General features: G+C 42.7%; 1 long non-coding RNA gene across 1 annotated transcript; it reads left to right on the forward strand.

Moving 5' to 3' along the window:
- Positions 1-24,369: 24,369 nt before the first annotated feature.
- Positions 24,370-50,895, forward strand: LOC132390715 (uncharacterized). The gene is made up of 5 exons (XR_009510986.1): positions 24,370-24,470; positions 35,321-35,487; positions 35,572-35,660; positions 36,934-37,032; positions 47,280-50,895. It is a non-coding gene; the product is annotated as an uncharacterized LOC132390715 (long non-coding RNA).
- Positions 50,896-72,089: the final 21,194 nt, after the last annotated feature.

Below are 72,089 nucleotides of genomic sequence, written 5' to 3' on the forward strand. Positions count from 1 at the left end.
AAGCAAAGCTTCATTCAGTGAAGGCCAATGTGCCAAAGCTTTCTTCATCACCCTTTCTACCTGTGACTCATCTTCACAGTATCAAATTACTGAACACCAAATTCCCTCTGTTCTCCCTTGGAATTTTATCAATTGCTATGAAAGTTCTTCTCATTTTTTTATACTCCAGTAAATATGATCTAACCACCTCAATCTCCATTCAACCATCAGTCCAACTGTTCCAAGAACTAAACACAAGAGATTCTGCAGATGCTGAAATTCTAGAGCAACACACACAACGTGCTTGAGGAACACAGCAGATCAGGCAGCATCCATGGAAATGAATAAACTGTTGACATTTCAGGACGAGACCCTTCATCGGGATTGAAAAGGAAGGAAGAAGAAGCCAGAATAAGAAGCTGAGGGAGGAAAAGGAGTACAAGCTAGATGATGATAGGTGAAGTCAGGTGGGTGAAGGATGGGGATGAATTAAGAATCCGGGACGTGATAGATGGAAAAAGTAAAGTGCCGGTGAATAAGAAATCTGATAGGAGAGGAGACTGGACTATGGGAGAAAGGGAAGGAAGAGGGGCACCAGGGGGAAGTGAATGGCAGATCAGGGAATAGAAGTAGTAAGATGGGAACCCGAGTAGTTCAGAGAACTAGATAATTTAAAGGTCACTGATATAACCCATTGTAGAGGCAAGCTCAAGTCTGGGTGTGAACAGAGCACCTCTTGAAGGTTTGCTACAGTAAAATAAGTTTCCATTATGTGAAGCTATGAAAGACCGATCCCCATCCCCAACATTGTCCAAGTGCACAAAGAGCTAAAATCTACTCAACCTTTCTTGAGCAAACCTTTGACGTTTCTTTGAGAATTTCTCAAAACTGCTCAAGATCCAGAAGCTACTGTTAAGATCTTATCTAGCTCAACCAGTTTTGACAAACTTACCAGCACAGGTTGGATGCAGCCTGTTTCCACAGGTGAAAGAGTTTAGGTCTATGGGCTGTTGACACAGGAAAAGGGTCTGAGCCTGAGCTGATGAGAATTTTATGATTTGAAGGAATACAAGTCTTTGAAATTTTTTGAGTGTCGTGGCTTAGTTACTAAATGTTATTATTTGTTCATAAAAAACAGCATGGTATCAGGCCCACCCAGGCTAATGAGCTCATGCCATTCACTTTCATGCATGTGACCAATTAACCTACTAATCCGTATATCTTTGGAATGTGGGAGGAAACCAGGGCACTTGGAGGAAACCCACACAGTCAAGGGAAGACAGTGGCAGAACTGACCCAAATTGAACATAAAGGGAAACTTTGTCACTCAGAGTGTGGAACGAGCTGCCAGAGCAAGTGGTGGATGTGATTTTGATTCCAACATTTAGGAGAAGTTTGAATAAGTAAGTGGATGGGAGGGGTATGGAGGGCAATAGTCCAGGTGTAGATCAATGGAAGTAGATGGTTTAAACAGTTCAGCATGGACTAGGTGGACTAAAGAGCCACTTTGTTCATTGTAGTTTTCTATAACTCTAGAACTCTATCACTGGCATTGTAATAGTGTCATGTACACTAACCGCTACAGTATTGTTTTATCATTGTTTTATTGAGATCAATACATCTTTGGACACCAAAGAAATGAACAGGTATGGGAGATGGCCAGGAACATAGACCATGTCAAAGGTTTGTAGAATGGTGGAGAAAATTTAGGGCCCCTTGTCACCTTTTTCCATTTAAATACCTTTGTTTACAATTTTGAGATATTTGCCCTTAAAATGGGCACCACCCCGTTTAGCACTGGCACAGCGCAGTCACAAGCTAAGGTCGACAAAATAGGTTGTCACTGCGCCGATTTTCAGCCCATTACACAGGTATAATGTTGTGGAGTTTGAGGCGCACACTGTAGAAATTTATTTAACTGCCCCTTTCATTTGTGCCTACCTTTGCAATTTATATCCCTGCGCTATGCACGCTAATGAGTCTCACAAGGGGCCATTAATCATGATCCATTGCATCTGCCTGTTAACTGCACTCTAAGAGACAAAGAACCAACTTACTCTCTGTGTAATAATCACTGTCCTGCAGCGATGACTCAACTGTGACACCCTCAGCATCACGCTTACTTTGTCAACTCATGGTTTTAGGGACTTTTAATAATGGTACAGCTACTATAGGGAGTTAGAATGTTATTAAACACATCAGTCAGAGATATTTTTTATTGGGCAAATACGCTGCTGAAGCACGTTAAGTAGCTTAATTGTATATTAGCCTTCAACTTATTGAAATATGATCTTAAATATAATTAAAAATCATAAATATTACCAGTCACCTTGCTTCTGCTTTATTTTGTCATTTGGTGTGCATGTGCATGCATGTCCCCATTCCCATACCATGTGGGCGGTATGGTAGCGTTGTGGTTAGCACAACGCTTTACAATACAGGCAACCTAAGTTGAATTACCACTGCTGCCTGTAAGGAGCTCGTACGTTCTCCTGGTGACCACATAGTTTTCCTCCGAGTGCTCCGGTTTCCTCCCACAGTCCAAAGACATACTGCTTGGTAGGTTAATTGCTCCATGATTAAGCTAGGATTAAATTGGGGCATTGCTGGGCAGTGTGGCTCGAAGGTCCAGAAGGTCTTGTTCTGTGCTGTATGTCAATAAATACATAAAATAAAATCTCTCTGCTTATCTCTGGGCGCTGTCTATGTCTTCATATATGTATGATGATTAGAATGCATGCATTTGCATATTGGTAAATTGGTTTATTAACATACAGAGGAACAGAGAAAAACTTGTTTTGCATGCCAACATAAAGAGCATTTCATCTCATTGGCATAATGCAAGGGAATGTATAACAGAATACAAAATGAAACGTTGGACTGAGTCACAGAGAAAATTCAGTGCAGGCAGACAATAAGATGCAAGGCCATAACAAGATTGTGAGACCAAGAGTCCTTTGTTTCATGAGATGTGGGGACTCTGGGAGACCTCCAGCCTCCCGGATATCTGCGTTTGCACTAGGTGCACTGAGCTGCAAAAAGGGAATGTACTAAGGAACTGGAGCTGCAGCTCGATGAAATTCAGCTCATATGGGAGAATGAGGAGGTGACAGACAGGAGCTACAGGGAGGTAGTCACCCATCACCCCAAGGCAACAAGTAACTGGGTGATTGTCAGGGGAAGGAGAGGTATTGCAGAGCCAGTGCAGAGCACACCTGTGGCTGTTCCCTTCAATAATAACTATACCACTTTAGGTACTGTTGGGGGGGAACAACCTACTGAGGGGAGAAACAGAGACAAGATTCTGTGGGTGTGATAGAGACACCTGGGTGGTATATTGCCTCCCAGGTGTCAGGGTTAGGTGTGTCTCAGATCAGATTCATGGCACTCTTAGGAGGGAAGTGAGCACCCAGCAGTCTTGGTACATATTGGCAACAATGACGTGTGTAGAAAAGGTGAGGAGGCCCTGAAGAGATATTTTAGGGAGCTAGGAAGAAAGCTGAGCAACAGGATGAAAAACAGGACCTCCAGTGCTATAATCTCTGGATTGCTGCCTGTGCCATGCTCCAGTGAGGGTAGGAATAGGATGATTTGGCAAGTGAATGCATGGCTGAGGAACTGGTACATAGGACAGGGTTTCAGATTTCTGGATCCTCTTCTGGAAAAGGATTAACCTGTGCTAAAGGGACGGGTTACACCTGAACCCGAGGGGGACCAATATCCTCATGGTCAAATTTTCTAACCTGTTGGCGAGGGTTTAAACTAATTTGGCAGGAGGATGGGAAATTGAGTGATAGGGCTGAGAATGGGGCTGTTGGTTTTCAAGCAGAGGCAGTGTGTTGGCAGTTGAAAGCCCAACATTTCAGTCAGTGGAATGAATTGCAGTGTAACGGGGTCAAAACTGAAATAGGTGACAAACAGAGGACTGAAGGTATTATATTTGAATGCACGCAGTATATGAAATGAGGTAGATGATCTTGTGGAGCAGTTAGACTTTGGCAGGTCTGATTTTGTGAGCCTCACTGAGTCGTGGCTGAAAGAAGATTATAATTGGGAGTTTAGCATCCAATGACACATTGTATTGAATGGACAGCCAGCTTGACAAAGGGGTGGCTCTGTTGGTATAAAAAATAAATCGAATCATAATTTCACTCTGTCTTATGGAAATCATTCAAGAGTCTGATAAAAATGGGATTGAAATTGTCCTTGAGCCTGTGCTTTGCAAGTGCTTTCAGGCTCTTGTATCTGCTGCCTAATGATAGACAGGATATGTCCAAGGTGGCTGAGGGACTTGATAATGTTGGCTCCTTTACCAAGGCAGCGAGGAGTGTAGACAGAGTCAATGAAGGAGGCTGGTGTCTGCAATGTGTTGCATTGTGTTCATAGCTCTCTGCATAGGCATGTATGCATGTTCACAGATGTTTGCATGTGTATATTTACCTGTAGGCTTGTGTATTTGTGTGTGTATACATTGTGAATTCAAACATACATTATCTAGGGAATGTGTGCATTTGCTTGTCTGTGGATGTCTCTATATGTATTCACGTTTGTGCTCGTATGTGTTTGTCTGTGTATTTGTGTGCATGTGCGTATGCATGTATTTGAATAAGATTTGTATAAGATATCATTGTAATTTTAAGAAGCTCACTGCATTGTCCAAGACACCTGATGGCCATTGTCTCTTTCTAAGTGAGGACCAAGCACTGGTCCACGGGAAGAGTACAAATGGGGTACCAGATAGTCTTCGTGCACATGATGGGCCAAAGGGTTGGTTAAGTCCATGGTAGTGCAGTGGTTAGCATAATGCTATTACAACATCAGAGACCTATAAGACCAGAAGAAATAGGAGTAAAATTAGGCCATTCCGTCCATCATATTTGCTGCACCATTCCATCATGGTTGATTTATTATCCCTCTCAATCCCATTCTCCTCCCTGTAACCGTTGATGCGTTTCTAATCAAGAACCTATCAAACTCCACTTTAAAAAGACACTATGATTTCACTTCCACAGCCATCTGTGGCATTCAGTTTCACAGGTTCATTACCTACAGGCTAAAGAAATTTCTCCTCACTTTTGTTCTAAATGGATGTCCCCTGGTCCTAGACTCTACCACTATTGGAGACATCCTCCCTACGTCCACTCTGTTCAGTTTTCAATCAGTTTCAATTCTGCTAGGTTCAATTCTGCTGTTGTCTGTAAGTGTTTTGCACATTCTTCCCATCACCGTGTGAGTTTTGTGATGAGGGGTCTCAGCCTGAAATGTTGATTCTTTATTCATTTCCATGGATGCTGCAGAGTTCCTCCAACATTTTAAGGATTTCCAGCTTTGCATAATCTCTTGTGTTTATGATCTCCTACATTCCTGTCCCTAAACCTTAGTTTTACTAATAAATTCCCACTCTGTCCCCAAAAACCATCTCCACAACTTCCCCCCCAAAAAACACTAAAAGAAACAGCTAGAACTGAGCCATGACCTCAATGGGTGCCATCCTGAACATTCAGATGAACATTGAATATACTGTATATGTGATAAACAAATATAAGCTCCTAATTTATTAATCTCAGTTCCAATTCTAAATTTACTCTTCAGGTTAACCAAAACTAAGCAGTCTACTATACTTTGTAATTTGACTTCAAACAATCAGAGATGACAGATTCCTCTCACTGGACTCTCAGCTTGGCTCTTAATGACTTGTACATCAGACAGGGTAGATGTGACTTGACTACATTTACTCCACCTAATATCCAGTACAGGACTATGAAATATTCAATAGTCTGAGACTACCCATTTCATTAGTTCAGGTTCCCCTGTATTTGTATACACTATGGATTCTGTCAGCAGAGCCATGTAATTACTGCAATCTGTATCTGAGAGTTTTAATCAGACAAAGTTACAAGAAGGGTATCTAATGAAGTAGAAATGCATCAAAGTTCGAAGTTCAAATTAAATATATTATCAAAGTACCTATATGTCCATATACGATTCTGAAATTCATTTTCCTGTGGACATACTCAATAAATCTATAATAGAATAATGACCATATTAGAATCAATGAAAGAGCACACTAACGAGGCACTCAACCAAAGTTCAAAGTAAATATATTATCAAAGTACCTATATGTCCATATACGATTCTGAAATTCATTTTCCTGTGGACATATTCAATAAATCTATAATAGAATAATGACCATATTAGAATCAATGAAAGAGCACACTAACGAGGCACTCAACCAAAGTTCAAAGTAAATTTATTATCAAAGTACGCATATGTCACCACATGCAACCCTGAAACCCATTTTTTTGTGAACATACTCAATAATTCTACAGAAAAATAACCATAACAGAGTCAATGAAAGACCACACCAACTTGACCATTAACCACTGTGCAAAAGACAACAAACTACGCAAATACAAAAAGAAAGTAATAATAATAATAAGTAATAAATATCAGGAACATGATATGAAGAATCACAGAAACTTAGAAAACCTACAGCACAATACAACCGTTCAGCCCACTAAGTTGTGCCAAACACATCCCTACCTTAGTAATTACTAGGCTTACCTATAGCCCTCTATTTTACTAAGCTCCATGTACCTATCCAAAAGTCTCTTAAAAGACCCTATTGTATCCGCCTCCACCACCATTGCCGGCAGCCCATTCCATGACCTCAATACTCTGAGTAAAAAACTTACCCCTGACATCTCCTCTGTAGCTACTTCCCAGCACCTTAAACTTGTGTCCTCTTGTGGCGACCATTTCAGCCCTGGGAAAAAGCCTCTGACTATCCACATGATCAATGCCTCTCATCATCTTATACACCTCTATCAGTTCACCTCTCATCCTCCGTCGCTCCAAAGAGAAAAGGCCAAGTTCACTCAACCTATTCTCATAAGGCATGCTCCCCAATCCAGGCAACATCCTGGTAAATCTCTTCTGCGCCCTTTCTATGAGTTCCACATCCTTCCTGTAGTGAAGCGACCAGAACTGAGCACAGTACTCCGAGAGGCATCTGACCAGGGTCCTATATAGCTGCAACATTACCTCCCGGCTTCTAAATTCAATTCCACGATTGATGAAGGCCAATACACCATACACCTTCTTAACCACAGAGTCAACCTGTGGAACTGTGTTGAGCGTCCTATGGACTTGGACCCTAAGATCCCTCTGATCCTCCACACTGCCAAGAGTCTTACCATTAATACAATATTCTGCCATCATATTTGACCTACCAAAATGAACCACTTCACACTTATCTGGGTTGAACTCCATCTGCCACTTCTCAGCCCAGTTTTGCATCCTATAAATATCCCACTGTAACCTCTGACAGCCCTCCACACTATCCACAACACCTCCAACCTTTGCGTCCTCTGCAGACTCACTAACCCATCCCTCCACTTCCTCATCCAGGTCATTTATAAAAATCACCTTGAAAATGAGTTCATAGGGCAAGTAAATTTGAGTGAAGTGATGTGAGTCATGAGTCTCTTGTATCTTTTTTCTAATGATAGCAGCAGGAAGAAAGTGTGAACCTTTGTGGAGGTTCTTGATGAAGGATGCTGCTTTCCTGCAACAATGTTCCACGTAGATATGCTCAGTGGTGGGAAGGGTTTGATATGTGATGGAGTGAGTCATATTCACTACATTGTGTAGGATTTTCCATTCATTGGTATTTCCATACCAGGCTGTACTGCAATCAGTCAATATACTCTCCACTACACATCTATAGAAGTTTGTCAAGGTTTTAGATGTCGTGTTGAATCTTTACAATTTTTGAAGGAAATGCTTTTTTCATAAGTGCAGTTGTGTGCTGGGCCAGGGACAAGTAAGCTGAAATGATAACACAGGAATTTAAAGTTGCTGACACTCTCCACCTCTGATCCCCAGTGAGAACTGGCTCATTTGCCTCTGGTTTCCTCTGCGTGAAGTCAATAGACAGTTTCTTGATCTTGTTCACGTTGAATAAGAGTTTTCTGTTGTGGCACCATTCAGATTTTCAGTCTCCCTCCTATATGCTGATTCATTGCCACCTTTGAACTTGAATATAGCATTGGAGCTGTGTTTAGGCACACACTCAATAGTGTAAAGTGAGTGGAACAGGGGACTGAGGACACAGTCTTGTGGTACAGCTGTGTTGATGGAGATCGTGGAGGAGATGTTGTTGCCAATTGAATTGACAGGGGTCTGTAACTGAGGAAATCCAGGATGCAGTTTCATAAGGAGGTAGTGAGGCCAAGGTCTTGAAGATTATTGATTTGTTTTGAAGGGATGGTAGCATTAAAGCTGAGTTGTACTGATAAAGAAATTCCAGATCCATGCATCTTTGAAGCGTTGACTGAAGAGCTAATGAGGCAGCATCTGCTGGTGACCTACTTCACTGGTAGGCCAATTGGAGGGGATACAACTCAATTCTCAGACAACTTGTTTCATCACCAACCTCTCGAATCACTTCATTACTGTGGATGTAGGTGTTACTGGATGGTAGTCATTGAGGCTGATTACCATGTTCTTCTTAAGCACGTTCTTGGTGAAGGCTGCTTGAAGCCTCAGACTCACAAAACAAGAGATTAAAGGTCTCAGTGAACACTCCGGCCAGATGACCAGCACAGGCCTTCAGCACCTGGTCAGGTGCCCCACTTGGATTGGATGCTTTTCATGGGTTCATCCTCCAGATGGATGTTCACACATCAGCCTCAGAGACTGAAATCAGAGGATCATGGGGGGCCTGTGGGAATTTCTGATGGTTCCTCCATGGTTTGATAGTCACAGAAGTCATTGAGCTCATCTGGAAGCAAAGGCCTCTTGTCACCTATGCCGCTTGATTTTACTGCATAAGAGGCAATAGCATTCAAGCCCTGCCATAGCTGTCGAGCAACCTTTGGTGAATCAAGTTTAGACCGGAATTGCCACTTTGACTATGATATTCCTTTCTGGAGATCGTACCTGGACCTCTTGCAACTTTCTTGGTCACCAGACTTGAATACCTCTGATCTGGTTCACAGCAGATCACAGATCCCTTAGTTCTCTTGGTTCAAGAGGGGGAACTACCACTCTCTGTGCAAGGCACTTTTCATATACTGCTTACAGGTACCAAAAAAATAATGTACGATCTATGAGAACCCTTAATTTGACACTTGCTTCTTGCAGAGAAAATATACAAGGATGTTACCAGGACTTGAGGACCTGAATTGTAGGGAAAATTTGAATGGATTAGGACTATATTCCCTGGAGTGTGGGGAATGATAGAGGTATACAAAACTATGAGAGGTATAGATGGGGTAAATGCAAGCTGTGGTTAGACGAGACTAGAACTAGATAGCATGTTTAAGGGTGAAAGGTGAAATGTTTAGGGGAACCCCCTCACTCAGAGGGTGGTGTGACTGTGGAACGAGCGGCCAGTGGAAGTGGTGGATTCAGTTTCAATTTCAACATTTCAGAGAAATTTGGATAGGTACATGGATGGGAGGGGTATTTACGGCAATGGTCCAGATACAGGTCAATGGGGCTAGGCAGCATAATAGATGGGCACAGACTAGATGGGCTGAAGGGCCTTTTCCTGTGCTGTAGTGTTCCACAACTCTCTGACTCTATCTCAGTTTCCAAGAGGACCACAGCCTTGTCATAGGGTTTGGAGGCTTGTGTGCCTCAATGTTGGATAGAGTCAGGGCTTTGTCTCTTGGTAGGGCCAAACAGGTCAAAGGGTAGAGGCCATATTAAAAGTTCGGAGTTCATCTCAGGGCTAACAATTATTATGGAAGCAACAAAGAAGAACCTTATATCTGTGTACAGATGAGTCTTCACACAGTCTTCATGGGTCTTCACCCGGATTTACAGAACTGATAGAAGTGAAAACTGAGAGGAAGCTATTGGACATCACTTAATTGAACCCTTGAAGAGTGGAGGAAACGCAAGAGAACAAAAACAGCTTAGAGGCAGAAATGAGGGCCCTGAACCACACCTGGGGCACAGTAGAGAAGATGGCCAAGGACAGACAGAGATGGAAGGCCTTTGTTGCTGCCCTAAACTTCAGTGGCATAAAGGCAGTAACTACTCTATTTCATACAGTGCTTAATGTTACTCTGAGCATTTATTCCAAAGCTCTAGAGTTTCTACTTGAGGCTGATGTATTGATGTATTTCATAATCTACCTGGAGCAAGGGTCCCAACATGGCGTCCACGGACTCCTTGGTTGGAGATAAAGCTCCATGGCATAATAAAGCTTGGGAACTCCTGGCTTAGAGAAATATGAGCAAAGCACAGGAAATTGGGGTCAACATGAACCAGTTGGACTGAAGGGCTAGTACCTGTGCTGTATGCCTCTATAACTCTCTCTGTCATTTTGGTTTCCAATGCTGATTTGCAAAGTGTTGAGAAGAGTACCTTGCAAAGGGGGAAAAAATGGCTCATTTGGTTGTTACAAAACCTGATAAACCCTCCATATTTTTTGTCCTGATTAATTTTATTTATTTCCCTGACAAAAGCTCTTGCCTAAAATGTTGGCTCTTTATTCCTCTCCCTAGAAGAGAGGTTTCCAACCTGGGATCCACAGACCTCTTAGTTAATAGTGAGGCACCATGGCATATTAAAGGTTGTGAATTCCTGCTGGATATCATGCAAGCAGAAGCTTTTTGCTGTATTTTGAGGTATGTGACAAACCATTATCAATTCCAATTCCACAATGAAGGTCTTGCTTCAGATCGGTATAGCTCTCTGGTGATGAAATATTAACTCTCTTCCACAGGTGTTGCTTGATCAACAGAGACATTCCAGTATTGTCTGTTCTTACTAAGGGAAAGGTCACAATCTGAAATAGTTCAGAATGCCTCATTAAAGACTCATTTTGATTGGACCAATTCAATTTCTGTCCAAACTCAGCCATTCCAAAGCTGAGCTGAACTGATTCACCCAACACCATGAATGTGACCAGTTACAACATGTTATTAATCTACTTGCGAATGAATCACAGATTATTAATCAAGAACAGAGCACGTGCAGTAGCAGTAGTAGTGCAAACCCTTGATTTGAGCATGCTGTTCTCCTAAAGGATTGTCTTGTTAGCTAGAAAGAGCTACAATCTACAAGTCAATTAACAAGGGCATGGTTGTAGGGTGGAGATATGTCTCTACTAAAGGTGTTATAATGGGCTCCTTCCCTCTGCTAACTTGCAGGTCACCCTTGGGTAAGGTGCAGCATCTGCTTAGCACCCTCCCCCCTCCCCCCCCCCCCCGATCAGGGGCACATGAAGTCATGGGAGCAGGTGGTGGATGGTCATATGAACAGTTGGTGCATATCCCAAGTCCTGGTTATGCACCCACTGGCACCAGGCAGATGATCTCTGAAGAGTATTGATAATGGCTGGGGTCAGTCATCTTGTAAAGGCACTGCCCAGAACCACATCTGTAGAAAAATTTGCCAAGAACAATAATGGTCATGAAAAGACCATGATCACCTACGTCATATGACATGACACGTAACAAATGAACGAACAAAGGTACAGTGAAAAGGTTGTCTTGAATACCAGAAAGATGTGAAAATCTGCAGATGCTGGAAATCCAAACAACATACACAAAATTTTGGAGGAACTCAGCAAGCCAAGCAGCTTTTGTAGTTAACTAACCAATGACACTAGGCAAACAATCTCTGAAGAGTGTTGATAATGGCTGAGGTCACCTGTTTTGTAAAAACACTGACCAGAAGAAGGTAATGACAAATCACTTCTGTAGAAAAATTTGCCAGGAACAATCATGGTCTTGGATAAGCCCACAAATGCCCACATCATAAAGCACGGTACATAATGGTGATAATGATGAATGGAAACAGACAAAACAAATGTCTTTGTTCTTACCAGTAGTTGCAGGAATGGAAGCCACCATTTGGTGAACTGTTTAGTGAAATGTTTCTTGCTCAAAGATAATTTAATCAGAGCAATTGAACATGGACACAATGAGTTCTCGGCACATGATCTGCTAAAAGTGAGATCATTCTCAGATAAGAAGATATAACTTACCAATGTAAAATTGCACACCTGTAGAAGGAAGGGCCTTTGATCTGGTCAGCTGGGCTGAATGTTTGGCTGACCTAGTTGGATTGGTTTTAACTACTCTGAGTTGGAAAGAGAGCACAAGGCTGGAGGACAGAGCCAAAGAGCAATACTGTTTGTGGCCCTGGGCCAGATCCAGTGAGAAACCCTCACAGGACAGTCAGATGAACTTGAACCAACAAAACTGAGATAACATTGATTAATCTGACACGGAAAATGGAGGGTTTGACAGCTCTGTGAAGACCAACCATTGTAGAACTGGATAATTTAATGTCAGAAGTGTGGTGACCACATTGGAATCAAGAAGAATGCCAAGCCAGTGAAGATTCCTTTCCCCAGGTACTACCTTCTTTATTCTTCAACTGTTTGTGGAGGGTCCAGGAAACCTAGTCGATGCAGACATAGGCATTTAGTTTGTAAATTCATGTGTCTGTTACCTGTGCTAATAAAGGTCCTTGTCAGTAAATACAGATTCTCTCTGTGACTAATTGATCATTTTGGTTGAGTGTTAATATTTCTACCATTCTCTTTGTGGGTCTTCCGATGGCTGTACAGGCCTATCTGGAATCCCCATACTCTGGTGCAGGGTGGGCAGGAGTAAATACTGGCTGTGTTTTGTGGTTGGGTCTTTTGGTTGTTAAGTCTCCCCTTTCACTCCTGCCACTTGTACTATGTGGCACAGCAAAGCTTGAATTCATGCAGCACAACTCCCTTTTGAACAGATTTCCTCCTCCAGGTATATCCAGTGAGTTCTATGTTTTTCCTAGTTTTTAAATGTAATATTGAATTCCTCAGGCTGATTTTGATGTATTCATTGAAGTGTTTCCTTTGCCACTGTTTATCTTCAACTGGGAGTAAAGGATCTGTTTGGGGGCGACCAAAGGAGGCATTTGGATGACATGACCTATCCATCGCAGTGATGCTGCTTTATCGTCATGGAGGATCTGATCACGTTGACCTCCTCCAGTCAGTGCACCTGTCCTTTCAGCTGAATTTCAGAGTCATTTGTCAGGATCTTTGGTGGTATCGTTCCAGGGCTGTCAGGTGCTTAATCTGGGTGGTCCATGATTCATTTCCAGTCAGTAACGTAGGAAGGATAACTGCTCTATAGACAAAAAGATTTGTTTGGAGCTGTAGGTGACAGTCTTCTCAGACTCTTTTCCTTAATCTGGCTTTGGCTCCACCCGCGCTACTCAGGCAGTGGTTGATCTCTGAGTCGATGTCTGCTTTAGAGGAGAGAATGCTGCCTGGTAAGGAAAGCGGACTATATTTGAAAGGGCGATATCATTAACTTTTATGAAGAGCTGGATAAAATGGCTGGCTTGGCAGTGGCTAATATAGCACCTGTGTCTTAGCATTCAGGGTACATTGATGGTCTCCTTCAGAGTTTGCTGTGATGGCATTGTTATCAGTATCCTGAAATTCCGGGATTGTGGTGATGCCGACCTTATTCTTGGCCTTGAACCACCTGCTGTCCATTTTATAGACAATTGGGATTCCCAGTGGCAGGTCTTTGTCATTGAGGTGAAGGATGGCAGCAATAAAGATGGCAAATGGGGTGGTCAGTGGTACAACCCTGCTTGACCTCTGCGGACTGAGTACTGAGATGGGTAAGCAAAGCCAAGGTGATCCAAGCTAGAATGCCTGATCAGTATATACAACAGACATCAACTAAAACCATTGCACGGATTAGGGTCTGGCATTGGAGTCAGTGCACTCTACCAGCGTGCTGGAGGTGGTTTGGTGCACTGTTTTGTCCACTTTATGTAGTTCTGTGTAGGTACGTAGTCTGGTGTAGCCTTGTGTTGAATCACATTGTCTAGTGTAGTTTTGTGTTGTTTCATGTAGCACCATGGTCCTGGAGGAACGTTGTTTCATTTTCACTGTGTACTGTACCAACACTTTATGGTTGAAATGACAAGAAAAAGCAACTTGACTTGAATCAGTGCTGCCCCCAGTGTTCGCTCAGCAGAAGACAAGCAATCTTGTGTTTGAGTGCTACAACATTCATGGACAGGGTCTTGGACTATATTTTTTGTATGCTTGTATTTTACTGATATCATGTATGTGCTTATGCGTGACACAGAAATACATAAACTATGTTTAATGCAACATAGTCTTTATTAAACTATAATGAATCCTTATAAACCTACTTCCTTTATTTAAATTCAGTCCTGATGAAGGGTCTCAGCCAGAAACATTGACTGTTCATTCTCATCCATAGATACTGCCTGACCTGCTGAGTTCCTTCAGCACATTGTGTGTATTGCTCTAGATTTCCAGCATCTGCAGTACCTTTGGTGTCTATATTCTCTGTTTAGAAACATAGAAAAATAGAAAACCTACAGCATAATACAGTCTTTAGAGCCCACAAATTGGTGCCAAACATGTCCTTACCTTAGAAATTACCTAGGGTTACCCATAGTCTTCTACTTTTCTGAACTCCATATACCTGTCCAGGAATCTCTTAAAACAGTTGTAGCAGCCCATTCCATACACACACCACTCTCTGCATAAAAAACTTATCCCTGATATCTCCTCTGTACCTACTTCCAAGCACCTTAAAACTGTGCTGTCTCATGCCGGCCATTTCAGCCCTGGGAAAAAGCCTCTGACTATCCACATGATCAATGCCTCCCATCATCTTATACACCTCTATCAGTTCACCTCTCATCCTCCGTCGCTCCAAAGAGAAAAGGCCAAGTTCACTCAACCTATTCTCATAAGGCATGCTCCCCAATCCTGGCAACATCCTTGTAAATCTCCTCTGCACCCTTTCTATGGTTTCCACATCCTTCCTATAGTGAGGCGACCAGAACTGAGCACAGTACTCCAAGTGGGGTCTGACTTGGGTCCTATCTAGCTATATATCTCCTATTAAGTTCCTGTTCGGTTTCCCTTCTCATTAGATAACTCTGTAACCCTTTGTTGACTCCACCTATCATCTTGAAAGTCAGTCTATCAGTCTATGGATTGTGGAATCAGTTCAGTGTTAAGTTGAGTGAACTTATCCACTTTGGCTTAGGAGCCTGATGTTTGAAGGGTAATAATTGTTCCAGGTGGTGCGAGGCTTAATGCTCCTGTACTTTCTTCCCAATGGTAACAGTGAGAAGAGAGGATGGCCCGGATGGTGGGGGTCCTTGATAATGGATGCTACTTCCATTTAGCAGTGCTCCTTGTAGATGTGCTCAGCGATGGGGAAGGCTTTTCCTGTAATTGACTGGGCTGTGTCCACTATTTTTTCTATAATCTGAATATATCCATACTAGGAATACTACTGGATAAAAGGAAAGTTAGATGAGAGGTTTTTGTTTAATTCTGACATTACATTAATTCGTGACTTTAATTTACATTGGAGTGAACTTGGAAAACATTGTATTAACCAGATGTCTCGTTACCTCATGTAGGACTCCATTGTGATGTACTGATCCATGGGACATAAGGCTGTCGTAATTACAGAGCAGCATCTCATTAAATTGAAATGGATGTTAGCTTGTGGCTCCTCAGCAGAGCAGGCCTGACCATTCATCCAACTGCACTGTAATGCAGTGGAATATCTGAAAGGGTAAACAATTGCTGTTTTGCTTTCCTCGCCTTTGATACAATCTGGCATACAGTAGCCCTCAATCAGTAGTTTGGATTTAATATTACCTCCCTACCATCCACCGGGGCTGCCCAACTCTCTGAAAACTCGGTCTTCAGAGTGTTCACCACTACTGAAGGAAATGATTTGTTTCAGAACAAAGAGAGGCCCATGGGTTGAGATGCATATTGTTGCCTTGGGGAGACTCTGTCTGAATTTTCCACTTCTGCTGTTATTGTTGGCAAGGTCTGAGGCTTGTTGCAAAGAGAGAACATTAGAAACCATGGTGCAAAGCTGCCAACATCTGTGGAAATTAGAGATCGGGGCATTTTGTAAGTGAGAGAGCAGAGTAACCACACGAGAGCATCTGAGCAGACATTCGAATGAGCAGGGCATAGGGAAGCATATGGACGTACTGGCTAGAGGGTCTAGAATTAATCTGCACTATGGTCAGATTGTTGGCTTCATTCAGGAGTTATGAAATAATTTCATTTTTTATTTAGAGGTACAGCACAGTAACAAGCCCTTCCAACCCAACGAGCCCATGTGGCCAATTAACCTACAAACTCCTACGTCTTTGGAATGAGGGAGAACCGGAGCACTCGGAAGAGCCAAGTTTTCCTTGCTCTTGGTTTCGGTGGATGGACCCCACCTTTGCTCACTTCAACTCTCCTTCAGCCTCACCTCGGTTCTGCCTCATATTCACTCACCTGCCTCTGCCTTCACTCTGTCTCCCTTCCACTTGCATCAACTCTGGCTCGACTGCATTGTTGACGGTGATTGTTTACCAGAAAAATTACCAGAATAATTGTTATTAATAAAGCATTTAGTTGTATTCTCTGTTTTTTATGCCACTAATAAGTAACGGTTGTGCTTCACCAGAAACCACTCAAGAGAAAAGGTAAGGAGGCTAACAAGCACTAAGTTAATGCCTAAAGCATTATCGTTTGCCTTTCCCTCAAAACCAAATGGGGAAGTACTGTGCACTGTACTGAAGATCAAAGACTAGTTACACTGGTGCTATGCAAACAGTCAGAATGTGAGTATGTTTCAGAATCAGGTTTATTATCACTAATAATGTCATGAAATTTATTGTTTTGTGGGGGCAGTGCAGAGCAACACATTAAAATTCACTGTAAGTTGCAATAAGAAATATAAAAATAAGCAAGGAATGCAAAAAAAGTGCAACATCGTGAGGAGGTGTTCACGGGTTTATGGATCATTCAAGGCAGGGGAGAAGAAGCTGTTCCAAAAGTGTTGAGTGTGTGCCTTCAGGCTGCTGTACTTCCTCCCTGATGGTAGTAATGAGAGGAGTGTATGTCCAGGATGGTGAGGTTTCCTAATGATTGATGCTGCCTTTCTTGAGGCACAGCTCTTTGAAGATGTTCTTGATGCTGGAGAGGCTAGTGCCAACAAACGAGTTGACTGTGTTTACACCTTTCTGCAGCTTTTTCCCCATCCTTGCTCCTTAGGACACAGTGACGCAACCGGTCAGAATACTCTCCACTGTAGATCTGTAGACATATGTTAGATACAAACCAAATCTCCTCAAACTCTAAATAAAATATAACTGTTGGCTTGTCTGTTCATAATTGCATCAATATGTTGCGCCCAAGATAGATCTTCAGAATCATTGACAGGCAGGAACTTGAAGCTTTTTACAATTTCCCCTGCTGATTCCTTAATGAGGACTGGTACAGTCAACCCCTTGATCTTGCTGATGTTGAGTGCAAGGTTAACGTTGCAACACCAGCTGATCTATCTCACTCTTCTACACATCCTCATCATCATCTAAGATTCAACCAATAATTGTCATGTTATTTATGAATTTGTAGATGTCGTTTGATCTGTGCCTAGCCACACCATCATGAGTGTGGCCAAGTAAAGTAGGTGTTTCTGAAAGTTCCTTCTCAGCAACTTAGGTGGAAGCACCCTTTAATGGTTTCGGCAGAGACTTGAGCAGATTGACCTTGATATTACAGCCAAGAAAGCTCACTAGCACCTTTACTTCCTCAGAAGGCTGCTGGAGGCCATGTCCATGCATATTTAAGGCAGAAGTTGATCTTTTCCTGATCAGTCAGGGCAACAAAGGATATAGTGAGTAGGCAGGTGTATGGGGTTTTGTGGGATCTGAGATTAACCAAGATGGAATGGCAGAGCAGACTCAATGGGCTGAATGGCCTAATTCTGCTCTTTTCAATTATGGTCCTATGGTTATGATCTTAAGCCAAAAGAAATTCAGCACATCTCCATTCATACTTAACAGTTGTTATCGATGCACCACAGGCAGCAACTCAGACCACACAAGCATGCAGACAAGGTCAATGGTGGCACTGTTGTGTAGTGGTTAGCACAACGCTTTACAGTACCAACGACCTGGGTTCAGTACACATTGCTGTCTGCAAGCAAGTCTGTACATTCTCCCCATGACTGTGTGGGTCTCCTCCAGGTGATCTGGTTTCCTCTCCTAGTCCAAAAACTAACCGGCTAGTAGGTTAATTGGTCATTGTAAATGATCCCATGATTAGGCTAGGGTTAAATCGGGGATTGGCCAGTGGTTTAGTGGACTTCAAGGCTGATAGTTGTGGAATCAGTTCAGTACATCACAGAAACATCTCTATGGATTCCATCTATATTTCTCACTTCAGTCAGCACAATCAAAGCCTCCATCCACCTCAGACATACTCTCTTCTCCCCTCCCACCGTGCAGAAGCCAGAAAGCACAAACCACCAGAATCAAGGACAGCTTCTATACCCCCGCTATCAGACTCTGGAATGGACCTATTGTACGATATAATGAACTGCTTGAAGTGCAAACAATGTTCAAAGTACATTTATTATCAAACTATGTATACTTTATACAACCTTGATGTTCATCTTGTTACAGGCGGCCACTAAACAAAGAAACCCAACAGAACCCATTAAAACAAAAGAAGACCGTCAAACACCTGATGTGCAGAGAAAGGAACAAATTTGTGCAAGCAATAAAAGCAAGCAAGTAACACTCTGTCCTGATGAAGGGTCTCGACCTGAATCATCGACTGTTCACTCTTTTCCATAGGTGCTGCCTGGCCTGTTTAGTTCCGCCAGCATTTTGTGTGTGTTGCTTCAGAACTGAAGTTCACTAAAGTGTGTCCACAGCCAACTCAAAAGCGCATCAGTTGGAGGCCACAACCTCAGTTCTGTGCAGAGACACGTAAATCTCAACTTTGCACTAAACAGAGACTCACAATCATGAAACCAAGAACACTACGTTACTATTTTTCTCCCTTTTTACGTTATTTATTTTTAATATTTATTACTTATATTATTCTTGTGCTTTATAATTTATATTTATTACTGTAACATATGGTAGTTTTTATGCACTGCTGCCACAAAACAACAAATTTCATGACATATGTCAGTGATAGTAAGCCTGATTCTGTTTCTGGTTTAACTCTCCCCAATTCTTCTATGCACTGACACATTAGTGTAACTCTACATAGAAAATTAACCTACTAATCTGCCTGTCTTTGGAACATGGGAGAAAACCAGAGCATCTGGAGAAAACCCCAGAAGTCACTATCAACACCTGAGGGCAGGATCGAACCTGGGTCTCTGTCACTGTGAGGCCTGGTCTGTACTGTATCACCAGGTAATTAATGAATGGGAAGAGGATCATGCAATGATGCAATGGTCAGGATGTCATATGGGAGTGATCACATGTTTATCTACAGCTGACTCAGTTTTCAGCTCATTTATTAATCATTGCACTGAGTTATAGGGAAACGTTGAATTGGTTAGGACTTCATTAGACCATAAGATATAGGAACAGAAGTAGGCCCATCAAGTCTGCTCTGCCATTCAATCATGGGCTGATCAAATTCTTCCATTTATCCCCACTCCCCTACCTTCTCCCCATGCCCTTTGATGCCCTGGCTAATCAAGAACTTAACTATCTCTGCCTTAAATGCACCCAATGACTTGGCCTCCACAACTGCTCGTGGCAACAAATTGCACAGATTTACCACCCTCCGACTAAACTAATCTCTCCGCATCTCTGTCCTAAATGGACATCCTTCAATCCTGAAGTCACGCCCTCTTGTCCTAGAATCCCCTACCATGGGAAATAACTTTGCCATATCTAATCTGTTCAAGCCTTTTAACATTCGGAATATTTCTTTGAGATTCTCCTATATTCCCTAGAGCATTGAAGAGTGAGGGAAAATTTGATAGAGGTATACAAAATTATAAGGGGAATTGATAGGGTGAATGCAAGCAGGCTTTAACCACTGAGGTTGGGTGAGACTAGAACTGAAGGTCATATCTTAAGGATGAAAAGTGAAATATTTAAGAGGAACCTGAGGAGAAACACCTCCACCCAGATGATGGTGCAAGTGTAGAACAAGCGGAAGTGCTGGATGTGACTTCAATAGCAACATTTAAGAACAGTTTACTAAGTGGATGGAAGGAATATTGTCCAGGTACAGGAAGATGATACTAGGCAGAGTAACAGTTTGGCACAGACTAGATGGGCTGAGTGGCCTGTTGCTGTTCTGTAATGTTTTATGACTCTAAGGCTATGTTATGTTAGTTAAAACATTGGAATGCATTAGTTGCGTTAACAACCAACACTACCCAAGGGTGTTTTAGGACAGCCCACGTGTTCTTGCTGCAACATAGCAGATCCACAATGTTCGACAGAATAACTAAGCATCCCTTTTGCCCCATCCACCCATTCATGTATTATCACACCCAGACAGTCCTCCAACCCAGAGACAGACTGCCTCTAGGCCTCCTGCCACCAGCAGTTCTGTAGACTCGTAGACAACAGGCCTTCAACTACCCAATGGGACTCACACACTCAGTGCTTCAGCCATCGTGCCTCCTCCCTTGGATTTTCAACTGACCTTCGGTATCGACCCCTGGAATCTGTGGGCTCAGACCCCCGCATCTGGAGCTGCAAGGTTTTGACCCAGAATGCTGACAATTCCATCACCACTCCCACCCCTCACAGGTACTGCCTGACCTACTGAGTTCTTCCAGTCTTTGTTGGTTCGTGCTGAACTTCTGAAAGTGCCGCATCTTGTCTCCAGATGAATAGAAAAATGCTCTGTCTTTGAGATTAGCTGCATTTGTCATACGTACATCGAAACATGCAGTCATTTGTGTCAAATTAAATCAGCTGGGCAAATGTCACCATGCATCTGGCACCAACATAGTGTGGCAAGCGTTTGGTCCATAATGACAGACGATTAAGCTCGTTAACTCAACAACCATTTTACTGTGATAGTCACAAAACAGACTGAGCACCATGACCCAGACCGGGGAGGTGCCTATTACACACCCCGGTTACAGTTAGAGTGGACCACAAATACACAAGCGAATAACTGTATGACACAAGCTATGATGTAACAATAAATGAACTGGAACCTCCCCACCATAATCCCACAAAAAAGATTTTTTAACACAAGAACAATAAACAGTGCTGGTCATTGAAAATGCAGGGGTGGGCTGTCAACCATGCCCCTCACCTCAGGAGCATCACAATACCACACCAACAACTTTCTAACCCTAACCATTGAGCTTTGACATCTAGAAGTGGAGCAACTGAAGGAAATCTACGAAGTCACGAGGAGAATGTACAAACTCCTTGCAGACAATGGCGCAAATGAACCCCAATCTATAGTTGGCACTGCGCTAATCATTAATGCCAAGTCACCACATGGCAAACTTTTGGTGACAATGTTCAAAAGTTCAAAGTAAATTTATTATCAAAGTACATATACTGTACATCACCATATAGTTTCCTCAGATTCGATTTCTTGTGGGCATTCACAGTAAGTACAAAGAAACACGATAGAATCAATAAAGAACTGCACACTACAAGATGGACAAACAGTCAATGTGGAAAAGATGACAAACTGCAAAAATAAAAAGAAAATTATATAGCAATGCACAAAATGCTGGAGGAATTCATCAGGTCAGGCAGCATCTATGGAAATGAATAAACTGTTGCGTTTCAGGCCGAGACCCTTCTTCAGGACCGGAAAGGAAGGGGGAAAATGCCAGAATAAAAAGGTGGGAAGAGGGGAAGGAGGATAGCTGGAAGGTGATAGGTGAAGTGTGCTGGGTGGGAAAGGTCAAGCGGTAGAGAAGAAGGAATCTGCTAGGACAGGAGAGTGGGCCAGAGGAGAAATGGAAGGAGGACCCGAGAGGAGGTGATAGGCAAGTGATAAGAGGTAAGTGGCCAGAATAGGGAATAGAAGAGGGGAGGGGGGAGGGAAATTTTTAAAACCATATTCATGCCATCAGACTGGAAAAATATCTAATGGTAACAAATAGATAAGCAATAAATATCAAGAATATGAGATAAAAGTGAGTGTTAGGGTTAGGGTAGGGCCACACCCACACCTAGTGAGGCAAATGTCTCCCATATTCCTTTGCAGGAGGAAACTGATTGAATAAATGTTTCTCTGTTTGAGCCGAGCCTGGAGTGATTCTGTGCTCCACTATAATATCCTTTTCCAATTACTGAGCCCACAGTAACTCATTACAAAATCACGCTAGGTGTCAAATGAACCCTTGGTGAAAATTGCCTTCCCAAGCCGTGCACAGCAACTGTTGATTTTCCTGGATCCTTGCCGGAAAAAAGAGAAATGATTTCCAGAATGAAGATAGACGATGAGGACGACAAATAAAACCAGCAAGATCTTTTATTCAGTCTTCTGAGGTTATGAAACCTGACTCATGCTCTAACAATGGACTGTGATTGCTGGAGTGGTGTCAAGAAAGATACCGATTGGGTAAAGGGTCATAACAAAAAGGTCGAGGAGGTTCTAATGAAAAGCTCATGAAGGTATGATGTGAGCTTAATTACAGAGTCATTCAATGAATATTAATAACTCACAATTTGCATAGACACTGTACACTCGGTACGGTTTTGAAAGAAACTTATCCAGAGGATTCTGTTGAACTAAGCCCTGTTAATCAGTCAAGTCAACTTTGATCAATGTACAACGCCCTGGTTAAAGTTTCTACTATTATGCTGTGACGTATTTTTATTTTAGCAATTTTCTCCAAAAGCAGTTTGTCCTGCTGGTAAGAGTGTTTCAATTTGTTGTCCAACTTAGGAATGTGTGTCAGCCAATAAGTATTGTGGGATGTAGAGAAGGTTCTAGAGAGCTGGGCAGGAAGAGATTTCTTAAAGGCAGTCACCTGGTTTAGGGTCCTTTTGGCAGGAGCTGCGGAGTGGGGCACAAGGGAGGATGCCGCAGAATGCCGTTGGAAGGAGGGTCCCTGATGCAAGAAGTCCCTTGTGCAGCTGAGTAGCTCCAAGGAGGAAATGCCAGTACTCCCGAGAGGGCCAGTTCATTTGAGATAGCCTTCAAGGGAAGTTTAAACTGTGGCTGGTGTCCTTCACTCAGCATGTGGGTTCAGCGAATGAGTAAAACGATACTCTCAACCGCTGTAGAAATGAGCTCCAAAGTTTATGTGCACATTTAGACGGGTTTAACTGCAATGTGCGCTTTTATCTTTCTTTTTTTCCTCTTTCTATTAACTGTTTGATAAGGTTGATGGTAGTATGGCTCTAGCATAAATGTCTTCAATCTGTATGGGTATATCAGAGTTTGGTCTCACTAGATTTCTTGAATAGTGTTTTGTACTTCAGTATTCTCCTTGATACACTGATAGGAATGTATCCTCTCTGAAACATCAACCCATTCCTTTACTTGGTCCTTCTGTAGTTTTTCCTCTTTTCTTTGCTGTTTGATTAACGGCCGATTTACTTTCCAAAGATTTTCCTGTGCTTCACACTCCTGCTTAAAATGTCCATCTTCTCCAGTCACTACCCTGGTCAAGGAACCCCGCCCAGTAGCAGCTCTCGCCTTGGTATGTCCCACCAGTGAGCCTGGCTTCCTATTGGCCTTCTCATGCTTTGTGACATCACCAATCCATATCATCTGAAATACCTCAGCCCTCAAATCTTTCACGACATCCTGCTAAAACCCCACTTGTGTGGCATCAGGGGTCGCTATAGCAACAGAGACTACTACTGACCGCTTCATGCAATCATGCCATGTGACAGCGCCCTCTTCCTCAAGCAAATTCTTGAGCATTCTCAAGCAAATGCTTGCTCCATCCTCCAGCAAATTCTTTCAGACAGTCGAATGCCCCCTTTGTGGCACGAACAAGGCAGCAGCTTCTCCAACCCGAAAATGTAGGCAGACAATTTCTCTCCTTCCTCCTGAAATGTGGTCTTAAACTTCAGCCTAAGTTCGGCTACACTTCCAGCAGTGCCAAACGCATCTTCCTGAGCTTGCAGGTAATTAGCTGACATGGCTAATGGATGTTCTGCCTTGAGGCACCTCACTATATCAGCAGCTGGTCTCTTTAAGTTCTCTATCGGTCTCTGTTTTTTCATATTATCTGAGCTCTGCCATTCATCCAGTAACTGAGATGTCCGCTCAGTCCAAGCCTCATATTCTTCTTCCCCATCAGGTATGGGTTTGATGCCAGAGAAAACTCCCAGCCTACAATAACTTTGTCTCTCCACAGATATACTTCTACATTTATCAGCTGGTGAAATAATAGCCAAAACAAGCTCAGAATTTAAATCTGAAGGACTCAGTAGACGTTCTCGCATCAGACAGCTCCTTCCCCTCACTTCACAGAAACAGAGCAACTTAAATTTAAAGTCTCACTCTCAGCTTCGGGAATCTTGTCTCCCAATTCTTCACCCTCACCTACATTCCCCTCTTCTCTAGAAGTATGGATGGCCCATGGACCTGCCTCTCCAGACACACCAATTGACTTCCATCAATTCCTTGCTAGTCTGGACTACACGACATCCTTACCAGGTGATTGATCAAGACGCCATTCAATGAGGTAAGTTTGCCTCATACTTTAATGGTACTAAAAGCCCTAATCATCAATTTGCCTGGGTTGTGAATATCCACCCACTCAGAACACAAGCATTAGTTGTGGATGATCTCTTTGCATCGCACCAAAACTTAATCTCTGCTGCGTCCATAATCATGTATCTTAATCACTTTCCCAAATAGTAGATTAAACACAGGCTTAAACACACAAACCACTTAATCAATTCTTACTGCAAACACACAGTATTCAAGGAATCAAATACTGGACAATAGCTCCCACAAGGAAACCCCTTTTTACTAGTTTTACACAGTTCATTAGCCTCTTGCTAACTCACTGGACTCGGTGAGAAAACCACCTTTCTCAAATTTGATATGTCTAGGATCGGTATAACTTGGGTCCCACTAAAACCAGGAAGCTGGGATGTCTCAACCACCCAAACCCCGATCTGCATGAATACTGTGCAAATATTGCCCCCATTCAATTAGCCGTCGGCAAGATTGTGCACTGCATGCAATTATAAATAAAGTATATTTACAAATTTCAGCTTTAACACCAGTTAGTAGAAAAGGAAAAGAAAAAAAAAACAGTAGAAGGGCCCACTACAGTTAACCCACTCCAAAAGGGCACATACATTGGAGCTCATCTTGAAGTTGTCTTTAACTCTTATGCTGGACAGTCAGCATGGAAGCACTCACCACCTTCTGAATGTCACTGGAAATCTATCGCAAACCATGGGAATACTCCCTCAGTGGGGTATTGGTCCCTCCTCCTTGAAACCACTCATCTGCACAACCGCCTTGTGCAACTGGGATGGCATCCTCAGCCATCTTCCCTCCTGACTTCTCCTAGCTTCCACCTCCCAAAAAAAACCTCTCCGCCAAGTGTTCTCTAGAACCTTCTCCCAATTCCACCATCCTGATTCGCTGACACAACACCCCTAAGTTGAACAACATAGCCCCTTATCTTTAGCTCAAACCCAAAAATGCTAAAAACAGAAAAGACTGCTCTTACAGAACTGCTAAAATGAAATGCCTACAGTGGAGCAGTAAGAATCATAACTAGCGCATTACATTGGAAACTTGTAAATAGACTTTCTTCATAATTTTATGCGGTGCACAATCTGTCATTTCTGGGCTACTGATAACTGTGCATGGGCAGTATTTACACAGCATTCGCTCAAACTGAGGTTCCTTTAATTGAAACATTCCTGTTTGGTTTGAACCCCAGAACATACCAACCCTTGATGTATATTGCTTATGAACGGTGGCCTTCTCACCATTAAGTCACATGGTGTCAGAAGTGTTAGCAACCATGCAAAGTTGGTATACGAGCTCTGGTGAGAGGGTTGCAAACATTTTGGCTTGTACAGAGAATAAATGTAGTTTAAACTGCACAAAATGGGTCATGTCTATTTCCCTCTACTTTGAGCTCCTAGTCAACAATAACCACATTATCTTCATTACGTTTCCCAACTTGTTATGTTGCAGACACATTTTTGTTTTTCTTTGGTGACTGACCAATGGATGTTCCAGTGATTAATGGAGGTAGTCATTTTAGAGTATGTAAAATGGCCCTTCAGCCCATCTCATCCAAACCAACCAATTTGCTTAACTGAGCTAGTCAAATTTCAAAGTAAATTTATTATCAAACCAACTATATCTCATCATATACTACCCTGAGGCTCATTTTCTTGCAGGTCTGCTTAGTAGAACAAAGAAATACAGTAGAATCAATGAAAAACTGCACACAAAGACTGACAGACAACCAAAAGACAAACTGTGAAAATACAGGACCAAGTGGTTAACAGAGAAAAATTATCAATAATACGTAATTAATGATCAACAGGTTCAAGATGATAAATGCATAAAATACCAAATGAAACCAGAAGCAATCAATCTGATTATGTACACAGGGCCAATCAAGTAGCAAACATCATTCATCAAAATCTTGCTTTAAAATGCAAACTCCTAAAAGAAACCATACCTGACTGTAAATCCAAGCCTGATCCAGTTTTAGAGGCAGTGTCCTGCAAAATATCTTATGACAGATCCATTATTACAGATGAGACAATCCATAATAACTGTCCAGATATAATATTACAGAATAAACAAGCAAAACAACTTACTTAATAGATGTAGCCATTCCAAACACAAATAGCATACAAAAATCGATAAATGAAACAGACCAGAAATGTGCTGAATTAAAAGAGAAAATTGAAAGACTATGGAACGGAAGCTGGGTATACATTGTCCCGATAGTAATATCTACAACTGGTATCATCTCAAAGTCACTACACAATAACATTAAACAATTAGGGCAACACAGCAATATTTATGTAAATCTCCAGAAAGCCACAATACTAAACACTAGAACAGTTGGTAAGTTCCTAGCAATTGAGAAATGTGCGTGCTTGCATATGCCTGTGCCTCAGGTTTTACAAGCTTGAGCTGAGAAAAAAATTGCATAAATAAAATAGATAGTCAGATAGATAAATAATAAATAAATAAACAAACAAACAAACAAATAAATAAATAAATAGATAGATAGATAGATAGATAGATAGATAAATAAATAAATAAATAAATAAATAGATAGATAGATAGATAGATAGATAGATAGATAGATAGATAGATAGATAGATAGATAGATAGATGGACGGATGAATGAATGAATAAATAAATAAATAAATACATTGATTAATGGAGGAATAAATAAATGGAACAAGAATTGTAGTCTTTGAAAGTGAGTCCATAAATTGTAAAATCAGTTCAGTCTTAACTGTGCTAGCACAGGAGCCTGTTGGTTGAAGGGTAACAACTGTTCCCGAACCTGGAGGTGTGGGACCTGTGACTCCTGTAACTCCTTCTTGACTGAAGCTGCAAGAAGAGAGCTTGGCCTGGATGGTGAGGTCCCCTGACAATGGATGCTGCTCTCCTGAGGCAGAGCTCCTTGTAACTGGGCTCGGCGGTGGGGAGGGCTTTTCCTGCGATGATGAACTGCGTTGTGTTGTGTTCAGTGCAGAGGTGAGCAAAGATATCCACACTGGCTCAGGAGCCTGAAGGGTGCAGAGTAATAACTGTTCCCGAACCTGGTGCTGTGGAACCTAAGCCCCCTACACCTCCTTCCTGATGGAGTCTTGGCAAGTACCAGACACTGTACAGTATCAGCATTCCTACAGTAAGAAGCACTCACTTTATACTTTTCTTCAATTTTATTACAGAAGTGTACAGCTCAGGAACAGGCCATTTGACCCACAATGTTGTGACAAACCAGCTAAAAAGAAAATCAAAAACACTCAAAATAATGACTTTTCAGGTAGCACATAATAGGAAATAACTTCAACCACCAATTTTCAAATCTGAATGGATTGTAGATTAAATTTAAAATGCAGCTCTGAACAAATCCCTTTAATCACAGAGAAGACAATGCTGATTAAAATTCATTTAGATGTCTCTGGTCTCTGTGCAAATGAGGACCGGTGAAGTTTGTGTGTAGTTTTAAAGGTTGCGAAGGGTGGGTGTTGAAGGTTCGGGACTCTAATGGGGGAAATGTACACTCCTTCCAGGAGCTGCACTTCGCAAGGATGATGCAAAGGAATACAGCAGGTATCATGAGTTTAGACACAGATACAGTTAGTGACAGATTGTGGAGTATGTACTCTGTGTGTACCGTTCAACTTGTATCCATCACTTATGTTTTGCGTTGCCTGGGAATTGCTATGGAGTTATTTCAGGGAGAGGTTTTACCCAGATGATCTGTCAAGATGGCACCTATTCAGGTCAGGCAACACCAGGTCGAGAACCCTGATGATCCGAACCAGCCCTTGACCCTGGTTACGACCATTCATAAGCTCTTCACCCCCAGGGAGAAATAAAGCCTTTTGTCAGAGCTGCCCTCATCGAGAGAAGCATGTGGGAACTCGGAATTCTGGCGAAAGCTCGAGGAAGTGGCTGAAGTTCACCGGATGCACCCTAAAGATATACACGTGTTGGTAAAAGTGAAATGCCTGAGGAATAGGGGGGACGGTATGGCCCAGGAAATGTGGGATGCTACACGGGCAACTATTGGAAATGCCAGCAATGAAGACAGATATCGGTCTTTTAAAGGGGAAGTGAGGCAGTGGCTGGGCGGAGGTGCTAGTATCTGGAATGATAATGGCAGTGATTGAAAGAGCTGATAAGACAGCCATGAGTTGTGCTGAATATCAAATGTAAGAGGAGTACTTAGGGCTGGATAATCCAGGGACGGATGACCCAGCCTTTCTGAAAATGATAAAGGAAGGCCTGAGCTCAGCCCACCAGCAAGTTTTAGATTTAGAGGTAGCGGTGGGGTCGATTTACTCTGTGATTGTTTCATGGGCCAGTGAGACAGAGCAAAGAAAGTACAAGAGAAATCAAAAATTGTCTACAGTGGATGCAGCTGCTGTGATGACACAGCAAGCAGGGCACCTAGCAAAGAACCGAGGACCAGGCGTAGAACAGTAAGGGAGTTGATATGCCACAGCTGTGGCCTGTTGGGATATGACTGGAGGCAGTGTCCAAAAAAGAGGAAAGAAAAACCCCATTTCACCTCAGCAGTGTCCAGTCTAACCAAACTGACTGCCGATCAGATTGTAGAGTTGGTGAAGATGGCTTCTAAGTCAGAAAACAAAGTGGCGATGGTCTCCACTGTCAGCACTAGTGACCTACGGATAGATACAACAGCATTATTAGGGGAACGGCAATGCAATATATTAGTTGACAGGTGGTCATCGATATTGATAACTGACCTACCCCTGCCAACATCTGGACAGACTACTTATATTATGGATGTAGGAGGGAAAATGCAGAAAGCAGAAAGAAAAATCACAGATACTCAATATCAGCAGGGTGCAGCTTCCCGTGTATTTCTGGGTCTGTCCAAATAATAACGGTACTATCCTAGGACTAGACATCCTACGGGAAGCAGGGCCATTATAGATACAGGAAATGGAGAAATAATATGGACCAGCCAGGGACAGTGAACAGTACAAGCAACAGTGCACAACATGCAGACTCTTTGATCATCTGAGACTGGGGCCAGGACAATGTCCACAGCTTCCTTTGTCAGCAGTTCCCAGAATTGTGGGCTCGACACAAGCAAGATAAACCCAGCTGAAATAGAGGGGGTCCTGTGTAAACCCCATAAAGTATTCAATGAAAACTGATGTTCTGGCAGTTGTTCACAAAATGGCAATGATAGTTAGGTTCATTGGGATGAATCCTCCTAATAGAGGGAGAAGCACATGAGTGCCAAGTGAAAATAGAGCAGGGAGAAGATATTGGTGTGAAGGAAACACCTCTGGACGAGAAAGCAGAGGAAATTTTTATAGATGGGTATCGGAGGAACACAGACAGGAGGCCTTGCTCAGCTCAGATAGAAGCACTGTGCTACAGTAAAGGCAGACGAGTATATATCCAGACAGCCTGTATGGCCTCAGGGTTCAGCACGGTAATCTGATGGCACGGGCACAACGTGGATCTCTAACCTCAACAGGGGCAGGTATTCAGCACAGGTACCTGATACAACAACTGCTGGAAGCAGTGAGGCTGCCAGCAGAGGTGGCAGTAATTAAAGTAAAAGCTCACCAGAAAGGAGCGAGTCAAGAGCAGAAAGAAAATGAGTGGATAGACATCAGTGCGAAAAAGGCAGCAAAGCAACAAGAAGCAATTAAAATTGCAAGCATGCAGAAAGAATCGACCGAAGCCAGTTTAGTAAAATTATATTAAGAGATGGAGGCAGAAGAGAAAGAGGGATGGAGAAAAAAGGAAATCCGCCCAAGGAGGGGAACCCAGTCCAGGTGGGCTCAGATCGGGGAGCACATTTCACAGGGAACGTGATGAAGGAAATGTGCCGACTGTCAGGGATTTGACAACGGTTCCACATACCCTGCCACCTTCAGAGTTCAGGATTGGTAGAAAGGATGAACCAAACAATCAAGAATATCTTTGCCAAAGCTATCACTGAGAAAAGAAAGACATAGGTTGATGTATTACCAGGAATCCAGATGAGATTGCAGGCAACCCCAAACCGTACTGTGGGTCTCAGCTCCTATGAGTTATTGACGGAGTAAGCAATGCATCTCTCTTATAGGGCAATTATGGGTTGTAGTGAGCCTGGGGCTTACAGGGATAGATTAATGCTGTATGTGAAACCATTGTAACCATTGCTACCATTGTAACCAACTTAAATTGTTGAAGGTCCAAGCTAAACTACAGCAGCAAGTTGCTGATCAGAGAGTCCCTGAGGGGAAAGAGATACACCTCATGATGAGGGTGCTGCCTGAAAGGGCAGGGTTTGTTCCCAGATGGATAAGACCACAGTTGATACTTCGAACAAACTTTTGTTTGTGTGCAGATTCGGCGAGGGTACCTCTGGAAACACTGGACTCGCACCTTCTTGTTGCCCCACAGACAGAGCGGGAGATCAAATGTAATTACGTAATTGCAGAGAACCTAAGAGATGAACACCAGCCGACCACAACAGACCTGACCACAGTTGAGGGAACACCCACAGTAAATACAAAGGCAGAAGACATCTTAAAGAGTATCACAGAAATCCGTGAATAGCATGCTAAAGTGTGATGGTGATGGTACTCTTTAATGAAGACCGGTTGCTGAAGGTAGATGATTAGCTGAATAGCATAGAATAAACATAGAACATAGAACATACATTACAGCACATTACAGGCTCTTCGGCCCACAATGTTGTGCCGACCCTCAAACCCTGCCTCCCATATAACCCCTCACCTTAAATTCCTCCATATACCTGTCTAGTAGTCCCTTAAACTTCACTAGTGTATCTGCCTCCACCACTCACTCAGGCAGTGCATTCCGCGCACCAACCACTCTCTGAGTGAAAAACTTTCCTCTAATATCCCCCTTGAACTTCCCTCCCCTTACCTTAAAGCCATGCCCTCTTGTACTGAGCAGTGGTGCCCTGGGAAAGAGGCGCTGGCTGTCTGCTCTGTCTATTCCTCTTAATATCTTGTACACCCCCATCATGTCTCCTCTCATCTTCCTTCTCTCCAAAGAGTAAAACCCGAGCTCCCTTAATCTCTGATCATAATCCACACTCTCTAAACCAGGCAGCATCCTGGTAAATCTCCTCTGTACCCTTTCCAATGCTTCCACATCCTTCCTATACTGAGGCGACCAGAACTGGACACAGTACTCCAAGTGTGGCCTAACTAGAGTTTTATAGAGCTGCATCATTACATCGCGACTCTTAAAATCTATCCCTCGACTTATGAAACCTAACACCCCATACGCTTTCTTAACTACCCTATCTACCTGTGAGGCAACTTTCAGGAATCTGTGGACTTGTACCCCCAGATCCCTCTGCTCCTCCACACTACTAAGTATCCTGCCATTTACTTTGTACTCTGCCTTGGAGTTTGTCCTTCCAAAGTGTACCACCTCACACTTCTCCGGGTTGAACTCCATCTGCCACTTCTCAGCCCACTTCTGCATCCTATCAATGTCTCTCTGCAATATTCAACAATCCTCAACACTCACCACAACACTACCAACCTTTGTGTCATCTGCAAACTTGCCAACCCACCCTTCTACCCCCACATCCAGATCGTTAATAAAAATCACAAAAAGTAGAGTTCCCAGAACAGATCCTTATGGGACACCACTAGTCACAACCCTCCAATCTGAATGTACTCCCTCCACCACCTTTAGCAGGCAAGCCAATTCTGAATCCACCTGGCCAAACTTCCCTGGATCCCATGCCTTCTGACTTTCTGAATAAGCCTACCATGTGGAACCTTGTCAAATGCCTTCCTAAAATCCATGTAGATCACATCCACTGCACTACCCTCATCAATATGCCTGGTTACCTCCTCAAGGAACTCTATCAGGCTTGTTAGACACGATCTGCCCTTCACAAAGCCATGCTGGCTGTCCCTGATCAGACCATGATTCTCTAAATGCCCTTAGTTCCTATCTCTAAGAATCTTTTCCAACAGCTTTCCCACTACAGTCATAAGGCTCACTGGTCTATAATTACCTGGACTATCCCTACTACTTTTTTGAACAAGGGGAAAACATTTGCCTCCCTCCGATCCTCCGGTACTATTCCCGTGGACAACGAGGACATAAAGATCCTAGCCAGAGGCTCAGCAATCTCTTCCCTCACCTCGTGGAGCAGCCTGGGGAATATTCCGTCAGACCCAGGGGACTTATCCATCCTAATGTATTTTAATAACTCCAACACCTCCTCTCCCTTAATATCAACATGCTCCAGAACATCAACCTCACTCATATTGTCCTCACCATCATCAAGTTCCCTCTCATTGGTGAATAGGCAATAGGTGCAGAAGTAGACCATTCGGCCCCTTGAGTCTGCACCGCCATTCTGAGATCATGGCTGATCATTCACTATCAATACCCAGTCCCTGCCTTGTCCCCATATCCCTTGATTCCCCTATCCATCAGATATCTATCTAGCTCCTTCTTGAAAGCATCCAGAGAATTGGCCTCCACCGTCTTCCGAGGCAGTGCATTCCACACCTTCACAACTCTCTGGGAGAAGAAGCTCTTCCTCAACTCTGTTTTAAATAACTGACCTCTTATTCTCAATCCATGCCCTCTGGTACTGGACTCTCCCAACATCTGGAACATATTTCCTGCCTCAATCCTATCAAATCCTTTAATTATCTTAAACGTTTCAATCAGATCCCCTCTCAATCTCCTCAATTCCAGCGTGTACAAGCCCAATCTCTCCAATCTCTCTGCGTAAGACAGCCCTGCCATCCCAGGAATCAATCTAGTGAATCCACGCTGCACTTCCTCAATTGCCAGAATGTCCTTCCTTAAACCTGGAGACCAAAACTGTACCAATATTCCAGGTGTGGTTTCACCAGGGTCCTGTACAAATGCAAAAGGACATCCTTGCTCTTGTAATACTGAAGAGAAGTATTCATTGAAGTCCTCACTCACTTCCACAGCCTACAGGCACATCTTCCCACTTTTATCTCTAATTGGTCCTACCTTCACTCCTGTCATCCTTTTGTTCTTCACATAATTTAAGAATGCCTTGGGGTTATCCTTTACCCTACTCGCCAAGACCTTCTCATGCCCTAAACGGGGAGGGATCTAAGTTAAAGCAGAGACAGCAAGCTCCACAACCTCGATGACATTTCAAACTGAGAAAGATTGCACACGGCTTCTGAAGGCAGTCACCGCCAGCCTGAACAGGGAGTGAATACAAATGAGCTGGCCCGTTTCGATGGTTGGGACCAGCGTTCGACTAGGCAGTTCAGAAGGGGGTGCCACCGGGGAGAGGTCCTTGCAGTCATTCAAATGGAGACCACCACAACCCCTTCCTGTACATTGATGAGAGGTCCTGTAAGCCTGATGCACTTACATTGCTTCTACCCCTAGAAAGAGAAGTTTTAGCTATCAGAGAATGAAGGAGTGAAGACAAGTAATGTGATTGACAACAAGCATATGAATGAAGACACATTTCTAAAGACTGTTGTTCAAATTTCTGGAACAACCCCTCAGCTTAGCATTTTGTAGGTAGCGATACGAATGATAGGATAGATATAGATACACATAAAGTAATTGGCGGATGGATTCCAAGGCAGCGGATTTCTGCTGTCCTTGAGTAGATCCTCTTTAAAGTTAGCCTTTCATTGTACCAATTTATTTTGTCCAGGAGGCTAAGAGGAGGGACCATTAGAGCAATTTTTGGGTTTAGCACATATAGCAAGAAATTTCAGCCACCAGTCTTCTTATCTGAATATAGATTGTAGAATAAATTTAAAATACAGCTCTGAACAATGGGTTCCTAAAAACCTTGAATCACAGAGAAAACAATGCTGATTAAAATTCATTTAGGTGTCTGCTGTGTGGGTGTGAATCAAGAGGGGTGAAGTTTGTCTGTAGTTTTAAAGATACCATTGTGGATGCATTGTAAATATGGAATTGTCCTTTGATGCTTAGCACACAAAATGTTCGGTGGCATTGGGCCAGCAGACTTTTCCACTGAAGGGGTCTCAAAGTAATGCCTGCTGTAACTTGTTTTGTCAAGTAAAGAGGCTGCTTCATAACTGTCAGTACTTTGCTTTGGTGACTTCATTCATGCAATATTTATCCCTCCTACCTACATCATGTCCATGTCCTTCTATCTTCCTTACATCCATGTGCCTATCTAAACATCCCTAAAAAGCCTTTAATTCATTTGCCTCTACCACCATACCAGGTGGTGCATTCTAGGCATCCACCACTCTCTGAATAAAAACCCCTCACGGCCCCCTTGAACCTTCCCAAACTCGCCTTCAATGCATGCCTTCCGGTTTTAGATATTTCAACCCTGGGAAAAAGATACTCCCTGCCTACTCTATCTACACCTTACATAATCTTGTAAGCCTCTATCAGATCTCCCGTCAGCTTTAGATGCTCCAGAGAAAACAAGCCACATTTATCCAACCTCTCATGAAAGCTCATGCCCTCTAAAGCAGGCAGCATGCTGGGGAACCTCTTCTGCACCCTCTCCAAAGCCACAACATTCAGAACTGTATGCAATATTCCAGATGTGGTCTACCCAGAGATTTATAAAGTTGCAAATGCATTGCTGCTTATGATGCCAATGTCTAGTTAGGTTGCTTCTTCCCAGTTTAGTGCACCATTATGGCTTTGAGAAAAGGCTTCTTGTCACACTAGACTGGGTCGATATAAACCCTCAGGATGAAATAAGAATGATAGAAAAAAAATAACCAGGAGAATCATTTCCTGTGAAATAAATGTTTTCAATAACAGCTCTGCAACTCGCACTATTTAATTTTGTTTTACTGGATGAATGTTTGCTTTCTTTTGTTCTCTCAGAAGGTGATCCGCTGAATATATCTCTTCTCTTATCAGCCAAGTGGCAATTGTGATGGCTTGCAATCCATCTGATGTTACTTGATTCCTGAGCACGATACCGCTGGGGATTGCTCTTGCTTCGAGACATGCTAGTTATTTGCTTGTCGTCTAATAGTGTCACTGGCAAGGTCAATATTGATTGTTCATCTCTTAGATCTTTTAATTAACATAATGGCTTTTGATATAAATAAATGGCTTGCTCTGCATTTCAGGGGTCAGTTGCACATCTATCACACTGCTGTGGATTTGGAGTCACATGAAGACTTGGAGGCGTGTACAACAGTTCTCCCTGCCCAATGTTGTAAGTAAAACAGATGGTTTCCATCATAATCCAAGCAGTTTCATGGTCACCTTTACTGATGCTTATTAAGAAGTTCCATCTTAATTAATTAATTGGATTTAACTTCTCCCAATAGGCTTGGTGGGTTTTAAACTTGTTATTTTTGGATCAATTGTCCAAGTATGTGATTTGCATGATAACAGGATCCGAAAGTTATTTTGCGTTGCCGCAAGAGCAGACAAAAAAAGCAGAAGTAGAACTATCATAGATTCATACAGTACAGAAATAGGCCCTTCAGCCCAAGTGGTCCATGCTGACAAAGGTTTCCAATTAAACTGCCATGCTTCCTTCTTAATTGAACTTGCATGCTGAGCCCAGGACAGATCCTCTGAAATGATAACATCCAGGAATTTAAAGTTGCTTGACCCTCTCCACCTCTGATCCTCTGATAAGGATTGGCTCATGAACCTTTGGCTCCCTTCTCCAGAAGTCAATTTTCAGCTCCTTGCAACACACACACGCACTTCCAGAATCTGCAGATTTTCTCTTGCTTGTAATCAGCTCCTTGCTCTTGGTGGCACCACTCAGCCTGATTTTCAATCTCCCTCCTATATGCTGATTCATCTCCACGTTTGATTAGCCTACGACAGTGGTGTCACCAGCAAACTTTAATATGGCATTGGAGCTGTGCTTAGCCTTACAGTTGTCACGTACCCCGTGACCAGGTTACCGAACCAACGGAGTACACGTTGGAGTCTGGCATTACTGTAACTAATAGTGTTTATTAATAAACTAAGTAATACTGTACTATAAAATGCAAATATATGTAAAACAGGTTAGCAATGATATATACAGTAGTGTGCAAAAAGAAATCAAAACCAAGCTCTCTCAAAGTCTGGGGTAAATGGATAGTCTTATGATGGTGAAGAGTTCAGTTCAGTTCAGTTTAGTTTAGGTTGAGGTAGTTGCTGTTGTACCATTGGAGAGAGAGAGAGAGAGAGAGGTGATGCACTTGCCGTTGAACCTTCCATTGTCTTCCTGTCCTGTTATGGTCACCGACAGTGACCCCGTACCAGGCACGACCGTTCTTCAGTGGTAAGCCTGTCACCCAGGCAAGGGTGGACACACAAACAAGCCCCCACCGGTCACACCTTCACACTCTGTGAACCTCTTATTGATTCCCCCGAATCGATCCTCCGAACACCCACCTTCACGTGGGTGCACGACGCTATTTCAGTGTCCCGCGGTGTGCCTGCTTGTGTCTTCACAGACCTGCTTTTTATCTCACTTGCAGGGTACCGGCTGTCCATCAGGCCGTCCATCGCCTGGGCCCACCTAGCTGTCTCAGCAAGAATACTCACAAGCGGGCAAAGAAAGTGTCCTTGAAGCAATGGTAAACAATCAGCCAAAGCCATAATATTAAATCATTTCTCTCTCTCTCTCTCATCTGCAGCAGGATGCCTCCCCCCTCTTCTTCTCTCTCTCTCTCTCGTTAGCAGCATACTTCACAGGGGAGTCAACTCTGTACCCCATCTCAGCTTGGTTTGCTCATCACACAGTCGTAAGTGTGAAGAGAGTAGATCAGGGGGATAAGCACACAGCCTTGTAGTGCATCTGTGCTGATGAAGATTGTGGAAGAGATGTTGTTGCTAATCTAAACTGACTGTGACTGTAAGTGAGGAAATTGAGGACCCAATTGCATAAGGTCTTGGAGCTCATCGCGAGTTTTCAGAGGATGATAGTATTGAACGCTGAACTGTTGTCAACAAGGAGCATATTGATGTACATACTTTTGCTGTTCAGGTGTTCCAAGTTAGAGTTTTGAACCAATGAAATGGCATCTGTTGTTGAGCTGTAGGCAAACTGGAGTGAATCTAAATCATTTTTCTGGCAAAAGTTGAGATGTTTCATCATCAACCTCTCAAAACACTTCATCACTCTGGATGTAAGTGCTACTGGTTAATAGTAATTGAGGCAGCTCATCACATTCTTCCTGGGCACTCATATAATTGAAGCATGCTTGTATGAAGCAACAAGAGATCATACAGTATGGCCAAGTGAAATAGGAATTGATATGAAAGGAGAGCGGAGTACCGAATTAAAAGTATTATATATGAATGCACGAAGTATAAGGAATAAAGTGGATGAGCTTGAGGCTCAGTTGGAAATTGGCAAGTACGATGTTGTGGGAATAACAGAGACATGGCTTCTAGCGGACAGGGCCTGGGAAATGAATATTCAAGGATATACATCTTATTGAAAGGACAGACTGACTGGCAGAGGGGGTGGGGTGGCTCTGTTGGTGAGGAATGATATTCAGTCCCTTGCGAGGGGGGACATAGAATCAGGGGATGTAGAGTCAGTATGAATAGAACTGAGAAATTCTAAGGGTAGAAAGACCCTAATGGGAGTTATCTACAGGCCCCCAACAGCAGTCTGGATGTAGGGTGTAAGTTGAATAATGTCTTAAAATTGGCATGTTGCAAAGGTAATGATACAGTTGTCATGGGGAATTTCAACATGCAGGTAGACTGGGAGAATCAGAATAGTACTGGACCCCAAGAAAGGGAGTTTGTGGAATGCCTCCGAGATGGATTCTTAGAACAGCTTGTCCTGGAGCCTACCAGGGAGAAGGCAATTCTAGATTTAGTGTTGTGCAATGAACCAGATTTGATCAGGGACCTCGAGGTAAAGGAACCATTAGGAGGTAGTGACCATAATATGATATGTTTTAACATACAATTTGAGAAAAAGGGAAAATCGGATATGTCAGTATTACAGTTGAACAAAGGGAACTATAGAGCTATGAGGGAGGAGCTGCCCAAAGTTCAATGGAACAATATCCTAGCAGGGAAGACAGTGGAACAGTAATGGCAGATATTTCTGGGAATAATGCAGAAGGTGCAGGATCGGTTCATTCCAAAGAGGAAGAAAGATCCTAAGGGGAGTAAGGGGCGGCCGTGGCTGATGAGGGAAGTAAAGGGCAGTATAAAAATAAGAGAAGAAGTATAACATAGCAAAGATGAGCGGGAAACTGGAGGACTGGGAAGCTTTTAAAGAGCAACAGAAGATAACAAAAAAGGCAATAAGCCAAGAAAAATGAGGTACGAAGGTTAACTAGCCAAGAATATAAACGAGGATAGTAAAATCTTCTTTAGGTATGTGAATAGCAAAAAAATAGCTAAGACCAAAATTGGGCCATTGAAGACAGAAACGGGTGAATTTATTATGGGGAACAAGGAAATGACAGACAGGTTGAACAGGTACTTTGGATCTGTCTTCACTAAGGAAGACACAAACAATCTCCCAGATGTAATAGTGGCCAGAGAAACTAGGGTAAAGGATGAACTGAAGGAAATTTATATTAGGCAAGAAATGGTGTTGGATAGACTGTTGAGTCTGAAGGCTGATAAGTTCCCAGGACCTGATGGTCTGCATCCCAGGGTACTTAAAGAGGTGGCTCTAGAAATCATGGACGCATTGGTAATCATTTTCCAATGTTCTATAGATTCAGGAACAGTTCCTGCTGATTGGAGAGTGGCTAATGTTGTCCCACTTTTCAAGAAAGGAGGGAGAGAGAAAACAGGGAATTATAGACCATTTAGCCTGACGTCAGTGGTGGGAAAGATGCTGGAGTCAATTGTAAAAGATGAAATTATGGCACATTTGTATAGCAGTAGAAGGATCAGTACGAGTCAGCATGGATTTATGAAGGGAAAATCATGCTTGACTAATCTTCTGGAGTTTTTTGAGGATGTAACTATGAAAATGGAAAAGGGAGAGCCAGTGGATGTAGTGTACCTGGACTTCCAGAAAGCTTTTGATAAAGTCCCACATAGAAGATTAGTGGGCAAAATTAGGGCACATGGTATTGGTGGCAGAGTACTGACATGGATTGAAAATCGGCTGGCTGACAGGAAACAAAGAGTAGCGATTAACGGGTCCCTTTCGGAATGGCAGGCTGTGACCAGTGGGGTACCGCAAGGTTCAGTGCTGGGACCGCAGCTGTTTACAATATACATTAATAATTTAGATGAAGGGATTAAAAGTAACATTAGCAAATTTGCTGATGACACAAAGCTGGGTGGCAGTGTGAAATGTCAGGAGGATGTTATGAGAATGCAGGGTGACTTGGGCAGGTTGGGTGAGTGGGCACATGTATGGCAGATGCAGTTTAATGTGGATAAATGTGAGGTTATCGACTTTGGTGGCAAGAACAGAAAGGCAGATTACTATCTAAATGGAGTTAAGTTAGGAAAAGGGGAAGTACAACGAGATCTAGGTGTTCTTGTACATCGGTCAATGAAAGCAAGCATGCAGGTACAGCAGGCAGTGAAGAAAGCTAATGGCATGCTGGCCTTTATAACAAGAGGAATTGAGTATAAGAGTAAAGAGGTCCTTCTGCAGCTGTACAGGGCCCTGGTGAGACCCCACCTGAAGTATTGTGAGCAGTTTTGGTCTACAAATTTGAGGAAGGACATTCTTGCTATTGAGGGAGTGCAGCATAAATTCACAAGATTAATTCCCGGAATGGCAGAACTGTCATATGTTGAAAGATTGGAGCGACTGGGCTTGTATACACTGGAATTTAGAAGGATGAGAGGGGATCTGATTGAAACATATAAGATTATTAAGGGATTGGACATGCTGGAGGCAGGAAGCATGTTCCCGCTGATGGGTGAGTCCAGAACTAAAGGCCACAGTTTAAGAATAAGGGGTAGGCCATTTAGAACAGAGATGCGGAAAAACTTTTTCACCCAGAGAGCGGTGGATATGTGGAATGCTCTGCCCCAGAAGGCAGTGGAGGCCAAGTCTCTGGATGCATTCAAGAGAGAGTTAGATAAAGCTCTTATAGATAGCGGGGTCAAGAGATATGGGGAGAGGGCAGGAACGGGGTACTGATTGTGTATGATCAGCCATGTTCACAGTGAATGGCGGTGCTGGCTAGAAGGGCTGAATGGCCTATTCCTGCACCTAGTGTCTGTTGTCTATTGTATCTTAGCCTGCCAAACTGTGTGGCTGAAGTTCTCAGTGACCACTCCAGCCAGTTCATAGGCACAGGTGTTTAGTACTTGGCTAGGTACCCTATCTGAGCAGGATGCTTCTTCTGGGTTCACCCTCCTGAAGGCTGTTTGCACGGCGGTATCGGAGAATAAAATCACAGGATCATTGAGGTCTGTGGGAGTTTGTGATGTTTTGTTTATGCTTTGATAGTCAAAGCAAGCAGAGAAGGCATTGAGCTCATCTGGAAGCGAGGCCCTGCTGTCGCCTATGTCACTTGATTTAACTTTATAAGAGGTGATAATATTCAAACCTTACCACAACTGTCTAGCATCCTTCATTGATTCGAGTTTGGTCTGGAATTACCACTTCACCTGTGAGATTTCTTTCTGGAGACTGTGCCTGGACCTTATGTAACTTTCTTGGTAACCACAGTTGAATGCCTCTTAAGTAGCTCTCATGGGTTATGGATCTCATGTTTCATTCAGGGCTTCTGTTTGGAGAAGACTGTGAATGATTTAGTGGGGACACATTAGTCTACAATTAATAAAGCCAATGACAATCACGGTATGTCACATTCAGATCCATAGATGAGTCCTTGAACATGGGTCATTCCGCTGACTCAAACCAATCCTGCAGCTGTTTCTCTGCTTCCCACGACCACCTCTCAGTGGTCCTGAACTCTGCAGATTTGCTCTTTAGCCTCTGCCTGACTGCAGGTAGGATAAGGGCAGCCAAGTGATCAGATTTCCCAAAACACAGTCTGGGCATGGAACAGTAGGCATTCCTTATCTTAGTATAACAGTGGTCTGGAGTGTTGGAACTTCTGTTACATGCTGATTGTAAGGACAGTTGCTGCATGTTACATGCTGATTGTAAGGACAGTTTCCCTTTAAGGCATCCTTCAGTGTACTTAAACAATATGCAAAGCAGTCAACAAAAAATATCATTACCCCGACTTACTGTCTACTCTAACCAGACTAAAACTGAACTAAAGACAATGAATGTAACTATACTCTTCACATCTACCACTCTCCAATACATGTGATAAATTACCCATAATAAACACGCAACTGAAAATACAATGCAGACAGAAAATGCTCCCAGACAGACAGACATGACTCCTACAAAGAGCATTTGTCTGGATATATCTTGGTTTGGTACAGCGACAGCACTACCCGTGACCACAAGAAACTACTGAGAATTGTGGGCACGTAGCAGCACATCACAGAAACCAGCCTCCCCCTCCATGAGTTGTGTTTCGGTAAAGCAGCCAGCAAAATCAAAGACTCCACTCAGCGCAGACATTCTCTCTTCTCTCCCCTCCCATCAGGCAGAAGGTACAACAGCCTGAAAGCATAGATCAACAGGTTCAAGGACAGCTTTTGTCCTGCTGTTATAAGACTATAGAATGGGAGTTAAGATGGACTCCTAACTTCACAATCTACTTTGTTATAATCTTGCACCTTAATGTTTACCTGCACAGCATGTTCTCTGGAGGGAGAAAGCTGAAAAATGGATTGAGAGGGATATTAAATCAGCCATGGTTGAATGGTGGAGCAGACTAAATGGGTTGAATGGTCTAATTTTATTACTTTGTCTTATGGTCTTATGGAATATGAGGTAAAATTCAACCATGATCCAATCAAACAGGGGAACATGAAGAAGAGTGAAACAGACAGACAGACATACTTTATTGATCCTGAGGGAAATTGGGTTTCGTTACAGTCACACCAACCAAGAATAGTGAAGAAATATAGCAGTATAAAACCATAAATAATTAAATAATAATAAGTTAATCATGCCAAGTGGAAATAAGTCCAGGACCAGCCTATTGGCTCAGGGTGTCTGACACTCCTAGGGAGGAGTTGTAAAGTTTGATGGCCACAGGCAGGAATGACTTCCTATGACGCTCAGCGTTACATCTCGGTGGAATTAGTCTCTGGCTGAATGTACTCCTGTGCCTAACCAGTACATTATGGAGTGGATGGGAGACATTGTCCAAGATGGCATGCAACTTGGACAACATCCTCTTTTCCGACACCACCGTCAGAGAGTCCAGTTTCACCCCCACACAACATCACTGGCCTTACGAATGAGTTTGTTGATTCTGTTGGTGTCTGCTACCCTCAGCCTGCTGCCCCAGCACACAACAGCAAACATGATAGCACTGGCCACCACAGACTCGTAGAACATCTTCCGCATCATCTGGCAGATGTTAAAGGACCTCAGTCTCCTCAGGAAATAGAGACGGCTCTGACCCTTCTTGTAGACAGCCTCAGTGTTCTTTGACCAGTCCAGTTTATTGTCCATTCGTATCCCCAGGTATTTGTGATCCTCCACTATGTCCACACTGACCCCTTGGATGGAAACAGGGGTCACCGGTGCCTTAACCCTCCTCAGGTCCACCACCAGCACCTTAGCCTTTTTCACATTAAGCTGAAGACTGCTGCTAACACCACTATCCCTTACTCTATAATCCCTGCTGTCTGTAGGAAGACAAATTTGAGGGTTGAATTATTTTTTTCTTCTCCTTGGGCCTTGAAATCCCAGTGAAGCATAGGCTACTGATGACCTCCTGTCTCCGTCATCCCAAGTCGACGGAATGGTTGGAATTCATCAATGCCATTGTCATCCATTGCGTCTGCGGTAAAGGTGATTGGTCTGTTCAGCTTCACCAGAGCCCTGCTGGCCAGTCTTACCCATTTCCATCTTTCACGACAGGGACGTAGGATTGGACTGTGAGAGGCCTCAGAGTTGTGTACTGCATGTATACTTTGATATTAAATCTTCTTTGAATCTTGAATCCTCTAGCTCTGTGCACCTCTCTAACTATATTCGAAATATGTCCTGATTCTCAACGAGCTGCTTTCTAGAAAAATGCTAGCTCTGATTAAAAATAGCCTACAGCAGCAGGTAAAATGATAGATTACATTTCAAAATATTGGTAGATGTCCACTTTCAACACTGAAAACTCTCAACACTGAACACTTTTACTCTGTATTTACTGTGCAAAAAAAAACAATTTGCATTTGTTTTCTGAATAATGATTTAACAGCAGAATGGAATCTACAAATTGCTCAACACAAAAACTCAAAAATAATGGCTGCAAACTGTAATATGCTTTTTTTTGGGAAAATGCAGAGAAAATTATGGCTTCTGCTATTTTCTAACCATTCAGATTAAGTATTGGCACTAGTGGTGTTGCAGAATCACATCCCATTATGGCAAGGGAATTTTCAGGAAATTTCCCAGCGTTGATATACAGTATATATGAACACTCACCCCCTCAAGTCTGATTTGTTGTTTAATAATATAATGACAGATCTGATTATAAGCTCACAACTTTCCCCATCAAGGGCATTTTCAAGAGACAATTCCTTTACTGAAATCCCCCACTACCAGAGATATACCCTCTTCTTGTCGCTGTCATCTGGGGAGGAGATACAGGAGCCTGAAGACTCACACTCTGTGATTCAGAAACAGTTTCTTCCCCTCTCCCATCAAATTTCTGAATGCTCCATAAACCCATGAACTCCTTTATTTTGTTTTTTACTATTACCTACTTACTTTGTAGAACATTGAACATAGAATATTTTCAGTCAAATCAAGTGTATTGTCATTTAACTATACACATGTATATTGTTAAATGAGACAACATCTCTCTGAAACAGGGTGTAAAGCATAGCACACATATAACACACAATAACTTGGGAAGGTAGGGGTAAAATCAACAGATGATAAATAAACAAAGTGCATAAACTAAAACTTGTAAGGTACAGAACAGATTAACCAGTGACACTTCAAATGTGATACAACTCAGTACAAGCCATTCTGCCCATGATGTTGTTCTGACCTTTTAACCCACTCTAAGAACAAACTAACCCTTTCCTCCTATGTTACCCTCTGCTTTTCTATCATCCATGTGACTATTTAAGGGTTTCTTAAAAAAGCCCCTAATGTAACTGCATCTACCGCTAACCCTGTCAGGGTGTTCCATAAACCTGCCATTTATCTGACATCCTCCTAATACTTCCCTCCAATCGCCATAAAATTATGTCCCCTCATATTAGCCATAATTACTCATTGGTTATGTACTGTGTTATAAGACGTGGGTGATCATGGTCTTCCCATGACCATGATTGTTCTTGGCAAATTTTTCTACAGAAGGGGTTTGCCATTGCCTTCTTCTGGGCAGTGTCTTTACAAGACAGGTGACCCCAGCCATTATCAATACTCTTCAGAAATTGTCTGACTGGCGTCAGTGGTCGCATAACCAGGACTTGTGATGTGCACCAGCTGCTGATATGATCATCTGCTTCCCTGGCTTCATGTGACCATGATTGGGGGGAGGGTGATCTAAGCAGGTGCTACAGCTTGCCCAAGGGTGACCTGCGTTCTAGTGGAGGGAAGGAGCACCTTACATCTCCTTTGATAGAGACGTATCTCCACCGCATCACCCACTAAAATTCTAACTCAATTAATTCCCAGAACTTCCATTGGTAAATTACTGAAAAAAAATATAGAAGGCAACAAAAATTTGTGCATCCAGCCCAGGAGAAGTCCTCCCCACCACTGAGCACATCTGTAAGGGGTGCTGCCAAAAGGAAGCAGAATCCATCATCTAGGAACTCTATCATCTCTTTTGATGATCCTTTCTCACTACCACCATCAGGTAGGAGGAATAGAAGCCTTAGATCCCAGACCACCAGGTTCAGGAACAGTTATAACCCAAGAGTCCTGTTGCTAGGACTCCTCCCTCTCCTAACTTTCCACTTTTCATACATCCACTCGCCTGTCTAGGAATCTCTAAATGTCCATAACATGTCTGCCTCTATCCCCACCCCCAGCAGTACGTTTCAGGCACCCCCCACTAGTTTTGTGAAAGAATTACTTCTGACATCTCCCCTAAACATGTCTCCACCCACCTTCAACAGATGTCTTCAGGTATTGGTCATTTTCACACTGGGAATAAATCGCTGGCTGGCCACTCTATCTACACCTCCTATAATCATATCAAATCACCTCTGATCCCCGTCACCCAAACAGAAAAGCCATAAAACATAGCTTACTCCTGGAGGGCAGAGGTTGGATTACAGTCAGTCAGTCTCTCTCTCTCTCTCTCTCTCTCTCTCTCTCCCTCAATGCTGTCAGAGGATGGTGCCAGTGCTAGGTTTAATCAACACGGTTTGTGGATTGTGGACTCTAATTCACTTTTATGATGAGTTTTAGTTTCTGGTCACTCCTTTTATCGTTGCTGCTTTTGGGCGACATTTCAGGATGGCCTGCAGATAGTGAACACTGAGCTGAACTGAATATGCCTTTCGATTTAGTATTTTATATTCTGTGCTCTCGCTTGTTTTATTTTTGCATGGGGAGGGTGTTGATATTTTTTTTCTTTGAGCAGTTTCAAAGGCTCTTCTTTGTTTGGTGGCTGTCTGTGGAGAAGACGAATCTCAGGGTTATATACCCCACACATACTTTGATAATAAATGCACTTTGGATACAACCAAGTTCATCGCAGGGAAAGCCCACCCCACCTTTGCACACATTTAAAAGGTGTACTGTCATAAGAGTACAGTATCCACCATGAAGGACTCTTACCATCCAGGCCAAGCTCTATTTTTTACTGCTGACATCAGGAATCAGGGACAAGGGCCTTAGGTCCCACAGCACCATGTTCAGGAACAATTATTACATTCAACCATTAGGCTCCTGAACCAGAGTGAATAACTTCACTCACCTCAGCACTGAACTGATCACTGAACACAAGCTGCGGTCTCAATTTCAAGGACTCTACAACTCATGTTGTCAATGTTATGTATCTTCCTGCCTATTTATGTTTGCATAATTTGTCTTTTGTACATTGGCTGCTTGTCTCTCTTTGTGTGTTGTTTTTCATTAATTATATAGTACTCCTTTGTTCTACTGTGAAAGCCTGTGAGAAAATGAATCTCAGGGTAGTGCTTGGTGATATACAAGTAATCTAATAATAAATATATGTTGAACTTTGAACTTAAATAAAATAGAATGAAGGCATAAAGTGAATCCTCCTTACTGTAGGAAAGATGGTATTGTATATAGTAATGCCAACTTACATAGTAAGCCCGGTACTGTTGAAGATCACAGGGAGAGCAAGCGAACTCCACACAGACAGCATCTGAGGTTAGAATTAAACCTGGATCTTATGTCTGTGAGGCAATAGCTTGAGTAGCTGTTTATTTGTCTGGACACCAGTTCTAAGTATTCAAAATTACCATAATTACTGTATCTCAGCTGTACTTAACTCATAAATATTATTCAAATATATGCAAATGTTTGTCAAAAAATATGCTCTTTAAGCTTAATTTCACAATAGAAACAGCTGTTGATCTCTTTCCCTGTTTATTCAACATATTTTTTTTCTGTAAACCAAATTGATCACACCCATCAGTAAGAAGATGCACTCATGAAATGTCTACTCAGAAGATAAAAGCCTTTGCAATGTATGGGTAGATGAGGTCTTCACTCAACAAGAAAAAAGTATCATGCTAGCACTAAGAAGATTTGTATATCTATAGCGACCTTTGTGGTCAATTGATATTCCAAATTCTTTTCCAGTCAAGATCAGCTTTATTAAAGATTAGCTTTATTTTTCAGATGTACATCGAAACACGAGATGTTCAGTGGCATGCCTTCATTTGTGTCAATCACCAAAGCAGCCTGAGGATGTGCTGGAACAGCCTGCAAGCATCACCGTGCTTCCAGCACCAACAAACAATACCAAGCAAAAGCCTTAGGCACATATGTTTAGCCAGCTTGCCTAAGACTTTTGCACAGTACTGTGTTTCTCTCCAAGTGCATTGGGGAGTGAGTTTGTAAATCTGGCAGGAGCAAAGGATGATGGGAATGATAAGGGTGGAGCGCTGCGGGAGGCGTGTGGGACAGGTAGCAGAGAAAGAGTGTTTGTCTAAGGTCATACTCAGCCCTGAGACATGACCAGGCAAGGTCATGTGATTCCAAACAATTATTGATCATTACAGAATGTCTCTCTGGTGCTTCCTGCTCCCTCCCCTCTCCCTGCCCCATTCTCACTCTCAGTCCATAATACAGAACCATCACTCATGTCATGACATTTGTACTTTTACAGCAATGGTACAGTGCTGGACATAAGATTACTGCAGTACAGTGCAGAAGTCTTAGGCACCCTAACTATATATAAGTGCCTGAGACCTTTTCACAGTATTGTAGTATGCCCACAATTTACTAACACTGACCCATATGTGGGAGGAAACTAGAGCATCCCAAGGAAACCCATACAATCACGGGGAGTACGCACAAGCTCCTTACACACAGCAGCAGGAATTGAATGCTAATGTTTCAAAAGAAATGTTCATTGTAGTGCAAATTGGTCCGAGTGGTCATAGTGTCGCGACGCCGAGGTAGTTATTAAATTTGCTGGTTGGTGGAAGCTCTGAATGCCAGAAGAGAGGTAGCTGTTCTTGAACTTGGTGGTGTGGGGCTTCAGGCTTCTGTACCTCCTGCGAGAAGATGACATGTCTGGTGAGTCTGGGTGGGCAGAGCTGGGCTGAGAGTGGCAGATGGAGTTCAATCTGGAGATAATTCACTCTGGAAATTTGAATTTGAAGGCAGACTACAAGTTTAATGCAAGATTCTTAACAGTGCTGAGGGGCAACAGGATCCAGAGGGCCATATCCATAAATCCCTTATAGTTGCTACGCAAGTTGATCATCATATTTATGTGCTGTGTCGTATGACGTAAGTGATCATAGTCTATGACCATTATAGTTCTTGGCAAATTTTACTACAGAAGTAGTTTGCCATTGCTGTCTTCTGGGCAGTGTTTTTACAAGATGGGTGACCACAGCCATTATCAATACTTTTCAGAGATTGTCTGCCTGGTGTCAGTGGTCGCATAACCAGGACTTGTGATCTGCACCGTATGACCATCCACCACCTGCTTCCATGGCTTCAAGACACTACTTCGTGTGAGGGAAGGAGTGTCCTTCATCTCCTTTCATAGAGGTGTATCTCCATCCCAGCATCAAACACAAATTGATAGGATGATTAAGAAGACAAAATGGAGATTTGGTTTTAGTTATTTGGAGGATTGAGATCACGAGGTAATCTTGTAGCTCTATAAAACTAGTTAGACAACATGGAGTATTGTGTTCAGTTCTGGTCAACTTATTACAAGAAAGCTATGGAAGTTTTAGAGAGGGTGCAAAGAAGATTTACCATAATGCTGCCTAGATTAGAGTTCATGCCTTAAGTGGAAAGGTTATGCAAGATAGTGCTTTTCTCTTTGAATTGAAGGAGGATGGGGATGACTTGATAGAGATTTATAAGAGGCATTGATAAAACCAGTGCCCTTTTCTGAGTGTGGAAATGGCTAATCTAAAAGTGCATATTATTAAAGTGACTGGAGGTACGTGTTATGGGGATACTGGAGATAGGTATCTTTTTACACAGAGAGTGGTGAGTGTGTAGAACAGACTGCCAAAGTGTGGCAGTGGAGGGGGGTACATTTGGGACATTAAAGTGACTCTTATATAGGCATATTTTTGAATAAAAAATGGAAAGCTATATGGGAGGGAAGTATTAGATTGATTTCAGTGTAGGTTAAAGGTCAGCATAACATTATGGACGAAGGGTCTGTACTTGTTGTAATTTTCTATGTTCAAAATCCTCACTCTCTACCTGTTTCCATTCTCTGATTGACTATAAGACCACAAGACAGAGAAGAATAATTAAGCCATTCAGCCCATCAGGTCTAAACCAGATAACTTTGTTTTCTTCTGGTAAGGTGGCAGCATGTTTGATCGCAGTGATTTCCTCAAGGCCACCCAAAAGTGTTATTGTCATTATTATACTTATTTTTCTATGATCAGAAGACCCTGCTGGACATTAAACACTTGAAGTATTGTAGGTCTACCCCTGCTGATTGGCAGAGAATCTAAAGGAGCTGGACGGTGCAAAATGTGCTGCTGCCTACATCAAAGAGATATCGATGGAGTCAATGTGTGGAGGAGGTGTGCTGTCTAACAGAGAGTGATTGACTTAGTCACTTTTCTTCTGATCCAAAGACCCTGTGGTACACTGTGGGATGCTGCGAGTCTGATTCACTGGTTTATTGTCGAATGGACGGCGAGGAGCAGCGTGACTTCAGTTGTAGTGGGACGAGGCCTCAAGCTGCAGTGTTGCCTGCTTCCAACCACTAGGAAAAGAGGCACCAGCGTCAGTGCGCTCCATTGGGGTGTCTGAGGCGGTGCGGTGCAGTGCTCATGCTGGGGTTGCTGGTGCATCACTTCAGAGTTTGCTCAGCAGAAGAATCGGAATCAGGATCAAGTTTAATATCACCGGCGTATGTCATGAAATTTGTGAACGTAGTGGCAGTATTACAATGCAATACATGATAATATAGAAAAAAATCTAAGTAGGTCAATAACAGTAAGTACATACATGTATATTAAATTAAAAATAGTGCATAAACAAATAATATAAAAAACAACTGAAGTGGAGTTCTTGGATTCAATGTTCATTTAGTAATCGAATGGCAGAGGGGAAGAAGCTGTTCTTTAATCACTGAGTGTGTGCCTTTAGGCTTCTGTACATCCTTCCTGAGGGTAACAGTGAGAAGAGGACATGTCCTGGGTAATGGGGGTCCTTAATAATGGTGGAACCGCTCCTTGGAGATGTCTTGGAATCTACGGAGGCTGGTACCCAGGATGAAGCTGTCTAATTTTACAACTTCCTGTAACTTCATTCAATCCTGAGCAGTCACCACTTCCCCCAAACCCCACCCCACCATTACCAGGCAGTGATGCAGCCTGTCAGAATGCTCTGTAGGTGTTTTCAAGTGTTTCAGGTGACAAATCAAGCCTCTTCAAATTCCTAAAGAAGTATAGCCACTGTCTTGCCTTCTGTATAGCTGCATCAATCTGTTGGGACCATGTTAGATCCTCAAGCTGTATTGTGTTCGACTGCAGACTGCTGCAACATTCATGGACTCAGGGACTTGGACAATGTATTTTTTTGTGTGGCTGTATTTTACATTAATCTGCACTATGTGTGCCTTATGTTGTATATGACTGTTGGTACTGTGTTTTGCACCCTGGCCTCAGAGTAAAGCCTTTTTGTTTGTCTGTATTCATGGGTATTGATGTATGGTTGAATGACAAGTAAACGTGAACTTGAACTTGTTTACAGCTGATGCCCTTGTTCACCCAGGTTTTACACTCTCAGAGACATCTGCTCACTCGCACCTTAAACTTCAACTTAGTGAACTTGCTAGGGTCTCCATCCTTTTCATAATAAAAGACTTCAGGCTGAAACATTAACTCTCTTTCTTTTCCCACGGATGCAGCCTGACCCACTGAGTATTTCCAGCACTTTTATTTCTTATTATAGTAAAGGATGGTAGCGAAGATAAACTTGCTCTACCTATTATATGTTCTCAATAGCATGTGCCTTAAATAGCCTCTGACAACCAAGTCCAGCTCCTGGCCTTCACATCTGGCTTAGCCATTAAGCCTGGCATACCAGTTTCTACTGACAGGAGAGCAGGCAAAGGTGGGTTACTGGTGCCTTAAAACCTATTGCTTTGGGCAGATGGGGCTCACTACCTGCAGTTGGCAGCTCATGTAGGAGAAGGAAATCTCAAACCTCTGCTACTCTGTGGCTATACCGCTCATAGGGGAGGCTTTGGGAGTAGACCCCGAGGAAAAATCCAGAGCTGGAGTCCCTAAGGCAGTCCCGTGTTGAGTTCAATACTGACTGGTGCAAAACCGTATTGGTCTCTGCCATTCCTTTGGACTGCGTGGAGACGGAAGCCTGATACCTGGGCAACAGTTTGCTCTTCATATCGTAATGCCCTGGCTTGTGTATCACATAGACAGCTAGAGTGCAACATTCATGCTTGACCATGACCAATGGAGGGCCTCACTCACTGTAACCATTATTTTGGGTATGCAATATAGTAACTGCACATTCTCTTAGTTATTCATCTGCGATCTTGTGTTGGATTTTATTTTTTCCTGACTTCTTCCCAAAAGGAGAGCCAGAAAGCACATCGGCACACAGCCTTCATTTCTGGGAGAACTTGGGTAAACAACTGTTAAGTGTTTACTTGGAAAACTGCCGCTAGGAGAATGCTTGCCAAGATAATCATGCAAAGAACTCATCAAATTAGGAATGGTGTGACAAGGGAGACGATGCATTAGCAGCAAGGTTTCTGGCACTCTGTCCAATTTGCAGTAATTAAGAAACTGCGAGTTCTCTCCAAGTTACTGAAGTTTGGACCAGCTTGAGGTTTATCTGTTGCCTGTTGGTAGCCTGTTATTTCTCTGATTCTTGGGGGTATTCTTAGCTACCATGGGAAAATGAGGTATCTGTCTTGGACATGGTTATGTTTGGTAATAGCTCATAGTCAGGATGCCAAATCTGCAAGTCAAATATTACTGATAAAAGGAAAAGACAAGTTAACATTTATAAAAGCACCTTTCACAATCATGGAGTGGCATAAACCAATCCACAGCTAATGAAATATTCCTAGAGTACTGCCCTCATGAGGTGTATGGGGTGTCCAGGGAGGAGTAGCATCTCTGGTGAAGAGGCTTATCATGTCCATTCTCGGGCAGTTCACTCACCTTTGGTCCCCACCAGACACTCAGCTCTCACCAACAAGAGAATATCTGTAGATGCTGGAAATTCAAGCAAGACACACAAAATCCTGAAAGAACTCAGCAGACCAGGCAGCATTACTGGAAGAGAGTACAGTCAGGTGAAGCACAGTCAAGAGATGAAGGGTCTTGGCCTAAAATGTCAACTGTACTGTTTTCTGTAGATGCTGCCTGGCCTGCTGAATTCCTCCAGCATTTTGTGTGTGGCTTCAAGAAGCTATTTGCGTGCGACAGTGACCACATCCCAGAGCGATGCTTTGACGGGCAGGCTAAACCATGTGAGGGTAGCCGGCAGGCTTCATACTCCAGTGAGATAGGGACATGCCTGTCCTAGCATGCAAAGTCATCTCCAGCCGACTGGGCGATGAAATCTACACTGAGATCCAATGGCCAGGATGGCGTTACTGCAATGGTCCATGGACAGGAAAGGGCAAGACAAGGCACAGAACATGTCATGGTCAACCACTGCTACCAAGGAAGACCCCAGTTTGTGATACTTGTTTGTACAACCAGACTTTTGAGGTTAAGAGAGTGGAACATCCAAAATGCGATGGTGTTTCTGCTTCAAAAAATGCTCCTACACAGGTCTTCTGTCATTGTCAGACAGGTGGACAACCACCACTGCTTACTTGCGCAGTAAAAAAGATCCCACAAATGATAAACATGATCTCTCCAGAGTAACAAATGAGGACGTGTTGCAAAAAGCAGGAATAAGAAGAGAGCTGATATTCTCAATCAGGAATTGACAGCTGGAATTTCTGGGATGTAGTGAGGAAAGAGCAGTTCAAACAGTTTGCAGTGATGTGAAAAATTGATGGAAGAAAAAGTCAGTCAACAGCGCATGACATACATGAGTTACATCAAGGGACAGACAGGCAAAAGTTTTGAAGAGCTTATAAGAACTCAAATGGAAGACCATGACCACACATGTCATATGATATAGAACCATAGAAGCCATAGAACATTACAGCACAGTACAGGCCCTTCAGCCCTCCGTGCCGACCCATATAATCCTTAAAAAAAGTACGAAACCCACACTACCCCATAACCCTCTATTTTTCTTTCATCCATGTGCCTGTCCAAGAGGTTCTTAAATACCCCTAATATTTTAGCCTCCACCACCATCCATCATTCTAGGCACACAAAACCCTCTGTGTAAAAAACTTACCCCTGATGACTCCCCTAAATTTCCCTCCCTTAATTTTGTACATACGCCTTCTGGTGTTTGCTATTGGTGCCCTGGGAAATGGGTACTGACTATCCACCCTATCTATGCCTCTCATAATCTTGTAGACCTTTATTAAGACCCCACTCATTCTTCTATGCTCCAAAGAGAAAAATCCCAGCTCTGCTAACCTTGTTTCATATGACTTGTAAATCTTCTCCGCACCCTCTCCATAGCTTCCACATCCTTCCTATAATGAGGTGACCAGAATTGAACACAATACTCTAAGTGTGGTCTCACCAGAGATTTGTAGATTTGCAACGTGACCTCTCTACTCTTGAACTCAATCCCCCTGTTAATGAAGCCTAGCATCCCATAGGCCTTCTTAACTACCCTATCAACCTGTGCAGTGACCTTGAGGGATGTATGGATTTGAACCCCAAGGTCCCTTTGTTCATCCACACTCTTAAGTATCTGACCACTAATCCTGTTCTCAGTCTCCTGGTTTGTCCTTCCAAAATGCATCACCTCACACTTGTCCGGATTGAACTCCATCTGCTATTTTCCTGCCCAACTCTGCAGCCTGTCTATATGCTGTTGTAACCTTCGACAACTTGCAGCTCCATCCACAACTCCTCCAATCTTCATGTCATCCACAAACCTACTCACCCATCCTTCTGCCTCTTCATCCAGGTCATTTATAAAAATCACAAATAGCAGGGGTCCCAGGACAGATCCCTGCGGCACTCCACTAGTCATTGACCTCCAGGCAGAATACTTTCCTTCCACAACTACCCTCTGCTTTCTTCCTTTAAGCCAATATTTTATCCAAACAGCCAAGTTTCCACTTATCCCATGCCTCATGACTTTCTGGATGAGTCTCTCGTGAGGGACCTTGTTAAATGCCTTGCTAAAGTCCATGTAGACCACATCCACTGCCCTACCCTCATCAATTTCTTTTGTTACCTCTTCAAAAAACTCAGTCAGGCTCGTGCGGCATTATCTTCCCTTCACAAAGCCATGTTGATTATCCATGGGTAGACTGTACTTCTCCAAATGCTTGTAGGTCATATTGTTAAGAATCCTTTCCAGTAGTTTATATACCACTGATGCAAGACTCACTGGTCTATAGTTCCCAGGTGTCTCCCTTTTACCTTTTTTAAACAAGGGAATTACATTCGCTATTCTCCACTCTTTCAGCACTTTCCCTGTAGCTAAAGAGGATTCAAAGATCATAGCTAATGCTCCAGCGATCTCTTCTCAGTTCCCACAACAATCTGGGGTGAATCATATCTAGCCCTGGGGATTTATCAACCTTGATGTTATTAAGAAGATCCAGCACTTTTTCTTCCATAATCTCCACATTCTCCAGCACACAGGCCCGCTCTATTCCGGCCTCACCTTGATCAAGATCCTTTTCACTTGTGAATACTGAAGCAAAGTATTCACTTAGGACCTCCCCAACCTCCTCCGCCTCCAGGAACATGTTGCCCTCTTTATCCTTTAGCGGTCCCACCTTCGTTCTCTTCATCCTCCTCTTCTTCACATACACATAGAATGCCTTGGGATTCTCCTTAATCCTATATGCCAAGGCCTTCTCATGCCCCCTTCGAGCTCTCCTAAGTCCTTTCTTTAGCTCCTTCCTGGCTACCCGATATTTCTTGAGCCCCTCCTACTTCCTGCTTCTTATATCTAACATATGCTTCCTTTTTCCTCTTGATGAGTTGCCTCACATGTTTCGTCAACCACGGTTCCCTTTTCCTATCATTTTTTCCTTGCCTCAGTAGGACAAACCTATCCTGAACCCAGCTCAAGTGGTCCCTAAACTTCTTTCACATTACTTCTGTGCTTTCCCCTTTGACCATCTGTTTCCCATTTACTCTCGCTAGTTCCTGCCTCATCCCAGTTAGCCCTTCCCCAGTTAAGCACTTTACCATTTTGTCTGATTTTATCCCATTCCACAGCTATGTTGAAACTAAGGGAGTTGTGGTCACTCTCATCAAAATGCTCCCCCACTAAAAGGTCTGTCACCTGACCAAGTTCATTACCCAGAACTAGATCTAGTATAGTCTCTCCTCTCATCAGCTGGTCCACATAACGTGTCAGGAATTCTTCTTGAACACACCTGACAAGTTCAACCCCATCTATCCCCCTTGCACTCAGGAGGTGCCAGTCAATATGAGGGAAGTTGAAATCACCCATAACTACTACCCTGTATTTTGTGTGCCATTCTAAAATCTGCCTACTTATCTGCTCCTCAGTGTCCCAAGGGCTACTTGGGGGCCTACAGACTACTCCCAGCACAGTGATTGATCCTTTCCTATTTCTGACTTCCACCCAGACCGACTCAGTAGACACTCCCTCTGCAGCCTTGTCCCTTTCTATAGCCATGTTACTATCCCTGACCAGCAATACCACTCCCCCCACCTTTTCTACCTCCCATCCTATTCCTTTTAAAACATCTGAAACCCGGGACCTGCAACATCCAATCCTGCCCTTCCTCCAACCAAGTTTCAGTAACGGCCACAACATCGTAGTTCCACGCACTAATCCATGCTCTAAGTTCATCTTCTTTGTTTCTAATACTCCTGGCATTGAAGTAGACACATTTCAACTCCTTTAACTGCCTACAATTATGTTTCGTCCCCTGCCTGTCCTTCCTCATCAAATCAGAACTCTTAGCATCATGCCCTTGTCATCTTAATCCCTGCACTCACATCCTGATTCCTACCCCCCTGCCAAACTAGTGACACATTATGACACATATGTGTCATTAGCTATATGGCAAGTAATGATGATGATGATGATGATCAAAGGAAAGATATGTTGATCCTGCAGAGGGACCAGAGGAGTTATGATCCCAGGAATGAAAGGTTTAACCTATGAGAAGAGTTTAACGTCTGTCCTCCATGTACTTTGGAAGGCTGAGGAGTGGATCTCTTTGAAAGTGCTCAATGCATTGAATGTAGAGAAGGTATTTCCATTGATAGGAACCAAGAATAAATGCAAGTCTATTTAAAAATGAGTTGGGGAGGAACTTATTAAACCAGAGGGTGGAATTTGCTGCCACAAAGGTTTGTGGAGGAAAAGACACTGGGTGTATTTAAGAAGATATGCTTTTGACTGGTTGTGACATTATTATGCAAGAAAAGGCATTTGTGAAGTAAGTAAAAATGGTTATGTAGATTATAAAGATAAGAGATTCTGCAGAAGCTGGAAATCTTGAGCAGTTACGAACACAGTGCTGGAGGAACTCAGCAAGTCAGGCAGCATCTATGGAGGGGAAAAACCAGTCAGTTTTTCAGGCTGAGACTTTCATCAGCACTTATTAATCCTAATGAGGGTCTTTGCCTGAAACAGCGACCATTTCTTCCCCTCCATAAATGCTCCATGACTTGCTGAGTTCTTCCAGCATATTCATTTATTTTATTGAGATATAGCCCTTTCAGTCCTCCAAACCATGACGCATAGCAAACCCCAAATTAATCCCAGCCTAATCACAGGACAATTTACAATGAACAATTAACCTAGCCGAGCAATTTTGTATTTGTTAATGAGGATTTCCAGCACCTGCAGAATCGCTTTGTGTCCAGAAGAACTCCTACAGAGTGGTTCTAGGACCACAATGACAGCCTAGACCTTTTGTTCATTCCTGGCTGTCCACTTCATAGCAAAGTACCATAATTAGAATGGATAACCAGCAGGTTTTTTCCCCCCATAGCAGCAATGCCTAATAGCAGACAACATCCATTTAAGGTGAGTGAAGAAGTGTTTAGTGGAAATGTCAGAAGTATTTATTTTACACAGAGAATGGTGGGGGTCTAGAATGCACTTCCAGGGTAATGGGTAGAAGCTGGTAAAACAGGGACATTTAAGAGAATCTTCAATAGGCACATGGATATAAGAAAAATGAGGGGAAGCTATGGGTTGTGTAAGAGGGAAGGGTTAGATTGATGATGTTGTAGGTTTATATTGGTTGGCATAGCATTTTGTTCTGAAGGGAGCATAGAGTGCTGTACTCTCTCACCTTACCACAATCGTGGTCTCATCACTAGGACAGCAAGCCTCATCATGAGAATATGTGGCAGAGATAAAGGAATTAAGAAAAGGGAATGGCATCTTAACGAGTAACAAACAAGCCAAATTTCTTTAACCTCCTGAGGAAGCGGTGGCATTGGTGAGCTTTCTATATTTTTTATAACCGACCAGGATGAGGGATGGGTTAGTAAATTTGCTGATGACACAAAGGTTGGCAGTGTTGTGGATAGTATGGAGGGCTGTCTGAGGTTACAGTGCACCATCAATAGGAGGCAAAACTGGGCTGAGAAGTGGCAAATGGAGTTCAACCCAGATAAGTGTAAAGTGATTAATTTTGGTAGGTCAAATATGATGGCAGAATATAGTATTAATTGTAAGATTCTTGGCAGTGTGGAGGATCAGAGGGATCTTGGGATCTGAGTCCTCAGGACACTCAAAGCAGCTGTGCAGGTTGACCCTGTGGTTAAGAAGGCATTCAGTACATTGCCCTTCATCAATCGTGTGACTGAGTTTAAGAGCCAAGAGGTAATGTTACAGCTATATAGGACCAGGGTCAGACTCCACTTAAAGAACTTTGCTCAGTTCTGATCACCTCATTAAAGGAAGGATGTGGAAACTATAGAAAGGGTGCAGGGGAGATTAGGGAGCATCCCCTATGAGAATAGGTTGAGTGAACTTGGCCTTTTCTACTTGGAGCAATGGAGGATGAGAGATGACCTGATAGAGGTGTATAAGATGATAAGAAGCATTGATCGTGTGGATAGTCAGATGCTTTTTCCCAGGGCTGAAATGGCTAACACGAGAGGGCAGTTTTAAGGTACTTGGAAGTAGATACAGAGGAGATAGAAACATAGAAATCCTACAGCACAATATAGACCCTTTGGACCACAAAGCTGTGCTGAATTACCTAGGGTTACCCATAGCCTTCTTTTTTTCTGAGCTCCATGTACCTATCCAGGAGTCTCTTAAAAGACCCTATAGTACCCACCTCAACCACCATCACCGACAGCCCATTCCATGCACTCACCACTCTCCGTGTTAAAACTTACCCCTGACATCTCCTCTGTACTTACTTCTAAGCATCTTAACACTGTGCTTTCTCGTGCCAGCTATTTCAGCCCTGGGAAAAAGCCTCAGACTATCCACACGATCCATGCCTCTCATCTTATACACCTCTATCAGGTCACCCCTCATCTTCCATCACTCCAAGGAGGCAAAGATGGGTTACTGGTGCCTTAAACCCATGACTCCGGGCAGATGGAGCTCACTAGCTGTGGTTGGCAGCTCATCTAGGAGAAGGAAAAACTCCAGTCTCAAACTTCTACTGTCTTGTGGCTATACCCACCTATTGGGAAGGCTTTGGGAGTAAACCCTGAGAGAAAAGTCCAGAGCTGGAGTCCCTAAGACAGTCCTATGTTGAGTTCAACACTGTCAACTCCTGCGGCACACTTTATCGGTCTTGGCCATTCCTCATTCCTCTAGATTTATCAGATGCATGGAGAGGTTGGGGGGGGGGGGGTTGCTACATGGGCAACAGCTTGCTCTCCATATTGTTCTTCCCTGACTTATGTATCCAGACAGCTAGGATGCAACATCCAAGGGGCCTCAGAGAGACTAGATACAGAAGTTTGTATCATCATTAATGGATGACAGTTAATAGAAACTTGTGCACAAATTGGATGCAAAATTCACAGATTCCATCACTCTGCTTTGAAGAAGAACAGCCTTTCACTAATCTTCCGTCCAATTTTCTAACCATCTAATACTATTCCATCAAATCTTCTCGCCATCCGATACTATTCTATCTTCTTGCTCAACATTCCAAAATCGTCATCATCATGTTCTTTGTGGTGGGAGCTTACCATGTACCCATTTCCTACATCACTTCAGTGACTATGCTATGCTCCTTCTTGTAAGCAATTTTGAGCCCTTTATCTAAGATAAGATATGCTGGTATTGGAGAGGGTCCAGAGGAGATTCACAAGAATTATCCCAGGAATGAAAGGGTTAAAATACGAGGAACATTTGTTTGATTGCTCTGGACCTGGACTTGCTGGAGGTTAGAAGAATGAGTGGGGTTCTCATTGAAAACTATTGAATATTGCAAGGCCTAAATAGTGTAGATGTTGTGGTGGGGTGGGGGGGGGGCGATATTTTCAATAGTGAGAGAGTCCAGAATCAGAGGGCACAGCCTCAGAATAGAAGAACTTTCCTTTAGAACCAAGATGAGGAGAAATTTCTTTAGCCAGCTGTTGGTGAAACTGTGGAATTCATTGCCATAGACAGCTGTGGAGGCAACGTCATTGTGTTATATTTAAAGTGGAAGTTGATAGGTTCTGAGTAGTAAGGGTATGGGGAGAAAGCAAGAGAATGGGGTTGAGAGGGTAATGAATCAGCCATGATAGAGTGGCAGAATAGACTTGATGGGTCAAATGGCCCTTTTCTGCTGCTATGCTTTATGGTCTTATGACTTCAAAGAAAGTCACTTTCCTGGTCTATGGATTCCGTGAAAGAGGCTTCAAATGCATGAGAAAAAATTCAGGTCTTCTTGTCAATGTAAAGAGTAGCAGTGTCGATGTTAGACTATAAGACTATTAGACTTAGCCGCAGAATTAGGCCATTCAATCCAGCAAGTCTGCTCTGCCATTCTATCATGGCTGATATACTTCTTCCTCTCAACCCTGTTCTCCTGCCTTCTCCTTGTAACCTTTGACACCTTGACTAATCAAGAAACCATCAACTTCCATCTTCAGGACATCAGCAGGAGTGAAAACAAAATCTGAAACATCGGTTTTGATATTGTTGCTTTTAATTGAGAAAAGAATGAAGAATTACTAATTATTCAGGGAAAGGCATGGTACACTACAATGTGAGATATCCTCAGCATTCTGGCCAGTATTTATCCTTAATCTAATATTAAAGCTGATTATATAAAGCAGTATATTTGCAATGATGTGGCCTCCACAGCCATCAGTGGCAATGAGTTCTGCAGATTTACCATCCTCTGGCTAAGGAGATTATAAAGAATATTTGGTCACCTGAAGCATATTTGGAGTTGTGACAAGATGGATGCAAGAGTGTTCTTTATTAAATGTTCATATGCCATTCAGGGATGGACTAAAGGTGTTTGTCAGTATCACGTCCTTCAGAAAAGCGACAAAGGCATTCAAATAAGATGAGGAGGAATTTCTTTAGCCAGAGGTGTTATGTTTTGTAAACTAGCTCAAAGGAAGACACAGGAGTCCAAAATGTGAGTCTAATTTAGTGTTTTCTTTAAGCAAGGCATGCACATATCATGTAGTCACATGATGATGTATGCTATTCACATATTTATTCATATAACCCATAATGAATTTTTTGAACATTATGTGGAGGCCAAGTCATTGGGTATATTTAAAATGGAGTTTGTTAGGTTCTTGACTAGTAATGGTGTCAAAAGTTATGGAGAGGAGACAGGAAAATGGTGTTGAGATATAATATATAATCCATGATTGATTTGTGGAACCAACTTAATCAGCCGACTGGCCTAATTCTATTCCTATGTCTTATGATCTTATGGTTCCAACAAGAGTCCTGGCCTACTTTCATCCCTTAACCAGAATGTAGCGGCCTGTTTGGTCATTGCCTCACTGATGTTATGGGGCTTCCCTATGCATAAAGTGGCTCCCTGTAATTCATAGGAACACAAATTGACCTTACGCAGACATGATCTACCATCACTGATCTTAGTACTTGAAGACTGAGAAGGACACCGTGGAGGTTCTGGTGCAGGTGAGCATGAAGCCTGCATGAGAAGTTTAGAATCATAGTTCTCCTCTGATAACTCTGTAAACAAACATATCAAAATAGATGCCGTCTACAAACCCCTAAAAGCCAAAGATACGCGAGCACTCCCAGAGGGAAACAACAATCTCTGCATGTTGAGGATAACATTTCGACTGGCGCAAGTTAATTGCCAACCTCCGCAAACACTGAAAAATCATCAAATCTCCTCTCTCCTCTACTATTCAGTTAGAAAAAAAATTCTTCAAGTTCCAGTATCTGCAGTTTCTTGAAGCTCTACACAGAGAGAGGAATAAAAAGGATCTTGGGTTTTCAAGTATTTCAGAACAGCCCAAGGTTGTGAAAGTTATTAGTGTCGCTCATTACTTCACCTGAAGAAAGGTCAGACTTGGAGTCTGCTTGCTCATTTGTAAAGTAATGAAGTCTGAATTATAAGTTCATGATTATAGTCAAGTTACTGAGACAACAAATAACTGCAGCAAACCAGCATCTGTTGTCTGGGCACCTGAAATAAAAGGCAGCAAAATATCAAAGGAATCAGCTGGAGTCTACATCAATAAAGAGGTTCAATTTCTGTTCTCTGAGAGTCCTCCTTAAGGTTGCCTTATGGCAATCTAGGTCAGATATTAGATAATGTCTGATTGCTCTCAGGGAGCATCTACTGAATGTGATACTCTGCATCAAATTAATCGAAATGGAAGAGTGATTAGGAGATTTACATTTCACTCTTGTTAAAATGAAAACTTAAAAGTGATGGGGATCCCAAGTGACAAAGGATGATCCCATAAATAATAACTACAGTGCAACGTACACAAAATGGTGGAGGAACTTAGCAGGCTGGGCAGCATCTACAGAAAAAAGTACAGTTGACGTTTCAGCCCAGGACCCTCAGGCGATTAGGATGGAGGCTATCCAGATGGAATATAAAATGTTGCTCGTCCACCCTGAGGGTGACCTCATCATAACACAAGAGGAGGCCATGGACCAATATGTCAGAATGGGAATGGAAATCAGAATTAAAAAGTTTGGTCACCGGGAAGTTTGACTTTTGGTGATGGAGCGAAGATGCTCAATAAAGCAGTTCCCCAATTTACAATGATTCTCATCAACATAGAGGAGGATAGTTACTGGTATTGGAACAATATAGATCCACAATATAGAGTTATACAACATTGAAACAGCCATTTTCCACCCAATGTCCACACCAAAAAGAAGTCTCATCGGTTGGAATTTTTTGAAGGAATATCAGGCAGGATAGACAAAGGCAAGCCAGTAGATGTTGTTTACTTGAATTTTCAGAAGGCCTTTGACAAGGTGCTAAGCATGAGGTTGCTTAGCAAGTTAAGAGTCCATTTAATAACAGCAAAGATACAAGCATGGATAGAAGATTGGCTGACTGGAAGGAGGCAACTTGTGGGAATAACGGTGGCCTTTTCTAGTTGGCTGCCAGTAACTTGAGGGTTGAGAGAGATAATAAATCGGCCATTGATGGAATGGCGGAACAGACTTGATGGGCCGAATGGCCGAATTCTGCCTTTCTGTCTTATGGTATAGTGGTTTACGTGAGCAAGTGTCACTTTCCTGCATCTAGTCCAAAAACATCTAGGACTGTTCTATCCACAAACCTGCCCAAACATTGCAATTGTGCATGTTTCTACAGCATCCTCTGGCAACTCATTCCATATATCCACCACCCGCTGTGTAAAGAATTACCTCTCAGCTCCTCTTTGAAACTTTTCCCCCTCACCTTAAACTATGCCTTTTAGTTTAGATACCCTTACTTTGAGGAAAAATCTTTGACCTTACCTACTTTCCTTTTGATTTTATGCACCTCTCTAATCAATCAACCTGCTACACCCATGGGAAAGACGTCGCAACCTATCTCTTCTTTCCTCATGACTCAAGCCCTCTTGTCCAGCCAACATCTTAATGAATCTTTTTTTGTGAGAAGGCTCCGACTTCCATTACAGATCCCTTTCCAGCTTTGGTGGGGAGCTTAGGACAAGGGGGCACAGCCTCAGGATAGAGGGTTTTCCATTTAAAACAGAGAAGCGGAGAAATTTCTTTAACTGGAGGGTGGTGAATTTGTGGAATTTGTTACCACAGGCAGCTGTGGAGACCAGGTCTTGGGTGTATTTAAGGCATAGATTGATAGGTTGCAGGGTTACAGAAGAAATCTGGGGAGTGCAGCTGAGGAGGAGATAAAAGGATCAGCCTTGAATGGTGGAGCAGATTAGATGGGCCAAATGGCCTAATTCAGCTCCTATGTCTTATGGTCTTATGGCCTAGGGTTGTATGACATCCTGCCTTTAGCTGGATGACCATAAAATCCTAAATCATTGGAAGAGAATTAGGGCATTCGGCCCAGTGTGTCTGCTCTACCATTCTGTCATAGCTGATTTATTATCCTTCTCTCCCAATTCTCCTCCTTCTCCCTGTAATATTTGATGCCTGGACAAATCTAGAGCCTATTAACTTCCACTTTAAATTTACACAATGACTTGGCCTCTCAGCTGTTCATTGTAACCAACTACTGGTCCTAGAGTTCCCCACTCTACACTCCTTTCCATGTCCAGTTTATCTAGGCCTTTCAATATTCACCCTGTGCAATTTCTGATCAATTGCTGCTCTGCCATCATTCCTACTATACTTTCCTCGAGACAGCTTAAAAGTATGCCATCTCATATCAGCTTTTTTCCCTTTTCTTTCTTCTGCCTGAACAACCATTCATAGGAGCAGCTTTCTACACACTGCTTTCAGACTTCTGAACCAATCAGACTTTGGCATTGGTTTATTATTGTCACTCGTACAGAGATACAGTGAAAAGCTTGCAAACAGATCAAATCATTGCTCAATGCTTTAAGGTAATGTCAGAATGTAAAATAAAGTGTAACAGCTACGAAGAGAATGTAGTGCAGATAACAATAAGATGCAAAATTATTATGAGGTAGATTGTGAGGTCAAGAGTCCATGTTATCATGCTACAGACACTTCAATCGCAGGGTAGAAGCAATTCTTCAGCATGGTTTTAAACACTTTCAGGTTTTGTACCTTCTGCTCAGTGGGACTGGGGAGAAGAGAGAATGTCTGGAAAGTGTGGGGCCTTTGACTATCATCATATTCAGCATCATTCTATTTACCATGTCATATGACATGGGCGATTGTGTTCTTTGACCATGATTGTTCTTGGCAAATTTTTCCACAGAAGTGGTTTGCCATTGCCTTCTTCTGGGCAGTGTCTTTACAAGACGGGTGACCCCAGCCATTATCAATACTCTTCAGAGATTGTCTGCCTGGCGTCAGTGGTCGCATAACCAGGATTTGGGACAGCATCAGCTGCTCAAATGACCATCTATCACCTGCTCCCATGTCTTCACATGATCCTGATTGGGGGGCTAAACAGGTGCTACATTTTGCCCAAGGATGTTCTACAGGTTAGTGAAGGTAAGGAGTCTTACAACACCTTTGGTAGAAATGTAGCTCCACCCCACCAACCATTTGGATTATGCTGTCTGCTTTACCAAGGCAACAACAAGTACAGACAGCATAGTATAGACATATCTTATCTCTGGTTCCCTAATGGTCCTAGTGCCTACTGTGAAAGATTAGTCACTGAGTACATTCAAGAAAGAAATCATTGGATTTTTACATGTTAGGAGAACCAAGGGGTTTGAAATCTGATTTCCCTTATTAACCGCAATGACTATACTTCAGAAGCACCTGAGGAATCTTGAAGGGAATTTGGGAGACAGTGAATTAATGCTGGTCATTTTTCTCTCTTTCATCAAGATCATGAAGTAAATTGGATACAGCCAGTCCATCACGGGTAAAGCCCTTCCCATCATCGAGCACATCTACATGGAGTGTTGTCGCAGGAGATCAGCATCCATCACCAGGAATACCCACCACCCAGGCCAAGCTCTCTTCTTGCTGCTGCTATCAGGAAGAAGGTACAGGAGTCTCAGGACTCACACCACCATGCTCAGAAACAGTTATTACCCCTCAGCTATCAGAGGCTCTTGAACCAGAGAGGATAACTTCATTCAACTTCACTTGCCCTTTCATTGAACTGTTCCATAACCTATGGACTCATCTTCAAGGGCTTTTCACCTCACGTGTTCAATATTTATTGCTTCTTCATTTGTCATGATCATTATTTATTTTCTTTCTTTCTCTTTGTACTCGCACAGTTTGTTGTCTTTTGCACGTTGGACATGCACCTTGTTTGGCTGCACGTCCATTGATTCTATTGTGGTTATTGGATTTATTGAGTACGCCCGCAGGAAAATGTATCTCAGGGTTGTATATGGTGACATATCTGTACTTTGATAATAAATTTACTTTGACCTTTGACATCTGGGCAAACTACTTGTGGGCACGCTGTTACAGAAGGAGGTGGCTGAGCCCACTGCAACTACCTTACCGTTCTATCAAATTGTGCCTGATAGCTACTGTAACTCTGTTTGCCCATGAGGGCAGCACAGTCACATAGTGAGGGTGGCACTGTAGTACAGCGGTCAGCATAACATTTTACAGTGTCAGTGAGCTGGGTTCAATTCCCACTGCTGTCTGTAAGAAGTTTGCGCGTTCTCCCTGTGACTCTGTAGGTTTCCTTCAGGAGCTCCAGTGTCTTCACGCATTGCAAAAATATACAGTTACAGTTAATTGGCTAATAGCTGTAACTGGGTGATGCCATCTTGTGGACTGGAAGAGGCTGTTACTGTGCTGTATGTGTAAATAAATCTTGGGCACATATATATGTGTGTTTGTACCCAGCCAGGGTGCTGAAGAATTTTGCACTGTACTGTATTTGTAAACATTGACATCACAGAAGCTCTCTCTGATGTTTCCCGCTCTCTCCCCTCTCCATGTCCCCTTCCCACTCTCAGTCCACAATACAGAACCATATCAGAATCAGGTTTATCATCACTCACATAAGTCATGAAACTTGTTTTATTTTGTGGCAGCTGTACAGAGAAAAATATAAAATTACTACAGTACAGTGCGAAAGTCTTACGCACCCATCTATATATATATATATATATGTGCGTAAGACTACTGCATAGTACTGTATCAGTCCAATGATTGACCTCACAATCTGTCACCATTGACTGCGATAAAGTAATGAATTAGTAACTGGTTTACTATTGCCACAAGTATCAAAGTATATGCAGAAAGTTTTAGTCTGCCTGTCTTTGGGAAATAAGTACATCAAGGTTGCAAAAAGGATGCCAAATGCCTTCTGAAAATCCAGGTAAATGACATGCACTGCCTGTCCTTTGTCCACACTGTTTGTTGCTTCCTCAAAGAACTCTAACAGATTTGTCAGGAAAGATTTACCTTCACAGAAACCACGCTGACTTTGAATTATCTTATAATTAGTCTCCAAGTATTTGAAACTTCATCCTTAATAATAGACGGCAACATTTTCCCAACTACTGAGGTTAGGCTAACTGGCCTATAATTTCCTTTCTTTTGCCTTCCTTCTTTCTTAAAGAGTCGAATGATATTTGCATTTGTCCTGCCCTCTGGGACCATGCCAGAATCAAGTGATACTCAAAACGTCATGACCAATGCATCTATTATCTCTTCCGCAACCTCTCTCACAAATCTTGGATCTAGTCCGTCTGGTCCGGGTAACTTATAAACATTAAGACCTTTGGGTTTGTCTGGCACTTTTTCTTCTGTAATAAAAATGGCACTTACTCATGTACCCTGACCCTCATAGACTTCTGGCACACTGCTAGTGTCTTCCAAGTGAAGAGAGATGCAAAGTACCCGTTAAGTTCATCTGCCACTTCTTTGTCCCCCATTGCTACCTCACCAGCATCATTTTCTAGTTATTCAATATCAACTCTCGCTTCCCTTTTACTCTTTATATAACTGAGAGAAAACTTTTGGTATCCTGCTTTACTTTATTTTCTAGTTTGCCATCATATTTCATCCTTTCCCTTTTTATCACTTTTTAGTTGCCTTTAGTTGGATTTTAAAAGTTCCCAATCATGCCACTTCCCACTCACTTTTGCTACCTTGAAATGCCCTTTTTTTGGCTTTTATGTGGTCCTTAGCTTCCTTTGTCAGCCACGGTTGCCTACCCCTGCCATTTAAAAACTTCTTCTTCTGTGGGGCATATTTATCCTGCTCCTTGTATCCCGCACCTTGTGAATTATTCCCAGAAACTTCAGCGATCTCTGCTCTGCCATCATCCACACTGGTATCATCATTCAATCCATCTGGGCAAGCTCCTCTCTCATGCCTCTGTAATTCCCTTTATTCCATTGTGATACTTATTGTTATGAGTGATGAACAGACCTGATGGTCAATGAGGTGCAGTGTTAACCATTCCCCCCCCCCAAGAACCATGAACAATTGTTGTTGCTATGCTGCTCATGAGAGAGAGAGAGAGAGAGAGAGAGAGAGAGAGAGAGAGAGAGAGAGAGATAAAGCCCAGGCAAGAACATTTGCTACAGATAAGAGAGGGGGAGAGAGACTGTTGATTTACTGTATTATGACTCTTCCTGGATTATTTATCTTCCACTACAAGGACTTTACTTTGCTTGTTAACATTCCTCAGGAGATAGCAGGAGTGGCCTGATTTAATGGACAAAGTCATTCAGAGTTGATGGATAGCTGAGACCCCGTGAGTGGGGATAAAAGACAGGTCTGGAGAGACACCCTTCAGACACACCAGTGGACACTGACTGAGTGTTGGCAACCCACAGAAAGGTGGGGGCTTCGGAGACCGAACCAGGAGATCGGTCAGTAAAGCTCACAGTGTTACATCAGGGCCGGTGGGGACTTGTGTGTGTGTCCACTCATGCCAGAGTGACGAGTCCACCACAGAAGAACGGTCTAGCTGAAGGAGAGAGGAGTCATAACTGAATTGCCACAATGGTACGACGGATTAAGAAAGCCACAAAAGGTTTGGCTGCTGTTGCTGTTACATCTCGTTCGCGCTCTCTCTCTCTCTCTCCAATGATTTCAATATAACAACCATAACCATTTCAGCATTTATGAACTGAACTCTATACTTTCCTATGACAATTCATGTACCCCTAGACCTCGATAGAGCTTGTTTATTATTGATTATTATTATTCCTACACTTTTAGGTTTATTACTGCTAACTTGTTTTATATGTATATTTGCATTTTCGATACTGTATTGTGTAGTTTACTAATAAACACCTTTAGTTTGGTACCACCAGACTCCAACGGATTCTTCTTTCTCTGCTGGTCAGACACTTTGTTACGGGGTACGTAACACTTATACATTTGTCTTATGCTTCTCCCTCTCAAATATGATCACTGCCTCCTAAGGGTTCCTTTACATTAAACTCCCTAATAAGAACCAGCACCCAATCTAAGGTAGCCTTTCCCTGAGTAGGCTCAAGCACAATCTGCTCTAAAAAACCACCTCACAGGCATTCAACAAATTCCCTCTTGCAAACTGAAAATAACCTGATTTTCCCAACCCCTTTGCATATTGAACCCCAGTACAATTGTGTCACTACCCTTATTACATGACTTTTACAGCTCCCTTTGCAATCTCAACCCCACATCTTGGCAACTATTTGGAGGCTTATATATGATTCCCATAATGTTTTTTTACCCTTGCAGTTTCTTAACTCCACCCACAAAGATTCAACATTCTCTGACCCCATGTCACCTCTTTCTAAAGATGTAATTCCATCTCTTACCAATAGAACCACTCCACCACATGTGCCTTCCTGCCTGTCCTTTTGATACAGAGTATATCCTTTGCTGTTAAGCTGCCCAACTCTGGCCTTCTTTCAGCCACGACTCAGTGATGCCCACAACATCATACCTGCCAATCTCTAAATGCACCATGAGTTTGTCCACCTTATTCTGAATGCTATGTGTATTTAACCCCTACATACTATTTGGGTTAAATTTGACCCGTTTTGACATTTGACAGCAGTAAAAGCATCCTAAATGCCATTTTTTTTAGCCGAAATTTGATGACTTTTCCTAAAGTGACCCAAAATATTCAAAAATGAAAATAATTAAAAATTTTATACTTTTGTACAGGTGCTACAAATTTTTGTATATTGAGGCTGTTCCAGGTCACATTTGATCTGTACCTATTGAAATGGATTTTAGATCTCTGAAATGTTAATTAAGGATTAATCACCCATTTATTAATGTCAGATAGGCTATCTATACATTCTAAATAGATCTGTGGTTCAGAATTTAGAATAGACACTTGTTATGAGGGGATTCTTGGGCTGGGTCAAAATTGACCCAGACCATACTGTGAAGGTATAGAATATGAACAGTATGTAAGGGTTAAATACTGCACTGTAGCGGTGTGCTACAAACAGCGCTAAAATTACGACACGGAGTCGGTAACTGCAGTCGAAGGAAAAACTTTATTCGAAAACTTCAGCCTCACTTTTAAGCCTCTGTCAACCGGCCCCCCATGGCGAAGAGGCTCCAAAGCTCTGTGCTCGCAAACCCCCGTAGGCTATCTAATTGTGAGTCGGTTCGCATACGCTAGGAAATGAGCCGCCACAGCACCTTCATTCCTGCATTCTTTGCCCTTTTCAATTTTGCCTCAGTGGTTCAATTTAACTATTTGCTCTGTCTGTATTTGTACCCAATCGTTGCCCAGTCTTTCCTCACATTCATGTTACACCCATCATCTATTTGTAAACCTGATGGCTTATTCTCAGCTCTATCATTACTGGTTCCCATCCCACAGCCATATTAGTTTAAACCACTCCCAACAGCCCTAGTAAACCATCCCACAAGAATATTGGTCCCCTTGGATTCAAGTGCAACCCATCCTTTTTGTACAGGTCACACCTGCCCAAGAAGAGGTCCCAGTTATCCAGAACTCTGAATCCCTGCTTCCTGTTCCAATTCTTCAGTCACACTATTATCTGCCACCTCATTCTGTTCCTATCCTCACTGGCATAAGGCACAGGCAGCAATCCCTAGGTTACTTCCCTTGAGGTCCTGCTGATAAAAGAAGGGTAAAAGCAACACAAAGAAAGTGCTGAAGGAACTCAGCAGATCAGGCAGCATCCATGGAAATGAATTCAAGCCAAGACCTTTCTTTTGGACTGGAAAGGAAGGAGAAAAACAGAATGAAAAGGTGGGGGTAGGGTAAGGAGGATAGCTAGAGGATGATAGGTGAAGACAGGTGGGTGGAAAAGGTAAAGGGCTGGAGAGGAAGGAATCTGATAGGAGAGTGGACCAGGGGTCTTGATAGGCTGGTGAGAATAGGTAAGAGGCCAGGGTGGGGAATAATAGAAGAGGTGAGGCGGTGACATTTTTTATCCGGAAAGAGAAATTGATATCAGGTTGGAGGCTTACCAAGTGGAATATAAGGTGTTGCTCCTCCACCATGACCTGTCCTTGAGCCTGGTGGTACATGTTCTCAAGGTTGTTGCATCTTCTTTAACCCATCCTCACACCCCCACTTCCCCACACAGGCACTTTCACCCTCATCTGGCTTAACCTATCACCTGCCAACTTGTACTCCAACCTCTCCCCCCACCTTCTTTCTCTGGCTTCTTCCCCCTTCCTTTTCAGTCCTGATGAATGGTCTTGGATGGAAAGGTTGACTCTTTATTCCTCTCCATGGATGTTGCCTGATCTGCCGAGTTCCTCTAGCATTTTGTGTGTGTTACTCTAGATTTCCAGCAACTGCAGAATCTCTTCTGCTTGTGAGAATGATTCTGATATTGTTATTGGCATTGTAATTGGGTTATTATTGTCACATGTACAAGGAGAGAATGAAAAATACTTATTGCATACTATGTTGAATAGAAGCCAATAAAGTTCAAAGTTTAATGTTCAAATAACAAGTTTTTATTTAAAGTACTATGCAAAAGTCTTTGCTACATATATATAGATAGTGAGCCTAAAACTTTTGTACAGTATTGTAGTAATTTCATGTATTGCACAGCATTACTGCCGCAGAAGAAAACAAGTTTCCTGACGTGAGAATGATGATAAACCTGACTCTTATATGGGTCTCCATTGTGGACTGAGATTGGTAAGAAGGCAGGGAAAGGGGAAACATGGTTGGGAAAATGGGAAGGGAGAGAAGAGGGAGTGGGAAGCACCAGAGAGACATTCTGTAATGATCAATAAACCAATAGTTTGGAATCAAATGACCTTGACTTGCGTTTTAGAGCTAGGTTTGTCTGCTCCTGTACCAAACCCCCACTCCTGACATTCCTTCTCTGCCACCTGTCCCACACCCCTCCCGTGGCACTCAACCCTCACCATTCCCAACATCTTTTTGCTCCCACCAGATTTACAAACTTGCTCTCCACTCCATTTTGACGAATACAGTACTGTGCAAAAGTATTAGGCACCTTAGCTATATATATGTGCTCATGATTTTTGCACAGTACTGTATGTATACCATACACAACCTTGAGATTTATCTTCTTGCAGTCACCCTCAAAACAAAAAAATACACAGAAGAATCCATGAAAACCTATGCACAACAAAGAACTACAAACGTCCAATGTGTAAAAGAGAACAAATCGTGCAAACAGTACAACCAAAGTAAACAAATAATACATAGAACATGAGCTGCAGTGTCTCCGAAATTGAGTCAAAAGTCTGCAGAGTTAGTTTGGCTGCAAAGCCAGTGTCTAAGAACTAAAAATTGGGCACCTGCTCTGAAGGTTTAGTCACTGAATAGATTCAGGAAAGAAATCAGGGAGTTTGAAGTTGCTCCTCAATTTAATGACAGAGTAGAGACAAGGGGGCGAGTGGCCTTCTCCTGCTTCCATTTATGTT

Source organism: Hypanus sabinus, chromosome 3, assembly GCF_030144855.1.
Source record: "Hypanus sabinus isolate sHypSab1 chromosome 3, sHypSab1.hap1, whole genome shotgun sequence".
In the NCBI taxonomy this organism is placed as follows: domain Eukaryota; kingdom Metazoa; phylum Chordata; class Chondrichthyes; order Myliobatiformes; family Dasyatidae; genus Hypanus; species Hypanus sabinus.